The 50,879-nt window shown below is 57.5% G+C and overlaps 3 protein-coding genes across 5 annotated transcripts; all 3 read right to left on the bottom strand.

Annotated features, from left to right (window-relative positions):
* Positions 1–336: 336 nt before the first annotated feature.
* On the bottom strand, positions 337–29,053 carry LOC148813736 (unconventional myosin-Vb). Its single transcript, XM_088907581.1, has 35 exons — positions 29,027–29,053; positions 27,531–27,641; positions 26,954–27,122; positions 25,408–25,552; positions 24,999–25,155; positions 24,570–24,713; positions 23,679–23,760; positions 23,303–23,410; positions 22,739–22,851; positions 21,894–22,162; positions 20,974–21,055; positions 20,756–20,896; positions 20,522–20,653; positions 19,909–19,992; positions 19,475–19,630; positions 19,269–19,366; positions 18,709–18,795; positions 15,910–16,233; positions 15,077–15,233; positions 14,194–14,433; positions 13,276–13,494; positions 13,041–13,134; positions 12,336–12,484; positions 11,355–11,507; positions 10,541–10,641; positions 10,031–10,217; positions 9,391–9,487; positions 8,640–8,765; positions 8,400–8,551; positions 7,930–8,031; positions 6,926–7,058; positions 4,378–4,663; positions 3,406–3,580; positions 2,026–2,106; positions 337–1,112 (listed from the first exon to the last, which is right to left on the bottom strand). The coding sequence occupies exons 1-35, from the start codon at positions 29,051–29,053 to the stop codon at positions 951–953; spliced, it is 5,043 nt and encodes a 1,680-aa protein (XP_088763707.1). The 3' UTR covers positions 337–950.
* Positions 29,054–32,995: 3,942 nt separating this feature from the next.
* On the bottom strand, positions 32,996–36,849 carry LOC148813737 (RNA-binding protein MEX3B). The gene is made up of 2 exons (XM_088907766.1): positions 36,384–36,849; positions 32,996–34,741 (listed from the first exon to the last, which is right to left on the bottom strand). Exons 1-2 carry the CDS (start codon positions 36,847–36,849, stop codon positions 33,405–33,407), a joined length of 1,803 nt encoding a protein of 600 aa, XP_088763892.1. The 3' UTR covers positions 32,996–33,404.
* Positions 36,850–39,093: 2,244 nt separating this feature from the next.
* On the bottom strand, positions 39,094–49,709 carry mbd3b (methyl-CpG binding domain protein 3b). 3 transcript variants are annotated; one of them, XM_088907914.1, is made up of 7 exons: positions 49,657–49,709; positions 47,375–47,534; positions 46,813–46,950; positions 46,593–46,683; positions 46,316–46,493; positions 46,072–46,218; positions 39,094–40,091 (listed from the first exon to the last, which is right to left on the bottom strand). In XM_088907914.1, the coding sequence occupies exons 1-6, from the start codon at positions 49,668–49,670 to the stop codon at positions 46,077–46,079; spliced, it is 723 nt and encodes a 240-aa protein (XP_088764040.1). In that variant the 5' UTR covers positions 49,671–49,709; the 3' UTR covers positions 39,094–40,091; positions 46,072–46,076. The 3 variants fall into 3 exon arrangements, with proteins under 3 accessions (XP_088764040.1, XP_088764039.1, XP_088764038.1); XM_088907913.1 differs by lacking the exon at positions 49,657–49,709 and adding an exon at positions 48,582–49,412; XM_088907912.1 differs by lacking the exon at positions 49,657–49,709 and adding an exon at positions 48,486–48,908.
* Positions 49,710–50,879: the final 1,170 nt, after the last annotated feature.

The following is a 50,879-nucleotide window of genomic DNA, read 5'->3' on the forward strand; positions in this document are numbered from 1 at the left end:
CTCTCGACGCAGTGAGAGATCGATGGCCCCAGGGGAGCCCCGCTAATGGGGTGTGAGACGCGCGGTCACCGCACCGGCCCCCTCGCTGTCGGCGAAAGGAGAGCACCTGCTGTCTGCTGAAAAGACACAGGCTGTGCTTTTCTGCAGGGCTGCTGAGCAGACGATTCTGCAGTGCAAGGCCCCTACCAGCACAAGACGAGCTCCCCCGTCGCGGGTTCGAGTCTGAGTCCTCCGAGTCGTGTCGCTAGCCCAGCAGGGGGCAGGGTGGGATTAGTCAGCAAGGGCTCTTTCGTGAGTGAGTGTGTTGCAGTTGAAGAGGAATGACTTCACTACGGCTAAAATTTTTTTTATTTTATTTTTTTAAATCCCAGGGTGTCTCTCGAAAAGAGTAGGAGTGTTACCCCAGTCTCCTGGCCAAATTTCCCATTGGCCCTTACCAGTCATGGCCTCCTAATAATCCCCAGCTCTGAACTGGCTTCATCACTCTGCTCTCCTCCCCACTGAGAGCTGGTGTGTGGGGAGCGGACTGGCGCATCATCCTGGTGGGGCTGCACACTGGTGGTGGTGGAGGGGATCCCCATTACCTGTAAAGCGCTTTGAGTGGAGTGTCCAGTAAAGCGCTATATAAGTGTAAGCAATTATTATTATTAAAATGAAATAGATTGCTATCCTCACAGCACAGACCTATTGGCCATTTCTAGGTCACTCTGCAGATTTCTAAGGGTCAAATGACGCTGAGGTGTTGGAGAGAGAGCCCCTCTTTGGGGTAATTACCCCTAGAAACCCCATTGCACAGGCGGGACGGAGGATAGAAACCATCATAGGACACACACAGACACATCAGGGCCAATTTTCCCAGAAGCGCTGTTTCCCCATTCACACAGCAGCTCTTGGCAGTAACCCCTCCTGTCCAGCAGGGGCCGCCAGTCCAGCTCCCAGCAGCCGCGCTGCTACACCCTGCGCAGGAAGGCCAGCCCCAGGCAGGTCGGGATGTCCAGCTGCTCGGCCCGCAGTGGCGGGGGTGGCACGTAGGGGAAGGTGACCGGGAACACGCGCCGCACGTCCAGCAGCAGCTGTCGGGGCCCCCGCCCGGCTCGCTCGGTCAGCAGGGCCTGGAACGGACGGAGGGCAGGGAGTCAGGGCAGGGCGGAGCCAGGCTGCAGTCTTGACGACTCGCAACACCTCCCTGCAGCTCCCAGCTGGCCGCCCACTGGAGCCCAGCAGGTGTGAGCCTGGCCAGTACCTGGAGGGGAGACTCCTGGGAAAGCTGAGGCTGCTGCTGGAAGAGGTGTTAGTGTGACCAGCAGGGGGCGCTCACCCTGGGGTCTGTGTGGGTCCTAATGCCCCAGTATAGTGACACCCCAGTATGGGGCGGAGCGGTGGCTCTGTGACTCAGGATCTGCGCCTGTGGCTGGAAGGTTGCTGGTTCAAATCCTGCAGCCGGCAGAGGAATCCTACTCTGTCGGGCCCCTGAGCAAGGCCCTTAACCCCAACTGCTCCAGGGGTGCTGTATAAATGGCTGACCCTGCACTCTGACCCCCAGCTTCTCTCCCTGTCTTTGTCTCACGGAGAGCAAGCTGGGGTCTGCAAAAAGACACATTCCTAATACAAGAAATTGTATATGGCCAATAAAGTAATATACTGTAAAAAAGGCGCCATCCTTCAAATGAGACGTAAAACCAAGGTCCTGACTCTCTGCGGTCATTAAGAAGCCCAGGGTGTCTCTTGAAAAGAGTAGGGGTGTAACCCTGGTGTCCTGAACAAATTTCCCCCTAACCTTTACCCATCATGGCCTCCTAATAATCCCCATCTCTGAACTGGCTTCATCACTCTGCTCTCCTCCCCACTGAGAGCTGGTGTGTGAGGAGCGGACTGGCGCATCATCCAGGTGGGTGTGGAGGGGATCCCCATTACCTGTGAAGAGCTCTGAGTGGAGTGTCCATAGCTATATAAAGGTAAGGAATTATTATTAAACTACGCTTCCCCTCATAGAGCTGGTCTTGAGCTCTGCAGGCTGTATTGTACCTGCACGGTGCGGATGAAGTTGAGCGTCACTCTCTCCTCGAACTCGCTGTGAGGCGTGTAAAGGCTCAAGATCTTCACGATCTGGTACCCAGGGACGAGAGAGAGAGAGAGAGCAAGAGAGAGATAAGCACACGTCCTCTTACTGTCGACATGGATGTAGGTGTTTGGGTGGACAGGAAAAAATGAGACAAAAGAAAATTTCCAGTCATAAGATCATAGGAGAGTTTACAAACAAGGAGGCCGGCTTGAAAGGAGACAAGGCAGCAACCTCAACAACATGTCAGGTAGCTGATCAGACAGCTTGTTCCAGACTCCCACAACCCTTAGTGAACAGGAGAGTAGAGCAGAGGCGCTCATTGCCACTTGCACATGTACATTGGAATTCTTATTCATGCTGCTTTCTCAAGACAATCACAGAACAGCAGACGACACCACACAATGTTGGCAGTACATTACTAACAAAACAATTACATCCAGAACACTTGCCAGCGCAGTTTCTGGCCGGGATGGCTGGGGTGGTGAATGACGGATTGGGCTCTATTGCAACAGAAGTGCCTCCTGTTCCGAGTTTTAACTGCACTTCCCTGTACGTTCCGCCTGTATCTGCTGGATCAGATCAACTGACACCCGCACCAACAGAAACGTGAAGCTCCTCTACCACAATCGTCTGTAAAATTCTACCGCGACACCCAACAAGCACACAGATTTCTGAACTGCCACCGCTGAATTCATACGCAAGAGGCAGGGCACTTGGAAAACAGCCAGCTTCAACCTTCTGAGACGCTTTGAAAAGGCTCTTTGCTATGTGATACTCTAAGCTCAGTCAGAGACACCACACAGCTCCAACACACAACACAACAATCACCTGGAACACAACACGAGCAGCTACACAACACAAGTGACTGGGACATGACTGTCATCATGATATCAAGAATTCATATCTCATTCCTCTCTGTGCAGCTGAAGGGCTTTTATCTGAAACATCCTAAATCAAAACGTTCTCGAACAATCCTAAATAACACTGGACTGACTGAATAATTTAAGCTCTTACCAGCTTGACACTTTGGTAGACAGAGAAAATAAATCAAGCCAGAATAAATAAACAGACATAGGAACAGGGACAAAGACAGATGTAGGCAGTATTTGCTCAATTTTTCTTGAGCAACAGTAAACTCAAAGTCTCAAGAATGTGCTGCTGTCTTGCCTGTTCCCCAGCATCAACATGGTGGTGTGAATGAGACAGCAGCATCTTTACCTCCACAGGTGTGAAGCTGCTAATTGGATCAAATTTAATTTAGAAATCCACTGCAGCCCCTTCACACAGCAGTTGTGTTGCTGCTCTACTGTATAAGGGTACAATGACATATACAATATCCCCACCTGCTGGCTGGAAAGGGCAGTGCAGGTCTCCACAATGGCTCGGGCATCTTCCTCTGACTTCTTGCTGACCTGCAGCAGCTGGGCAGCCTGGATCAGAGGCTCCAGCGAGTCCATAGTGCCCCCTGTCTGCAGGGAGCGACTCCTCAGCCACTCCTCCAGCTGGCTGATATTGTACCTGATAAAGATGTGTGAGGGATAAGGAGAGAGAACGGGTGAGGTTAAGATGAGATTTAGTGATGTCTGTCTGAGGGGGACAGACAGGTGAGGCAGGCAGACAGGGGGACAGACAGGTGAGGCAGGCAGGCGAGGGGGACAGACAGGGGAGGCAGGCAGGCAAGGGGGACAGAGAGGTGAGACAGGCAGATGAGGTAGTCAGGTGAGGGGGGCAGACAGGTGAAGGAGACAGACAGTTGAGGAGGACAGGCAGGTGAGGGGGACAGACAGGTGAAGAGGGCAGACAGGTGAAGGGGACAGACAGGTGAGGCAGACAGTTGAAGGAGACAGACAGGTGAGGGGGACAGACAGGTGAGGCAGACAGTTGAAGGAGACAGACAGGTGAGGGGGACAGACAGGTGAGGCAGACAGGTGAAGGAGACAGACAGGTGAGGGGGACAGACAGATGAGGCAGGCAGACACGTGAGGCAGGCAGGTGAAGGGGACAGAGATGTGAGGCAGGCAGGGGAGGCAGATAGGCGAAGGGGACAGACAGGCGAGACAGGCAGGTGAGGGGGACAGACAGGGGAGGCAGGCAGGTGAGGCAGACAGACAGGTGAGGGGAGGCAGACAGGTGAGGGGGACAGACAGGCGAGACAGGCAGGTGAGGGGGACAGACAGGGGAGGCAGACAGGTGAGGCAGACAGACAGGTGTGGGGAACAGACAGGTGAGACAGACAGGTGAGGGGGACAGAGAGGGGAGGCAGACAGGTGAGGGGAGGCAGACAGGTGAGAGGGATAGACAAGCAGGCCCTTTACCTGATCTGCAGGCCGCGACTCCAGGAGCAGACGTCCCTGCGCAGCAGCAGGCTGTTGAGAGCAGTGGCAGCCAGCAGGTGGCTGAGCTGCTGGAAGGCCTGTCTGCGCAGCTGTGGGCACAGAGCCTGGTGCGCCATCGCAGCGTCCAGAGCACCCAGCTCCTGGAGCACAGCAGCCATGCCCGGCCCCCCCTTGCTCGCACCCGAGGCCCGTTTCCTAGATCCCCCTGCCTTCCCCGCCGAGCTGGACAGCCCAGGAATCGTTTCACTCTCCAGCATCGCAGGGACTGAGAGAGAGAGGCAGTCAGAGAGATAAACACCCACACTGTGCCCGTGTCAGAGAGAGATAAACACCCACACTGTGCCCGTGTCAGAGAGAGATAAACACCCACACTGTGCCCGTGTCAGACAGATAAACACCCACTGTGCCCATGTCAGAGAGAGATAAACACCCACACTGTGCCCGTGTCAGAGAGATAAACACCCACACTGTGCCCGTGTCAGAGAGAGATAAACACCCACTGTGCCCGTGTCAGAGAGAGATAAACACCCACTGTGCCCGTGTCAGACAGATAAACACCCACACTGTGCCCATGTCAGACAGATAAACACCCACACTGTGCCCGTGTCAGAGAGAGATAAACACCCACACTGTGCCCGTGTCAGACAGATAAACACCCACACTGTGCCCGTGTCAGAGAGAGATAAACACCCACACTGTGCCCGTGTCAGAGAGATAAACACCCACACTGTGCCCCTGTCAGAGAGATAAACACCCACACTGTGCCCCTGTCAGAGAGATAAACACACACTGTGCCCGTGTCAGAGAGATAAACACCCACACTGTGCCCGTGTCAGAGAGATAAACACCCACACTGTGCCCATGTCAGAGAGAGATAAACACCCACACTGTGCCCGTGTCAGAGAGAGATAAACACCCACACTGTGCCCGTGTCAGACAGATAAACACCCACACTGTGCCCGTGTCAGAGAGAGATAAACACCCACACTGTGCCCGTGTCAGAGAGATAAACACCCACTGTGCCCGTGTCAGACAGATAAACACCCACACTGTGCCCGTGTCAGACAGATAAATACCCACACTGTGCCCGTGTCAGAGAGATAAACACCCACACTGTGCCCGTGTCAGAGAGAGATAAACACCCACACTGTGCCCGTGTCAGAGACAGATAAACACCCACACTGTGCCCGTGTCAGAGAGATAAATACCCACACTGTGCCTGTGTCAGACAGATAAACACCCACACTGTGCCCGTGTCAGACAGATAAACACCCACACTGTGCCCGTGTCAGAGAGAGATAAACACCCACACTGTGCCCGTGTCAGAGAGAGATAAACACCCACACTGTGCCCGTGTCAGAGACAGATAAACACCCACACTGTGCCCGTGTCAGAGAGATAAATACCCACACTGTGCCTGTGTCAGACAGATAAACACCCACACTGTGCCCGTGTCAGACAGATAAACACCCACACTGTGCCCGTGTCAGAGAGAGATAAACACCCACTGTGCCCGTGTCAGACAGATAAACACCCACACTGTGCCCGTGTCAGAGAGAGATAAACACCCACACTGTGCCCGTGTCAGAGAGATAAACACCCACACTGTGCCCGTGTCAGAGAGAGATAAACACCCACACTGTGCCCATGTCAGACAGATAAATACCCACACTGTGCCCGTGTCAGAGAGAGATAAACACCCACACTGTGCCCGTGTCAGAGAGAGATAAACACCCACACTGTGCCCGTGTCAGAGAGAGATAAACACCCACACTGTGCCCATGTCAGACAGATAAATACCCACACTGTGCCCGTGTCAGAGAGAGATAAACACCCACACTGTGCCCGTGTCAGAGAGATAAACACCCACACTGTGCCCGTGTCAGACAGATAAATACCCACACTGTGCCCGTGTCAGAGAGATAAACACCCACACTGTGCCCGTGTCAGAGACAGATAAACACCCACACTGTGCCCGTGTCAGAGAGATAAATACCCACACTGTGCCCGTGTCAGAGACAGATAAACACCCACACTGTGCCCGTGTCAGAGAGATAAACACCCACACTGTGCCCGTGTCAGAGACAGATAAACACCCACACTGTGCCCGTGTCAGAGACAGATAAATACCCACACTGTGCCCGTGTCAGAGAGAGATAAATACCCACACTGTGCCCGTGTCAGAGAGAGATAAACACCCACACTGTGCCCGTGTCAGACAGATAAACACCCACACTGTGCCCGTGTCAGAGAGAGATAAACACCCACACTGTGCCCGTGTCAGAGAGATACCCACACTGTGCCTGTGTCAGACAGATAAACACCCACACTGTGCCCGTGTCAGAGAGAGATAAATACCCACACTGTGCCCGTGTCAGAGAGAGATAAACACCCACACTGTGCCGGTGTCAGACAGATAAACACCCACACTGTGCCCGTGTCAGAGAGAGAGACAGTCACACAGAAACAGGCAGACAGAGATGGCCGATCAGAAACACTGAGGCAGGATCAGACAGCCAGGCTTCACCGATCAGGGGCTGGAGGCGGCTCTCTGTAATGCCGAGCAGTTGATGGTACGCCTGGATGGACAGGTTGCTCAGGGCCTGGCGTGTCCCACTCAGGTCGAAGGTCAGCTGTGGGGTTTCCTCCACTGAATCAAGCTGGTCCCACAGGGACAGGGTCAAAGGTCAGAAGGCAGTGCATTTCAGTGTGGTAGTGCAGATAGATGCAAACTAGATTTCAGCTGATTACAGTCACAGATTAAATCCAGAAACCTACAGAAGCCTACTATGCACTTTTTGGTAGTGTCTGGTCTAACAGCAATACAATAGAATACTCTTTTGAAAAGATGTTAGTTTTCATTTTCAGAAAAATGTCTCTTTAGCTTGATGGCTCCAGGGAAAAGTGCTGAAAAAAATATATTAAGCATAAAAATAAAATGTTCTCTTCAAGATGTGCTCTGGGGCTGAGGGAGTTGAAACCATTTGCATTCTTGGGGGGATTAATCAGATGTTCTATAATGCATGAATCAGATGGATTATTGAATACACCCAGACACACACACTCATATTCACACACAGGCCCACACTCACTGACACAAACACAGAGGCACACCCACACTCTCCTGCACACACAAAGATTCACACTCCAATACACAGAAATGCATAATCACACACAGAGCTGCTCACTCAGATACATGGGTACACACAGAGAGACACACCCACACTCTCATGCACACACACACAGATGTACACACACACAGAGATGCACACACACAAACACACAGGTATACACTCACACACAGAGATGCACACACAAATTCACACTCACACACAGATATCCTCGCACACAAACACACAGATGTACACTCACACACAGAGATGCACACGCAAATTCACATACACACAGCGATGCACACACAGATTCACAGTCACACACAAAAATGCTCAAACACAAACACAGATGCACACTCACACACAGAGATGCACACACAAATTCACTCACACACAGAGACGCAGACACACAACCCACCTGCTCGCTGGCTTGCGGTGTGCTGTGCTGTGTCAGGAGATCAGTCAACAGGAAGCTGTTCCTGAGCCACAGAGCTGTCATGTCCAGGTTGGCACTGTGTTTCTAGGGAGAGATCAGACGAAACACATAGGATCACAGCATGGAGGAGCAGAACAAGAAAGTGCACAGTGGAGACAGGAAGGAGAAAGCACTGACTGCTTCGCGTGACTGTATGACATTTGAAGGTCTTTACATCAACAGGAAAACGAAGACCAGATTGGAGATTTTAACTGTTTAATAGTACACATCAGCAGGTGCAGGGGATGGGACAAGTAGAGCTTTATAACAATATATCCGTCGCTTTTAAACATGTTCGTTGGGGCCAGTAAAGAAAGAAGAATTTATGTCAGTCTGTGAAAAACTTTAAAGTAGTTAACGATTATGCTGAGGGAAAAAAAAAAGAAAAATGTCAAGTCATGTGCATGCAATACCTTCAGCGCCCCCTTGATGGCGCTAACCACGGCACCGCACAGCGAGCGCACTCGGGCCTCTTCCCCAGCCCAGTCCAGGTGGCGAATGCACAGGAAGAGCAGGCATGCTGGGAGGCCGGGGGGCAGGGACAGCGCGGTGTCTGGCCGCAGGTCTGCAGGAGAGAAGAGGCGCTGTGAGGGACCGGTGTGCCTCAGCGGTACGAGAGCACTGCGGCCAGAATCAGTCTGCCAGTGACCAACCTGTGACCACCGTCCTGAGCAGCTGCGCCTCGTCCTTCTTCTTGCACTCCAGCAGCCCCAGAGACGGCTCCCCCTTGTGCTGGGCAGCTGAGCCCTCCTTTCCAGTGGGTGTGGCAGACCTTGGGTCTGAGAACAGAGGACACAGAGTGAGACAGAGTGAGACACAGAGAGAGAGTGGTGCACAGAGTGAGACAGAGAGAGAGTGAGACACAGAGAGGGGGTATACAGAGTGAGACACAGAGAGAGAGAAGTACACAGAGTGAGACACAGAGAGAGTGGTGCACAGAGTGAGACACAGAGAGAGAGTGGTGCACAGAGTGAGACAGAGAGAGAGAGAGTGAGACACAGAGTGAGACAGAGTGAGACACAGAGAAAGAGTTGTACACAGAGTGAGACACAGAGTGAGACAGAGAGTGAGACAGAGAGAGAGAGAGAGTGGTACACAGAGTGAGACAGAGAGAGAGTGGTGCACAGAGTGAGACAGAGAGAGAGAGTGAGACACAGAGAGGGGGTATACAGAGTGAGACACAGAGAGAGAGAAGTACACAGAGTGAGACAGAGAAAGGGGTATACAGAGTGAGACACAGAGGAAGGAGGGAACACAGAGTGATGCTCGCAGTGACAGAGTGCTCAAGGAGAGAGTGATACAGAGTGATGCTCCCAGAATGAGAGTGATACAGAGTGATGCTCACAGTGACAGACTGCACACAGAGTGAGAGTGATACAGAGAGTGAGAGAGAGGGTGCCAGACCAGTGTTTATTAGTGTCAGTGTGTCTCTCAGGTCCCTCAGCTCCCTCCTCAGCCTGCGACACTCCTGTTCCGCAGCCTCCACCTGCTCCATCAGATCCTGCACACAGGACACAGGACACTCAGGATACACAGGGACAGACAGGACACTCAGGACACTCAGGGACAGACAGGGACAGACAGGGACACACAGGACACAGGACATTCAGGACATTCAGGACACTCAGGACACTCAGGACAGACAGGGACAGACAGGGACAGACAGGGACACTCAGGACACACAGGACACACAGAGACAGACAGGACACAGGACACTCAGGACACACAGGACACTTAGGACACACAGGGATAGACAGGACACACAGGACACACAGCAGCCCCCCTGCACATCCCTAGACGGGATACCAGGGGTAGCACCTCCACTCTTGCAAACATCCCTGGGACTCAGTTTAACATCTTAACTGAGGGACAGAACCTGCTGCTGAACACCATAATGGTGCACTGGAGGGGGCGCGCCACCTACTGGTCCATCAACACAATGCATTAACAGACAACAACAGACACAGGAGTCACATTAATGCACAGCATATAAGTCATCATCACGCATGGACAGTGCAGCATGTAGACCCCATGTTCCCCTCACCATGTTGTCGGAGACGAGGGCCGCGAGTTGCTCCTGCACTGGGGGGGGCAGGGGGGTGTCAATCAGGGGGCTGAGGGCCAAGTCCGACACCCCTCCCTCCTGCCTGGGCCCTTGAGCCTGCTGTCGTAATGCAGAGATCTCTCCCTCCCACTGCGAGCGCTGGGACAGGAGCTGAGACTCCAGGATCCTGAGAGAGAGAGAGAGAGGAGGAGGATCGGGAGATTGGAAGAGAGCTGAGCAGCAGGCAGTGTATTTCTTCTGCTGGTTCTGTCCCGCTTAACAGTGTCGATGGTTTCCTGTATTATTCATCGCATTAATCCACTTCAGAAACTTTTTATTAGTCCCAACAAAAGTCCCCTATAGCTGCACCCTGTATCAGTCTCCTATCACTGCACCCTGTATCAGTCCCCTATAGCTCCACCCTGTATCAGTCCCCTATAGCTGCACCCTGTATCAGTCCCCTATCGCTGCACCCTTTACCAGTCTCCTATAGCTGCCAAAGTGACTCACTTGTTAGCGACTCGGACTGCGTCATAAGCATGACGCAGGTCCTCTCCTCTCATTCGCTCAGCTCCATCCTTGGCCACACCCACCGCCTCCATCAGCGAGTCCTGGTGACGGACAGTCAGAGGGTGAGTGTCAGTGTGTCTCTGACACGCTCTCTCACACTCTCACGTGCTCATTCATACTCACACACATTCACACACACTCCCACTCCCACACACACACTCACTCACTCGATCACACTCACTGGCTCTCATATGATTTCACACACACATTTACACTCTCACAGACCCTCACACACACACACTCACTCACACTCATACACACACATTCACACTCTCACACACACACTCACACTCATACACACACATTCACACTCTCACAGACCCTCACACACTTGCTCACATACACACACACCAGCTCATTCACTCACACATGCTCACACTCATTTGCCCACACACACACACAATTCTCTCACTCGATCACACTCACTGGCTCTCATATGATTTCACACACACTCCCACTCCCACATACTCACACACACACTTACACACACTCGCTCACTCTCACACTCGTACACACACATTCACACTCTCACAGACACTCACACACTTGCTCACATGCACACACACCAGCTCATTCACTCACACTCATTTGCTCACACACATATTCACACAAACTCGCTGACACACTCACACACAAAAACTCTCTTAAACACACTCAAGCACTCACACACTTATTCTCACACTGAAGTGCTCACACACCCGCTCATAGACATTATCACTCACACTCACACTTGCTCACTCTCGCCCACTCCTACCCAGGGTGCTCCGAGGACCCAGGCTCTCCCCTCCGGGGGGGGTGATGTCACACTGATCCTCCTGTCTGCCTCCTCCACGCCGGGAGACACAGGCGGGATGAATCCCAGAACCAGGCTCTGGGATGAGTCCGTCCGCCGGTGACCACGAGACCTCTGCATGGCACAGAACAGAACCAGGTCCACTCCAGTCTGAACAGAACTCCTGCTACACCCCACTTCACCTCCAGGGGGCTCCACTGAAAACTCAGCCTTATCAGAAAACAGACACTGTCCAACAGTTCTGAATCAGCTCTATTTTTCTTATTGCTGTATTGTACTACAAACAGTACAGCACCATGTGCATTTCAATTGAAAACCCAGCATGTGGAGGACATAGACAGACTCTCAGATGATTTCACACACACTCCCACTCCCACACACTCACACACACATTCACACACACTCACACACACACATTCACACTCTCACAGACACTCACACACACTCACACTCTCACTCACATCCTCACACACTTGCGCACATGCACACACACACCAGCTCATTAACTCACACATGCTCACGCACACTCATTTGCTCACACACATATTCACACAAACCTGCTGACACACTCACACACAAAAACTCTCTCACACACACTCAAGCACTCACACACTTATTCTCACACTGCGGGACAAATCCCACAGCCATCTGTACTACTGTAGCAGGAGTCACACAGTTCCTAGCTCTTCTCAGAGGGGTTCCTAAACCAACGTGAGAAGCTAACAAAAGACTGTACAGTCTATAGCCTCCAATGGAAAACAACTCACCATCTAGATTCTTGAATTGCAGAACAGCTGACCAGGCTGCCTCTTGTAATGTAGCAAAACGGGTTCATGGGTCACCTCAAACACACCGACAGACTACAGAGTGAGCAGCACTCTGCTTCCCTCTTGTGGCAGCCTGGGGAACTGCAGTATCATTCTCCACAGCTCAGGGCCCTACCTCAGCCAGCATAACCTCCTCCCTCAGGTTGTCGTATCTTTGCTCCAGACGGCCAAACTCCCTCAGCAGGCCCTGGTACCGCCTCCTCTCCTCCTCCAGCTCGGCGTGCAGAGAGGAGCTCGACTGCGCCACCTGCTGGGCCACCCGCTCTGTCGCCGTGCACACAGACAACACAGAAGCACGGTCAAGCACAATGACCCAGCAGCCCCAGGGGCAGACTGCCGCCTGTCCACACTACCACAGAACTGTGTTTCACAAAGTGCTGCTGGAAGCCGATTAGGTAAGAGAGAAGTTTGGGAAAAAGTGTAAAGTGTCAAAAAACAGGAGAGAAACAGGGAGATGCAGGGAGGTTTGAATGAATACACACAGACCGGACAGGTCAATCGGAGTTCCCTCCCAGTCTGCACCAGTGCCCTGAGGTGCAGGACAGCTTGAGAAAAAGACAGGTGGACAAACAGACAGGTGGACAAGCAAACAGAAGGATAGTTGAGGAAACAAACAAACAGGGAGACAGTCAGACTGGTGGACAGGGGGACAGGGCGACTGGGGAACTGTCGGAGACGTGGACAGGTGAATCGGTGGACAGGTGAATCGCTGGACCAGGGGACAGGTGGACAGTTGAAAAGGTGTACAGGTGGACAGAGGGAGAAGTGGCCTGAAAGACTGCTGGAACAGGTAGGCAGACTGGTGGAGAGTGGGACGTACCCTCCAGACTGCTCTCCTGCGCCAGGACACGGGTGCACAGTGCCTCCCTCTCTGCCTCCAGAGCCGCCTTCTCTTCCCGCAGGGCCTGGACCTCCTGAGAGACAGAGTGAGGAGCAGAGCAACAGGGAGAGTCAGCAGCCAGGGCTGAAGACAACAGCTAGAAAATGTCTAACTGCCGAAGCCTTTGGCGCAGTCGTGTAAAAGCAAACCAGGCTGGAAGTGGTGAGCTGTCCACCTGCGTGAGCCGGGCGATCTCCTGCGTATCCCTCTCCGCCGCCTTCCTCCTCTGCTCCTCCTCCTCCTGCCGTCGCTGCTCCTGCAGCCGGGCGAGGGCTGAGCGCCCCTGCCCCTGCTCCTGCAGCCTCTCGAGCGCCCCCTGCAGCCGGGCGAGCTCTGCGCGGTGAGCCGCCCGCTCTGAACCCAGGGCCTCCCTCAGCAGTGTGCTCTCCCGGGCCTGGGGGTCAATTAACAGCTTTTCTCAAGCAGCAGAATTTGAGGAACCCACCTGAAGCAAACTCCAGGAGTAGTCCTGCACCTGTTCTAGAGAGTCCAGAGAGCATAGAGGCATCTCCTCGAGACGTCAAGGGGCTTTCCAGCTGAGTGTGTGGTTAATAGTCCACATTTCATCCAGTCTGAGATAGACCAGCCTAGCTTCTCTCACCTGGCCTCTGCCCTCTGACCCCAGTCCCTCTCACCTGCCCTGTGCCCTCTGCCCTCTGACCCCAGCTCCTCTCACCTGCCCTCTGCCCCTCTCACCTGCCCTGTACCCTCTGACCCCAGCCCCGGTGTCCTCTGACCCCAGCCCCTCTCACCTGCCCTGTGCCCTCTGACCCCAGTCCCTGTTCCCTCTGACCCCAGCTCCTCTCACCTGCCCTGTGCCCTCTGACCCCAGCCCCGGTGTCCTCTGACCCCAGCCCCTCTCACCTGCCCTGTGTCCTCTGCCCTCTGACCTCAGCCCCTCTCACCTGTCCTCTGCCCCTCTCACCTGCCCTGTTCCCTCTGACCCCAGCCCCTGTGCCCTCTGACCCCAGCCCCTCTCACCTGCCCTGTGCCCTCTGACCCCAGCCCCTGTGCCCTCTGACCCCAGCCCCTGTGCCCTCTGACCCCAGCCCCTCTCACCTGCCCTGTGCCCTCTGACCCCAGCCCCTCTCACCTGCTCGTCCGCTCTGCGCTGCAGCTGGATGAGCTTGACCTCCATGCCCTTGTGCAGCTCGCGGTACCTCTCCACCGACCGCGCGGCAGCCCTGCGGCGCCTCAGCTCCCGGCGGGCGCAGAGCTGGCGGTAGCAGCACTGCAGGCACAGCACCGCCTGCCGCATACGCAGGAAGCCGCGGCGCGCCAGCCAGCCGCGCACTCGTGCCTGCAGCACTGTGGCCGCGCAGTGCGCCACCAGCTGGACAGGAGAGAGAGAGACGCCAGCTCAAACTCCAGCAGCATCAGGACTCTGGCAAGCTTCACAGTTCAGAGATGGGGATTATTAGGAGGCCATGATGCGTAAAGCCCAGGGGGGAAATTTGGCCAGGACACCGGGGTAACACCCCTACTTTTTTCGAGAGACACCCCGGGATTCTTAATGACCACAGAGAGTCAGGACCTCGGTTTTAGAGCTCATCCGAAGGACGGCGCCTTTTTACAGTATAGTGTCCCCGTCACTATACTGGGGCATTAGGACCCACACAGACTGCAGGGTGAGCACCCCCTACTGGCCCCACTAACACCTCTTCCAGCAGCAACCTCAGCTTTCCCAGGAGTCTCCTGTCCAGGTACTGACCAGGATCACACCTCCTGGGCTCCAGTGGGCGGCCAGCTGGGTGCTGCAGGGTGACAGAGCTGCAGGGGGATTATTTTGGCATCTCTGGTTTGGAAGCTCTGGAAGAGCGCCACCCATCTGCTGTTCCACCAGAACTACTTGCAGCGGGAAACTGTAAGACCCCTGTCCCGGTTCTGACCCGGGAGGCCTAGCCCGGCTGGGTTTCCGAGTCTCGTTGAGATCGGGCTACAGGGAGTTACCTCTCCTGCACGCTACCGCCCCCTACCTGTCTGTAGGCTCTGCGCGCGAGGGTCCCACGCACGGCCGCCTGGATGGTGACAGCAGCCGAGCGAAGCTGCAGGTACAGCCGGCGCACCTGGACCATGCGGAACGTCCTCTGGATCAGGAGCACTGCCCGGGACACCCGGAGCAACTGGGCCAGCCTGGAAAATCATCACAGTCATCAGCCAGAGTGCACCAGTCCACTCACCTCACACCAGCTCTCAGGGGGGAGGAGAGCAGAGTGATGAAGCCAGTTCAGAGATGGGGATTATTAGGAGGCCATGATTGGTAAAGGCCAGGGGGAAATTTGGCCAGGACACCGGGGTTACACCCCTACTCTTTTTGAGAGACACCCTGGGATTTTTAATGACCACAGAGAGTCAGGACCTCGGTTTTCTGAAGGACAGCGCCTTTTTACAATCTAGTGTCCCCGTCACTATACTGGGGCATTAGGACCCACATGGACCGCAGGGTGAGCGCCCCCTACTGGTCCCACTAACACCTCTTCCAGCAGCAGCCTTATTCTTTCCCAGGAGACTCCCCTCCAGGTACTGGCCAGGCTCACACCTGCTGGGCTCCAGTGGGCTGCCAGCTGGGAGCTGCAGGGTGACAGAGCTGCTGGATCACACAGTGGATCACACAGGGAAGTTACAGTACAGGGTACCATGAGGCTGGTTCATTATGGTTCATTATATCTAAACATTTCCATCTAGAAATGTGGCGTGGAGCACCGTTCTGGTCATGTGCAGTACTGCAGGCTGGGACAGGAGGATCTGATCATGAGTTGCGACCTACCAACAGATCTTGGGGTGAAGGGGTACTTGTTTCGGGGCTCACCTTCTGGCTAGGGCTCCCCGGATGTATCTCTGCAGGGTGAGGGTGGCCTGACAGATCAGCCTGTACCGGCGCTGGCCCAGCCAGCCCCTGACCCGGCTTTGAATGGTCACGCAGGCTGTGTGTAGGCGCTCAGCGCGTAGCCTCTCCAGCAGGGCCACCTGTCCGGCCCGGAAGAAGATCTTGGTTTTGCCGAACCAATACTGATCCGAGTCCGATATGAGCTCCCCCAGGGCCCGGCGGCACACAGCCTGCTGGTCCTCGTGACCTGCCTTCCTGTCACGAATCAGAACCCTGTACCGGCTGAAGAATTCTGGGTAGGACCACCTGTAACCCCAACAGCAGTAGTTTCTGGTTAACATTACTGTTGACAATATACAGAAAACACTAGATCGGGGGTGACCAGCCCCAGTCCCTAAGAGTCACTCCAAAATCTCCAGAGTCTCAAGACTTGTGTGGTTTGTTCTGTTTGATCAGTTAGTTTGTCTCTTCCCATCTCTAAACTGTCTTATTCAGAGGTCCAATTCATCAAATCATCCAATTGCCCAGTTTGATTACGGTCTCTGCATACGGTCTCTATTATTTACTGTGTTGTACTGTGTGGTGCTGTCTGCTGTACACTGTGGAGTTGTCTGCTGTACACTGTGGTGCTGATAGATAGATAGATAGATAGATAGATAGATAGATAGATAGATAGATAGATAGATAGATAGATAGATAGATAGATAGATAGATAGATAGATAGATAGATAGATAGATAGATAGATAGATAGATAGAGTGCCTTGCGAAAGTATTCGGCCCCCTTGAACTTTTCAACCTTTTGCCACATTTCAGGCTTCAAACATAAAGATATAAATTTTTTATTTTATGTGAAGAATCACCAACAAGTGGGACACAATTGTGAAGTGGAACGAAATCTATTGGATTTTTGAAACTTTTTTAACTAATAAAAAAATGAAAAGTGGGGCGTGCAAAATTATTCGGCCCCCTTGCGTTAATACTTTGTAGAGCCACCTTTTGCTGCGATTACAGCTGCAAGTCGCTTGGGGTATGTCTCTATCAGTTTTGCACATCGAGAGACTGAAATTCTTGCCCATTCTTCCTTGCAAAACAGCTCGAGCTCAGTGAGGTTGGATGGAGAGCGTTTGTGAACAGCAGTTTTCAGCTCTTTCCACAGATTCTCGATTGGATTCAGGTCTGGACTTTGACTTGGCCATTCAAACACCTGGATACGTTTATTTGTGAACCATTCCTTTGTAGATTTTGCTGTATGTTTGGGATCATTGTCTTGTTGGAAGATAAATCTCCGTCCCAGTTTCAGGTCTTTTGCAGACTCCAACAGGTTTTCATCCAGAATGGTCCTGTATTTGGCTGCATCCATCTTCCCCTCAATTTTAACCATCTTCCCTGTCCCTGCTGAAGAAAAGCAGGCCCAAACCATGATGCTGCCACCACCATGTTTGACAGTGGGGATGGTGTGTTGAGGGTGATGAGCTGTGTTGCTTTTACGCCAAACATATCGTTTTGCATTGTGGCCAAAAAGTTCGATTTTGGTTTCATCTGACCAGAGCACCTTCTTCCACATGTTTGGGGTGTCTCCCAGGTGGCTTGTGGCAAACTTTAGACGAGACTTTTTATGGATATCTTTGAGAAATGGCTTTCTTCTTGCCACTCTTCCATAAAGGCCAGATTTGTGCAGTGTAAGACTGATTGTTGTCCTATGGACAGACTCTCCCACCTCAGCTGTAGTTCTCTGCAGTTCATCCAGAGTGATCATGGGCCTCTTGGCTGCATCTCTGATCAGTCTTCTCCTTGTCTGAGCTGAAAGTTTAGAGGGACAGCCAGGTCTTGGTAGATTTGCAGTGGTCTGATACTCCTTCCATTTCAAGATGATCGCTTGCACAGTGCTCCTTGGGATGTTTGAAGCTTGGGAAATCTTTTTGTATCCAAATCCGGCTTTAAACTTCTCCACAACAGTATTACGGACCTGCCTGGTGTGTTCCTTGGTCTTCATGATGCTCTCTGCGCTTTCAACAGAACCTTGAGACTATCACAGAGCAGGTGCATTTATACAGAGACTTGATTACACACAGGTGGATTCTATTTATCACCATCAGTCATTTAGGACAACATTGGATCATTCAGAGATCCTCGCTGAACTTCTGGAGTGAGTTTGCTGCACTGAAAGTAAAGGGGCCGAATAATTTTGCACGCCCCACTTTTCATTTTTTTATTAGTTAAAAAAGTTTCAAAAATCCAATAGATTTCGTTCCACTTCACAATTGTGTCCCACTTGTTGGTGATTCTTCACATAAAATAAAAAATTTATATCTTTATGTTTGAAGCCTGAAATGTGGCAAAAGGTTGAAAAGTTCAAGGGGGCCGAATACTTTCGCAAGGCACTGTAGATAAGACTTTATTGATCCCGAAGGTGTGGTGCTGTCTGTTGTACTCTGTGGTGCTGTGAGAGAAAAGCTCAAATAAGAATCCCAATTCCTCTAGCCAAACTCCTGGGCTGTGGCTCTCTAGTCCAGGGACTGGACTTGCCTTCTCCATACAGTAGTCATTAATGGTTTTAGTACTGATCTCTTGTGGTAAAACAACAGCAGTTACTGTCACACTAGTTTACTGTTGCCAGGTTCAGCAAACAGCATGATGACAGCAGTGCTTTAGTGCTTTTACTGCTTTAGTGCATCACCAGCCAGCCTTGCGCCTTCAGCTCCTTCCACACTGGATCTGCAGCCTGTAGCTCTGTAGAGCCGAAGAAAGTGGCTCTATTATCAAGAACAGAAGCAGCTCACCTGGACGGGTAGCCAGCGGCACTGATCCGGATCGTCTCCAGAACCCCACAGGCCCGGAGCTGCTGTACCGCCCTCTTGGGGTCAAACCTGAAAAAGAAGCCGCAGCGAGAGATGAAAATCCCAACTGCAGCGGCGCTGGGCATCAGGGAGACACACCGCCGGGCTCCGGCGCAGACATTCCTTTCAGAACAATCTCAGATCGACAGCTACTGCCCACCAATCGCCTTTCACCACATCACAGGCAGCTCCGCCCCATTACCGGAGGAGGAGCCCTGATTGCAGGAGAGGCGCGTCACTCACAGCACGGTGAGCTGTGCAGCTGAGAGCAGAGAGATCCCTGCAGACTGACCCCACCCCCAGCACTGCTCAACCAACTGTGCGCCTGGGGAATCCCAGTCACAGTCCGCTAGTGACAGGGCCCAGGCTCGCACCCGTGCAGTGCTGCAGCTTCCTGACTTTTGTCCGTAAACCTTACGAGCTGTTTGCACAAGAGTCTGCAGCTGGAAATGGATCCGCCTGCTGCGCAGCAGAAGACCAGCTCGAACCCGAGTCAGACTCACAGGAAGGGCTGCTTGAGGTCGTTGGGCTTGATGCAGCGCACGTAGTGTGGCGTGGTGGAGTTCAGCGTGTCCATGAGGAGGCGCAGGGACTGCCGGAACTGCGGAGAGACACATGGACAATACAGAGGTCAGCCAGAGAATTCCCACTGAGCCCCTGTGCAATTAAGTGTGTAGTTACCACAGCCAGGCCACTAGGGGGAGCTCACCTGAAACCCCACTGTCTGTTTGTACTCTCGAATTGTAGAAAGCCCACTCCTTCTACCCGCACGCAGGCTCCCATTGGGCAAAACAGACTTCAGTCCAGGGAGGGTGAGGGCTCCCTCTGCTGGTTCCTCCTGGAACAGTTCTGCCACCAGCTCAGACTAGAGTGGGCAGGAGGGGGGAGACACAGGTGGTGATTACAGAGAGACTGTCCCCAATGACTAATGTCAAAGACTCCAGTTCCAAGAGCCATGATCTGTTTTGGACCACAGTAGTCACAGACTCTTCCTTTGATTAAATCTACACAGGCAGGCTTGTTAAAATAACAATATTCACCCAGCTCAGCCTGTGCTTGAAGGGAGACAGCTGGTCAGAAACCATACAGAGGTAGGGAGCGCCAGACTACGAGCTCCACTGGTCACTGCTGGGACACAAGTACCTGACTGGCCTTCAGAATATTGATGGGCTCTTCAAACACGGTGTCCCGGTTCTTATCCAGAAACCCCTCGCACTCATACTGGACCTGCCAGAGACACAGAGATGCAGTGAATGCAGAGACACAGAGACACAAACAGCTCACACTCATACTGGAATTGCCAGAGACACAGAGACACAGAGACGCAGAACACAGAGGTGCAGAGACACTGTGACACAAACAGCTCACACTCATACTGGACCTGCCAGAGACACAGAAACGCAGTGAATGCAGATACACAGAGAGACAGAGACACAAACAACTCACACTCATACTGGACCTGCCAGAGACACAGAGACTCAGAGATGCAGGGACACTGTGACACAAACAGCTCACACTCAAACTGGAACTTCCAGAGACAGAAACACAGAGACACTGAGATGCAGAGGCTCACAGACACTGCCACAGAAAGACACAGACACAGAGACGCCGAGACACAGAGACACGGACACAGAGACGCAGAGACTCGCACGGCGAGAGAGAGAAACAGCAGCACTCCTGTGCTGTAAGCGGGCTGTGATCTGCACTCCACCCCTGAGCGCAGCGTGACTCTGGCGTGTTGTGCCCGTGATCTCACCCTGTCAGCGAAGTGCAGGATGACGAAAGCTGTGTCGGACATTCTTGGTTTCCCGAAATGTGGGTTGGGGTTCTGGTTCTGGTGCTGCTCGTACAGCTTCCGGGCCCAGGTCTCGTCCGACCCCTTCGGCATCTGGCAAGGCAAAGGCAGCTGGGATTAGGCCACCAGAAACAGGCCTCACGTCCGACTGGCGGGCTGTGCCCAGCGCAGCAGCGGCGTCTGTGTCCTACGGACCCGACACTCCTCGTCCAGCAGGTCCAGCACCCCCAGGGGGCCCTCGATCAGCGCGATGCAGGGCTGGTTGTCGCTGAACTCGACCCGGCTCCAGGGAATGCCCTCGCGCACGTACTCCTCCTGCTCCAGCTGGAAGACGCGCTGCGGGCGGGAGGGGGGGGCGTTACGGACAGAGGAAGCAAAGGGAGAGCGGGCAGACTCGTGGCCAGGAGACCCACCTGGGTGAACTGCTGCTGCAGCTTCTCGTTGGCGTAGTTGATGCAGAACTGCTCGAAGCTGTTCCTCTCGAACATCTCGAACCTGCAGGAGGAGGAGGAGCCTGTGACTGCCTGACAGATGAATACTCTTCTGTTGTGCTACTGCATCACTCCGGCCTGCGATGCCTTAGAACTGCGATCTCGCAGGACACACCTGGCTGACTCCTGTTCCAGGAGCTGCTCCCAGGTCCCTTCAAATGCAACCCTGTACTGGACGAAGCAAGAAACTGCTCTTCACAGGTACTGTTCCACTGTCACTGCAACGCCTAACCAGCCAGCAGCTCTATCGCCCTGCAGCTCCCAGCTGGCAGCCCACTGGAGCCCAGCAGGTGTGAGCCTGGTCAGTACCTGGAGGGGAGACTCCTGGGAAAGCTAAGGCTGCTGCTGGAAGAGGTGTTAGTGGGGCCAGTAGGGGGCGCTCACCCTGTGGTCTGTGTGGGTCCTTATGCCCAGGTATAGTGACGGGGACACTATACTGTAAAAATGGAACCGTCCTTCAGATGAGATGTTAAACCTAGGTCCTGGCTCTCTGTGGTCATTAAAAATCCCAGGGTGTCTCTTGAAAAGAGTAGGGGTGTTACCCCAGTGTCCTGGCCAAATTTCCCCCTGGCCTTTATCAATCATGGCCTCCTAATAATTCTCATCTCTGAACTGGCTTCATCACTCTGCTCTCCTCCCCACTGAGGAGCAGACTGGCGCACTCTGGCTGTCTCACCACCCAGGTGGGGCTGCACACTGGTGGTGGTGGAGGGGATCCCCATGACCTGTGAAGAGCTCTGAGTGGAGTATCAAGAAAAGTGCTATAGAAGTGTACAGAATTATTTTTATTGTTGTTATAATTATTATTATTAAGCATACACACACACAACTGGCCAGCTCACCCGTAGATGTCGAGGACCCCGATGAAGGATTTAGGTGTCCTCCTGGGTGCCTGCAGTGCAGCGTTGAGCCGCCGGACGACCCAGGAGAACAACTGGCCGTACACGTGCTTGGCCAGGGCGTCCCGCGCCTCGCACGCCTGTTGCCATGGCATCGGCTTCACCAGCGTCTCCCCGGCGACCACCAGCCGCCGGTGGCACAGCCAGTGTGCCATCTGAGATCGCTCCACGCCCAGCATCTTCACGAAGACAGCCAGCGCAACGTCATCCACCTGCGGGACATAGCAAGCGATCAACTGGCACCTCGTTATTGTGAGAACCGAAGGGGGTGCTCATAACTCTTTGTGGTGCACCTCAAAATTAACTGGGTCACCAGTGCATGCTCAGCACCGAGGCCCTGAGCCCAGAATAGGAGCTCACTCAGAGGTGCAGCCCAACAGTCCTGATACTGCAGGTTTGAGACTGTGCCCCCCTGACTGGGACTCCCAGAGCTGTGGCACACCGCTGGCAGAGCCCTGCAGACAGGGCACAGGGATTACTCTCCAGGGCTTTCGATCTCTCGGCCGTCTGGCAAAACAGCCAATCCCACGCAGGTGTGCGGTGATGTCATCACGAGAGCCTCTGACACGCCTGTCTGGCGCTGCGGAGCTCGCAGCGAGTCACGTGACACCTAGCTTTCCGGGGGGGGGGGGGGGGGGGTCAGAGGGGCGTGTCCACATGACAAAGAGTGTAGTCTCTCTGAATGAATCCCAGCAACATTGCCAAACCCCATTGTCAGATTGAATGGTTAGAAAAGTAAAAAAATGGGTAAATAAGAAGAGGTAATAATAAAGAAATAGGGGCTTTACGTTGATGCTACTTCTCTCGCCGTCTCTGGAGCTGGCTCGGATCTCTATGTTTCCCAAGTGCAGAAGAGCTGCTAGGATCCGGAACAGCTCCATCTGCTGGTCAGCTTGCACTCCTGCAAGCACAGTGCAGACATAAATTCAGCAACAGCTGCTGGTCTGCTTTTAAATAATTTAGCCTCCAAACGGCATCTACTCAGTAGGTCTCTATTCAGCACCACGAGAAACCCAACGTCATGATTGTGGATGTTAATTTTCAGGCAGTCTGATGGTGTTGATCACCCTCACCAGCCATGATCAGCATAATTACGTTAAGGTCCTGATGCCTGTATGTAAAACAATGTTAAAATCATAAGCTTTTTGCATGAGCAGAGTTTACATTTTAAAAAGATGAAGACCACACCTGAAGAAGGCTCCACGGCCGAAACGTTGTGTTCTCTTTCTTCTTTTTTTCAGCATGGAATAAACCTATTACTTGTTCCTTTGCATTTTAAAAAGATGCCCTTTTTTTACCAGGCTCATCCTTCCTGTGGCCGTGCTGGCGCCAGGACTGGCTCACACACTCACCCAGCACAGCGAGAGCCCTGCGTGTCCGCTCGAGGTCCGCGCCGTCGGCTGTCCCGGGAGTCTGCGCCCCCCCGCCCTGCCTCGTGTAGCGGAACTGCTCCGCAGGCGCTGGGGGGAGGAACCACAGAGTCACATGAGTGCCCCCCGGAAGAGAGGGGCTCCGAGACACCCCACTCTCTGTCCCTGCGGTCCCCAGCCTCCCTCCCTCCCCCAGCGGGGTCAGCTCACGTCGAACGCAGGGGCTGTGCTCCCTGCCTGGGGACCCCACAGCCAGGCTGGGGGTCTGGTTGAGGCTCCCCAGTCGTGATTCATGTTCCTGTGCTGTTGGACATTAAACAGCAGTGGTGGGGGGGACAGTAGGGGGCAAGATTCTCACCCAGCCGCAGAGCACAGAGCTCAGGCAGGTCCCAGGAGGTGCACAGCTGGTAGAAGATGTGGTAGTTTCTCTCCTCTGGGGCCTGAGGAGACATTAAGAGACAGTGATCTCACTGCCAGCAGCCATATCACCCTGCAACTCACAACTGGCAGCCCACTGGAGCCCAGCAGGGGTTAGCCTGGTCAGTACCTGGATGGGAGACCTCCTGGGAAAAACTAAGGTTGCTGCTGGAAGTGGTGTTAGTGGGGCCACCAGGGGGCGCTCACCCTGCGGTCTGTGTGGGTCCTAATGCCCCCGTATAGTGACGGGGACACTATACTGTAAACAGGCGCCGTCCTTCGGATGAGATGTAAAACCGAGGTCCTGACTCTCTGTGGTCATTAAAAATCCCGGGGCGTTTCTCGAAAAGAGTAGGGGTGTTACCCCGGCGTCCTGGCCAAATTTCCCATTGGCCCTTACCAATCATGGCCTCCTAATAATCCCCCTCTATGAATTGGCTTCATTACTCTGCTCTCCTCCTCACTAATAGCTGGTGTGTGGGGAGCATTCTGGCGCACTATGGCTGCCATCACATCATCCAGGTGGGGCTGCACATTGGTGGTGGTGGAGGGGATCCCCATTACCTGTAAAGCGCTTTGAGTGGAGTGTCCAGAAAAAGCGCTATATAAGTGTAAGCAATTATTATTATTATTATTATCTCTGGACAGACTGCTCTGCCTGAACTCCATGTCTGGTCAGTATGAGCTCCTGCTGATTACCAAGTGCCAGCAGCTGAACGCGTACTGAGTACACCACCCACTGGCCCTCCTCGGCCATTGCGTAGGTCGGTGGTATCAGTCGTATTCGTAAGCTTGGATTTATTTACAGCATGCATCTCTTTTAATCAGGCACCTGGAAGACGACTCTGGACTTCTCCAGCAGGTAGGTCCTCATGTGGGCCCCGATGATGTCACCCTGGCAGCCGAAGCCGATCTCGATGTACTTGCCAAAGCGGCTGCTGTTGTCATTCCGGGTCGTTTTTGCGTTCCCAAAGGCCTTGGGGAAGGAGGGGTCACACAAGGATCAACCAGGGGTTAACGCCTCCTATACATCTCATAACAATTCAACTCCTCCCACGCCAGCCTTTCAATTTATATAACCACGCCCACACAAGTTACAAAGTTGACCTGATTTACATAACCCTACCCACGCTCCATGTGACCACGCCCCCCTTCCCACACTCTCAAGTGCCCCACGCTTGGTGGAACTCCACAGCCCAACACTTCCCAGCTCAACAGACAACCCCACATTCCAGCTCTACTCCACCCCTGCCCCCCATACCTCCATAATGGGGTTGGTGGCCAGCACCCTCTCCTCCACGCTGGTCTGCCGGGCAGACCCCCCGACCACCGCGAAATATCGCATGGCAAACTTGGCCGAGACGGTTTTGCCAGCGCCGGATTCTCCACTGATTATAATGGACTGGTTCCGCTCCTCTCTGAGGGCGTGGAGAGATCGGGAACAAAAGAGAACAAAATCCATATTGGGATCTCGCTGCTTGCACAGCAAAGTCCCACCCTCTGATTACACCTAACATTCGAACCTTGAGCGGTCTGAGGCTTAGACCCGTCAATGGTGGATATTCCTGCATCACTCACACCTTTGCTGGAATTCCACTACCTGACAGGTACGACACATGGCACACACCGCCATGCCATGACCCTCGACCCTTGACCATCTGACCCCTGACCTGGCCATCTGCCGGTAGGCCTCCTCGGCGACGGAGAAGATGTGGGGGTCCATGTCGGCGGTGTCCTGGCCGCTGTACGCATCGATCACCTCCTCGCCGTAGATGGGCAGCTGCTCGTAGGGGTTGATGGCGACCAGCACGATGCCTGGGACAGACAGACCCAGGTGACCCTGGGAGACAACTGGCTAATTCGCTCAAGTGCCGTCACGGAAACCTCGAGCAACAGCAATTCTCCAGGAGCCGAACGGATTGAAATGCCCCCCGAGTGGATTAGAAATTATCCCTGAAGGAATGTGCAGGGGGGAGGTGGGATTGGCGCCGCACGTCTGCGTCAGGCCCCACTGGGGAGAGCCCTGCAGCCTGTGCAACGCTGAATGCCGTCCTCCTCTCGCTTCCTGTGCTTCACCTTCTACAGGAAGAGGGGTCTTTCCCAAAAGATCAGTTGTCTCCCAGTTTAAGTTTTTTTCTCCTAGAATAACAAGGATTCACAGAGCTAGCAGTCATGTAATAATCAAAGTAGAAATAATAGGTAGGTAGACCTAGATTAGAGTACATTCAGTACAGTGTGACCGTCGCGGTTTTGCGCGGGCTCGTGCCCTCTGCCGCTCCACCCCGCCGGTTCGTCCCGCAACACCTGGGGCGCGAATCCGGGTCTCCAGCGTAACGCCACAGGGAACCAGCCCAGTGAGCTAAAGGAGACCTCCCCCAGCCCAGGCGGCTGAGGTCCCTGCTGCGCGCAGGGAGGGCGATGACGTCACCGTGTCCAAACTAGCTCCGCTACACGGCGGACGACACCACACTGTGCAGACATCACATTACAAAACGGTACATAATTAATAGTAACAACCAGAACAATAAACATGTTGCAGATACCAATCAATATGTGAAGAAGTGAAAAAAACACGGTGGTCCAAAGTGTCCAAGTCAGAAGTGCAGGTGAGAGGTGCACTGAGGCACTGCAGAGAGCTGCTGAGGATGTGCACTGCAGTCAGGGCAGAAGCTGTTCTTGAGTCTAGTGGTCTGGGCTTTAATGGTGCTGTACCGCTTGCCAGAGCGCGGGGGTAGAGCAGTTTGTGGCTGGGGTCCTGGATGAGGGATTGCGCTTTTTGGTGACAGCGGGTGGTAATAGTACAAAACAGCAACGCTTCCAGCACAAGCTGCACAGGAGACTGTGAGCAAGTGCAAGGAGCAGGGAATGGAGGCAGGTTTATACAGCTTCAAGCTCTCAGCTGACAGCAGACAGTGGTTTTCCGGGGAAGCTACTGGCTGGGAGACACCAGGCTTAAGCCCAGCAGCATGGAAACCTGCTGGAAAACCTGAAAGAGAAGAGACGACAAGAGCCGGGCAGAGTGGCCAACGGACTCCAGATCCTCTGACACCCTCACTGCCCACATGGCCAGGCAGGGGAGTTGAACTGCCTTGGTAATCAAGCAATCAGATCAATTCATTACTGTAATTGCGAGGCCCCAGTGAAACATGGACTCTCTGTGGCTCACAGGGAGCTAAAGAGCGAAGCAGCTGGGCCCGAGGAACAGCGCCCCCTTACCGCAGTAGGTGTAAATGCAGCTGTAGTCCAGGAAGCGCAGGCGCAGGTTGTGCAGGACGGCGGGTTCGTGCAGGTGGCTCAGCGCCGTCAGGTCACTCTCCCCGTCCTGGATCTCGGGGTTCCCCAGGGGGGGCAGGGCCCCCGGGCCGGTCACGGGGTACCGTACCTCCTGCAGGGGCAGGGAGAGACAGAGAGGCAGAGAAAGGAGGAGAGGGAGATGTCTTTTAACACCCTGAGCAGACGAGCAGAGACAGGCCTCGGGTTTCAGCTGCGCCACCTGCGCAGGTGTGTGCAGAGCGACTGCCTGGCGCAATGCTGGGACCGACGCCCACGCCTGCGGTCAGCAGACAGACAGAGGGCAGCCACAGCGAGGGGCCGGGCTGGCACAGTAACACCAAGCAGAGTGGAACGGCGGCGGGTTCGATGAGATCAGAGGCAGGCGAACCGTCTGCCTCCTGCAGCACCTCTCCCGTCCTGGGCTGGGTGGAGGCAGCACACCAGGCCACGCCACGCCGCGCCACGTGCCAGCCCCCAGGCAGAACGCGGCGATGACATCACCGGCGGGAGTGGGACCCACCCTGCCGTCACTCAGCTGCAGGAACAGCTCGATCTCCCCGGGCCGGTACCCCTGCAGCAGCTGGGCCGACGCCCACACGGCCTCGGCGTCCGGCACCCACACGCGCGCCCCCTGGTGGAGAGAGAGGGGAACTGTCACTGGCGCGGACAGCACAGTGGATCACACACCCACTACACCGCATTGCAGTCCACTTCAGGTTTTCTCTCCAGCCTCTCTTCAGCATCTGCTTCTCGACAAGCGTGCCTGCAGCCGGCAAATCCCAGAGTGGATCGGACTGCTGTGCAATGGGAATCTGCTCCCAGTCTCTGTTACACTTCCCAGCAGCATCAGGCGCGAATGTTACACAGGGTCAGCGACCAGGGTGGCCCCTGTGTCTCATCAGCATAAAAACCTGGTCTCTCGTTAAAAATTAACGCCTGTCATCCCTGTCTCTGACAGCTCGGATTACTCATTATCTGTGCCTGGGATGCAAGGAGCACCCACACAGCAGCTGACTGAGCTCTTTCCAGTAATAAAACGGCCTTTACAAGTCTTTAAAGCCTCGAGCCCTGTCACACGGGTCATGGGCAGGACTCACAGAGTAATGTCGCTGTGCAATGAGCTTGCGGAGTTCTGCTTGTACTTAAAACATACTTCAGCAGCTCGGTTATCATAGCAACACATGCAGTAACTAAAGCACCTTTGCATGTGAGTCAGCTGCTGAGCACAGCACACTACACAAAAACAACAAAATTGTGTGCTCACTGCTTTCACACAAACCCCCCGTACATACGCTGGCATGGACGTGTAAAAGTGGGGCTCAGCTGGCCCGATATGGATATCTAATAAGTTTGTAGAGAATTGAGCCCTGCAGCAAAGACACAGGCTGAAAGCTTCACAGAGCCCTGAGGCTCAGACCGACGGACCCTTCAGTGAACTGAACCCTGTGTCTCCCTGAACCTGCAGGCCTCAGAGGGACACGCACACACACACAGGGGACAGTGTAGAGGGACACGCACACACACACACAGGGGACAGTGTAGAGGGACACGCGCGCACACACACACACAGGGGACAGTGTAGAGGGACACGCGCGCACACACACACACAGGGGACAGTGTAGAGGGACACACACAAACACACACAAGGGACAGTGTAGAGGGACACACACAACCACACACACAAATGGGACAGCGCAGAGGGACACACACACACAAGCACACACACACAAATGGGACAGTGTAGAGGGACACACACAAGCACACACACAAATGGGACAGCGCAGAGGGACACACACACACACAAACACACACAAGGGACAGTGTAGAGGGACACACACAAGCACACAAAGGGGACAGCGCAGAGGGACACACACAAGAGGACATAACGTTTGAGGACCAGGAAGAGGGACTGATCAGTGCAGCTGGGGTCCTGCCCCCAGGGGGTCCTGTGTCCTGCGAACACAAGCAGGAGAGCAGCATCTCGCCAGCGTCCCCCAGGGCCTGACAGGCTCTTACCTTGGTGTACAGCTCTGAGGCAGGCATGGCTCTGGAGCTTCACCAGGGAAGGCATAGGAGTTCCCCCAAAAGCAAGATGATCTGTCTCTGGCTTCAGCAGGAGTCTCTCTGCAGGAAGAAGATTATAAAGAAGACCTTTGCACCACGAAGAGAGAGAGAGAGAGAGACTCACACACACAGGTTAACAGTTAACCCTCAGCAGGGAGACAGCAGAGAAAGAGTGAAGGAGTCTGGGGGGCCATCGTCTAGTGCCGGCCTACACCCTACTCCTGCAACCCTTCCAGCACAGCCAAGACCAGCAGACCCACCAGCCTGCGAGCTGGAGGAGATACAGTCCCACCTGAGCTGGGCCTCCAGCAGGTACACAGGTTTGACTGCACAATCCAGAGGACAGTGTGAAGAGTAAGACATAAATGACTGCACAAGTAAAATACATACCAAGTTCAAATGTTCACTGATGGTGCCAAAATTCTGCACTGGTTCACCCTCATTTCCAGAAAATATTTGCAAAAGTTCTAATTTTCAAAACAAGACCAGTCTTAATTAGCTTGTGGAGGAGGCAGAGACTGTACTGATGAGACTGCAGGAATGCACTGCCTACTGCACTGTGACAGATATTCTGGGATTAGAGAAACGTTCTTCCCTTAATTCATATATCTTATCCCAGAGTTCCCACACCTGCCAGAATGACAACAGGTCCCAATCCTACTGCGAGAGGGAGGAGGGAACTCAGCTGAACTGGCAGCCCAGTATGTGATCTCCTGTCACAGCCTGAGGAACAGTGAGACAGTCTCCCAGTAATGCTCCACCTGTCTACAGTATATGTAAATTGTATGATATGTCTTTGTTGTAAATGTCTGTAGATTTTTTGTTTTGTGTTAATTTTATTATTTTATATCTGCTTTGGCAACACTGATTGTACCCATCAGTCATGCTAATAATGCACCTTGAATTGAATTGACTGTGGAGGGTGAAGAAGCAGGGAGAGAGGAGGCAGCACAGATCTGCGCTGGAGACAGACACCTCCACTAGGGGGAGACAAAGAGCCGACTCCAGGACAGGGGGCAGATCTCCAGCTGTCTTCTTTCCCAACGCCTTCCTTGCCCCTTAATCTTTCTTTCAATGCAGGTAAAAGCAAATAAACACACCGGAGCCCATTTTAATGTAAAAAAACAAACAAAAACAAGTCTTTATTAAAGAAGCGTACAAAATAAAACTCTTGATACAATTCTCTCATTACCGTCGAGTCAGTTCAAATATATATAAGTACTTTGCCTTAACGTTAAAAGTCCATCCATTTAAAATAAAATTGTTCTTCAATATCTCATTCAATAAATTTTATGCGTTTGTTGTTCCTGGTAAAAATTGCCTACATTTTACAGAAAAGAAACAAGTTTTTCCCTACGTCATCATAAAGGGTCACATTACCATCGGGGACTGTCGTGTCTGAAGGGGTCAGTAATTAACAGCAAGCTTATGAGCTCACAAAGCAAAAATATATGAGCCACTGTCTGACAACTTAAAGACATGCAGATGCAAACAGAGCACAGCAGATATAAATTCCTCTTCTTCTTCGTCATGATGATGATGATGATGATGATGATGTCGCGTTTCCAGGGGCACAGAAGGTTGCTGAACTGAGAAGTCAGCTATTTACACAGGCAGGTCTGCAGAGAGGCACCAGCTCACTACTGGACTGGACCTGCTGCCCTTTTCTCAACAGCCGAAGCTGCGGCCTGGGCTGACAGAACGAAAGGGGGAGGGGAAGAGAGGAGCAGGAGCTCTGTCTCCGCAGCTTCGGAAGCGTCTCGGAGAAGGAGGAAAGGGACAAATACACACGGGATCTGCTCAGGCTGCCTCTGTCCGCACACAGCGCCTGCGAGCAGCAGTCTCATTCGAGGACTTCATCTGCCACCAGCAGCTGAGCAGGCCCACGGGCGCCCACCGGCCCACAAGCTCCACTCAAGAACTGCTCCGCGGGCTCTGAAGAGCACAGGAGGGAACCGGAGGGGTCGCGCGGGGGGTCAGTCGGGACCCCAGGCGCACACGAGCGGCGTCGCCAGCTGGAGATAAAGACATCTCCAGCTAGGGCTCCTGCACTTGCGTCACCGGCCTGAAAGAGGGCGCCGCTGGGTAACGCGTCTTGTAAAGGTCACGTTTCCACACCGGGCAGCATGCTACAACCCCCGCCCCACGTATCCCAGCACCGCTGCTGCGACGGGCATTGCTACAGGAAGTGCTTGGGACTCTGCCTCGAACAGCAGCTGCTCTTCGGCAGGATGCTGGTCTCTCCGAAAGCTGCGCGGCGAACTCCAGTCACGCACTGGCTCTGCCCCTCTGCCACACCGGAGCGCCATACGGCTCCTTGGGCACCGGACCGAGCCGGCAGGAGGACTGGGGCAGTCGAGGACAGGGGTCACCCGACCTGCGGGGGTCACTCACAGGGGAACAGGCCGCCTGCCCTGGGGTCGCTCACGCCCACCCAGGAGCCCACCCAGGAGCAGGCGTGTGCAGAACTGTGCCAGGCTGTTCTGGGGACCCGGTACCCCACCTTCCTTTCTGGGGGACCCTCCCCCCCCAAAAAAATTCCATAACACTCTGGCATAGAGACCCACAAACCCGAGGGGCGAGACGGAAACCTCCCTTCCACCCGACAACCCTGGTGTGCACCCCAAAAGCACAGAGGAGGGCGTGTCGGAGCGAGGGGCAGATTGGGGGTCCTGCAGAGCAGGGACAGTAGAACGAGAGGAAGACGGGTCTTCCGGCTCCAACTGGAGGGCCCATTGGGAGAGCCCGGAGGGGGGGGGGGGGGCTGGCGGGGTCCGCACGCTCTGACCCGTGCTGGACAGCTCGCTGTCCACTCCAGGGGCGCACTGCGGCCTCTGCCCCGAGCCCCCGCAGTGAGGGGAGGCTGTGGACAGGGACTTCGGAAAACTGGGGTAAAGGCAGGCAATTCTCTTACGCCAGACATCGGGACAAGAAAATAAAACTCTATAAATAAATCTATAAGAACCCCCCCCACACACACACAAAGAATCATTCCTGCACCATGACTCCCTATCGCACCAGGTCTTGCCCTGCCACAATTAAATGAGCACTCTCCTGCACTGTGGGAGCCTGTCCCCATGAGTGTATGCCTCAGGCCCTGCACACAGCTCGAAGGCGTTGCGATGGCACGCGCTGCTCTGCTCTTGTGCTGGGTTTCTCACTTGCGAACGCAGCTCAGGCGCTGGGGACGTTCCTTTCCCTCGGGCGGTCAGACCGCAGCCCTGTCCGTCACGCCCTCACCAGTGAGCGCCCACCCGCATCGGACCTGCCGACCGCGGGCACGAGGCACAAGGCTCTCCGCCTTCAGTGCTTCATCATACAGCTGGTAACCGGGCTCCTCAACTCCCATACTCGTCTCAGCAGAACGGCCGTCAAGGCGGTCTCGTTCAACACCTGGCGCACGAACACGGCCGATACGCACCCGCGGGTGGCAAACATCAGGGCGCCACGGCCGTAATGGGGACACAGTGGTGCCTGAGGGGGACGTGGCCAGACCCTGGTCGCCAGACGGCTGGTGAAAATCAGACCGGGCCTGGTTCCGGAATCAGAGCTGTACTGCGTTTCAACTGGGATGCCCAATTTGCCACAGGCAGGGGCAGAGAGCAACCAGGCCACAAGAACTGGACCCCAGCCAAGCACACCAGTACCGCCCCCACAGGTAACAGGGCAGTGACTGGCCGGTGCCACCTACGAGGACAGGGGCAAGTCCAACCCCCACCCTGACTGCTCAAGGCTTCGAACCCCCAGCCAGCCCGCAGACCTCGCACACCTTATTGCTGCGTGACGGGGCTGTCCTCGTCGCCGTGCTGAGAGCCCTGCACCAGAGAAACACGTACGACTCCCAGGTGAACAAGATAAAACTCTTGATTCAAAAAAAAAAAAGACATTCACCCCCAACCCCTCCCCCCCACCCGCCCCAAAACCTCAATTTTACAAAACTCGGCTTAAAAAAAAGTGCATCAGACTGTTGCAGCTTGAATTGAATTAAAAAATACCTTAAAAAAAATCTCAATGCAATTCCCCGTTTGAAACACCGGCAGAGATCTGCTGCAAGAATAAAATCTCTATGTACAGGACTATTTACACCGCACCCGAACCGGCGTCTGAGCGAGAAGGCGTCGTGCCAGCGCCTCTCCCCTGACCTCGCAGCTGCTGGGACTGAAACCGGTTCTATCGGATCAACAGCACAACCCCACCCCCCCTCGCAACGACCACATGATTCACAGCCTCGCTGTAATTATTATTACTGTTGTTATTATTACTGAAATAGCTGCAGTCAGTATTATTGTCATGGGTATAGTGAGCTCCTGTGCCGAGGGCGGCTGTCCCGTCAGGAGAAGATCCGGATGCACTGCGTGGCGGGGGTGTGGCACACCGGGCACTCGGGCTCCGGCGACTCGCAGATCTGCCCGGCGCAGTCCATGCAGAACAGGTTGTGGCCGCAGGGCACCAGCGCGGCCGTCACCTGGCTCTCGAAGCACAGGCAGCAGTCCCGGGCGGCGCCGGCGCCGGAGCCCGGGCCCGCCGGGCCTTTCGAGGGGCCCAGCGCGCCGCCGGGCCCGGCGCCGCCGCCCCCCTCCGAGTCAGTGGGCGAGCCCCCCGGCAGGGAGGAGGCCGAGCAGGAGGAGTAGCCGGTGCTGCTGCCCCCACTGCTGCTGCCCCCCGAGAAGGACGCGGCGCCAGCCTGCAGCCAGGAGAGGGCGCTCAGGGGGTCGCTCTGGGCGCGGCGGGCCAGCGGGTGCTCCGGGGGCGCCGGCTCCAGCGGCTGGGTGGGCGAGAGGCGGGGCGTCAGGGTGCTGCTGTTGCGCCGCTGCTGCTGCTGCCCGCTGGCGCCGTTCGCGAAGGGCGCCCAGATGTTGGCGGCGCCGAACTCGAACCCGAGCTCCTCCGCGGGCACGCCGGGCACGGGCTCGCCGGCGAAGGTGAAGCCGGAGCTGCCCGTGCTGAAGGGGCTGGTGGGGCTGCCGCTGCCCGAGAGGCCCCGCCCCCCGCCGCCCGGCCCGTCCGCCGAGCCGTTGAGGAACGCCGCGGGCGCCGCCGCCCCCGCCTTGCGGGAGGCGTGCCGCAGCGCGGGGGGGGGGGCCCCGGCGCCGGCCCGCGACCACAGCCCCGCCGCGGCGCCCAGCCCCAGCCCCAGCGCGCCCAGCCCGTCCAGGCTGACGTCGGTGCCGTTGCTGTGGAAGTCGTCGTCGCCCTGCAGGTCCAGGAAGGCGCCGGTGCGCAGCGTGATGTGCGTCTCGATCTCCTCGCGGGCGCGGTCCACGTTCTCCGGCATGCCCGTCACCTCGAACACCGGGTCCTTGTCGCGGCTGGGCGTCACGATGTAGGTGTGCGTCTGCTGCTGGATGCGCTTGATCGTGGCCCCCTTGGGCCCCACCACCAGCCCCACCATGCGGTACGGCACGCGCACCTGGATGGTGGTCTGGCCCGGCAGGCTGGGGGGGCCGGGGAGCCCCCCGCCGCCGCCGCCGCCGCCGCCGGGGCCGGCCCCCGCCTTGGAGCGCGAGGCGCGGATCAGGGAGAAGTGCTCGGCGGCGGACAGGATCTCCCGCTTGGCCATCTCCACGTCCTCGCGGCGGCCGGTCACGATGAAGACGGGCTCCTCGCCGCGCATCGGCGTCTTGATGTAGGTGTTGGTCTTCGCCCGCAGGGCCTTGATCTTGCAGCCTGGGGGGGAGAGGGGTGTAACATCTGCTTTAAGCCCAGTAACAAGGTAACAAAGTCCTTTGCCAGCAGCTCTGTCGCCCTGCAGCTCCCAGCCCCACTGGAGCCCAGTGGGTGAGATCCTGGCCAGTACCTGGATGGGAGACTCCTGGGAAAGCTAAGGCTGCTGCTGGAAGAGGTGTTAGTGGGACCAGCAGGGGGCGCTCTCACCCTGCAGCCTGTGTGGGTCCTAATGCCCCAGTATAGTGACGGGGACACTGTACTGTAAAAAGGCGCTTTTCTTTGGATGCGACATAAAACAGGTCCTGACTCTTAAGAATCCCAGGGCGTCTCTCAAAAGTAGGGGTGTTACCCCGGTGTCCTGGCCAAATTTCCCCCTGGCCTTTACCCATCATGGCCTCCTAATAATCCCCATCTCTGAACTGGCTTCATCACTCTGCTCTCCTCCCCACTGAGAGCTGGTGTGTGGGGGGCGGACTGGTGCAGCATCCAGTTGGGGCTGCACACTGGTGGTGATGGAGGGGATCCCCAGGATCTGTAAAGAGCTCTGAGTGGAGTGTCCAGAAAAGCGCTATATAAGTGCGAGGAATTATTATTATAAAAGCCAGACAAAACCAGCCGCAGCGTTGGTACTCGTCTGTGCTAAAAAAAAAAGCCAGTCTGACCTCAGGAAAGAGATCTGTGTGCAGGGCTTCATAACTGCCCAGCACATTCTGTTCTTGAAGTAAAAATTAAAGAGCAGCAACAAAGAAAAACCACAGGACTTTGTTTTCTGAAACTTAACACAGGGCCTCCTCAAGCACAGGGATACAGGGTGCAGCTCGTCTGCTTTTTAGACGACCCTGACTATGGGGCTCCTGCCTGTGGGCACGGATGACGTTAAGCCCCTCTTGAAGAGCAGAACCGGGGCTCTGTGCCCCGAGCCGCCCAGCGCCGAGAACGGAACCGCTCGGGGCCCAGGCCTCCTGTCTCTTTAAAAGTGGGCGGGGCGAGCCGGCTGGCCAATGGGGCGCCGCGCCTGTGATGTCATCGAGGAAGGCAGAAAGCATGGCTTTTTCAAACAAAGGACAATGGCTGATGGCTGAGCCGCCGCAGCTCTGCTCAGAGGGACCTTCAAGCGCGCCGAGAGCAGCGACCGGGTCACCGCACGGGGCCTGAAGAACAGGTGACCGGGGCGGTGTGAGCGACCCGTCCGGGCTGCCCTGCTCAGTGTCGGCTCTGACTGCGGCACGCCGGGCCGCTTCATGACGGCTATCGCCTCTTTCTACAGCGTTTTGACAAATGCTGTTCAGAAATGTTTGCAGCAGGGACCTGCACCCAAGAGCGGCCCCACGCGTGTCCGCGTCCTTTGTTCGGGACCACCGCAGACATGTCCAGACTCCTTGAGCACTACTGTCTGGCACGTTCCCCCCCCTCCCCTCCTCCTCCCCCCCACAGCGCCCCCCGCCCCGACCCTGGACTCGCACCCGGGCCGCGCTGGTGGAAAAGAAGCCCGTTCAACTCTACCGTGCGTGTGAGCGCGCAGCACCCCAAAACACACAGCCGCCGCCCCCCACGTCCCGTCCACCGCGAGCCCAGCAGAGCCAGGACCCCTCGCGGTCCGGGCGCGGATGTCGCACAAAGGCAGCCGGGAAGCTCAGCCTACCTTGTCGCCCCACGATCTCCGCCACATGCTCGGAGCTGGGCACGGGCACGCACTCCGTCATGTTGACGCTGCGCTTGCGGCTCCCGATCACGGCGGCGCCCGGGTCGCCCAGCATGGAGCCCCCGTCCAGGTGGAAGCCGGCGGGGCAGTAGATCTCGGCCGGGGGCGAGCAGGAGGGCGGGGAGCCCGGAGGCTCCAGGACCTGCAGGCCGGCGAACCCCACCCCCCCCGGGACGGGCTCCGCCGCCGGCGCGGGGTCCAGGGCATCGGCCCGCGCCGCCCCGCCGCAGTCCAGCCGCTCCCCCGCCAGGAGCGACAGCTGGCCCAGGGCGAAGCGGAGGCTCTCCTGCGGCTCCCCGTCCTGGGACCCCGGCTCGGGCTCGGCGCCCAGGAGGATGCCGGCGTGCGGGCTGCCGACGCCCGTCTCAGTGTCCATGATGTCTGGGTGGAACAGGGAGCTGGGCATGTTCCCCGAGCGCCACCATAGGGCCGCCCAGCCCGCCCTCGGCCGACCGCTGGCTGCCGGCGCGGTCCCGGGCCGCGCGCGGGGGTGTCCGGGGCAGAAGGCGAGTCCTCGCGCCCGCTGGGCTCCCGCTCCGGTCTCGCTCGTCCTCTGGCCGCCGCGCGCTCACCCCCTCGCCCTCGCGCGCCCCATTGTTTCTCTCTTCCACGTGGCCGGCCGGCCGGGTCGCGGGGCTGCGCTCCCGAGGAAAGCCCGCTGGTCAGAGACACCCCGAGCTCCGGCGCCCCTTTGTCCTCTCGGGGCTCGGCCAGGTCCCTCGCGGAGGGGTGGGGTGAGGGGGGCGGCGGGTTCGGGAGCGCGGCGGCTGCCGGCGCGTCTGTCCCAGCGACAAGAACAGCGAAGTCTGCTTTCTCCTGCCTTCCCACTGCTCTCTTTAAAAAAAAATGTTCAGAAGCTTTTCTTTCACTCACTTCTCTCGCCCTCCCTCGGTCTCCGAGCTGAGGAAAGAGGGGTGCGGGTAATTTTTTGTGGGCGCTACAGGAAAGCGTGTGAGCTGGAAGGGACAGCTGGGTATGGGCTCGCTGAGTGTTGTTTCCCCGGACGGCTCTTCTTTCCGGCCTGTGTCTCTCTCTCTCTCTCTTTTTCACCTTCCTAACTGTCTCTCCACCTTTCCTTCTCTCACTCCGCGTCTCCCTCTCTCCGGGCTCCCGTCCGCCTCCTTTGTCTCGCCTGGCGCACCGCACGCCGCTCAGCCCGTCTCCCCGCACACGGCGGTGACGTCACCTTTGACACAACAATGGGTTCAAAGGCCACGCAACAGCGGCACGCTTGACAAGCGGCACGCACGACGTCGTCGCGGCGGCGGCGGGGGGAGGGGGGGCGTGGCTGTGCGGACGCCAGACGTGCCGGGCGTGGCCTGTTGCTGGCTCGTTTTTTCGAAGCGGTGTCCGCGCGCTGCCCAGTGTGCCCACTCAAATCACGCGCCCAGCATGCTGGTATATTTAGACGTGTATTCGCCGTCTGAAGGTCGAGTAACACACTGTTCCGTCACAGCTTGAGCCAGAAAACACACGGTAATCACACGACACAAAGGACCGCATCAAATCCGAGCCTCGCTCTGTGATCTTGACGGGACACTCGGCACGGGACAGGCGAGCTGTCCTGCTTCTAGATCAGCTGCTGCACCCACTTCCACACCTGAGACACCCGGGTCTGGCAGGACAGGGCGGCCAGACTGCGACCGCCCCCTGCTTACCTCGATATCCACTGCCCTCTGATTGCAGTGCCTGTCGGCTGCCGGGAAATCTCGCGCACTTGTCCTCAGGCTCGGTTAGCAGATTGTGGCCCAGAGGGCACAGCGCCACCCCTGGGTCCACCACCAGCCATAGTACCCAGCCCTGCGGTCCTGCCGGCATCGAACCGGATCAGGCTGCAGCGCGATTCTGTGCGACCCCCTCCGAGCGCCGGCGTCTGAATCCATCGCAGCCCCTGCTGGCACTGCCGGCACCCGGGCTCCACGCTGACGCGAGGAGTCTCGCCGGTCTACACATCCCGGATCAACAAGGCGGCCGCTCTTACAGACCGCAGGCTTTGCCACTACAGCACGTGTCTGAGCTCCTTAGTGCAAAAGGCGAAGCTGCACGATTTTACCACTGGACGTCTCCACCGCGGCTCTTCACCGGTCTGCTATCCTTCCAGGTGAGGATTTAAGATCAGATCACTTTATTGGCCCTATACAATTTCTTGCATTAGGAATGTGTCTTTCCGCAGACCCCAGCTTGCTCTCCATGAGACACAGACAGGAAGAGAAGCTGGGGGTCAGAGCGCAGGGTCAGCCATGTATACGGCGCCCCTGGAGCAGCTGGGGTTAAGGGCCTTGCTCAGGGGCCCAACGGAGTAGGATTCCTCTGCCGGCTGCGGGATTTGAACTGGCAACCTCCCAGCCACAGGGACAGATCCTGAGCCACAGCACCACCCTCACCTGTCCTCCCTCCACCCAGGAGAGCAGCAGTCCGGGTCGTCCCCCTCTCTTCCTCTCCTCTCCCCCCCAGTGAGGACAGGCACACGGGGGTCCCACCTCGCCAGACCACGACCCTGGGTAAACTAAAACCCCGCCGGGCTCGCAGCGGACAGGACGGCTCTCACCGGGACAGACCCCTCTGGGCCACAGCAGCCGCACCGAAATACCTCAATCTCTTCGTCCACCCGCAGGCAGAGACCGGCCGGAACGAGCCACAGACACAAGCAGGCCAGACAGCAGTCGTTTATTTATAAAAGTTTGTATTTGGATTTTACAAAATGCTGGTATGGGACAGGAAACGCGCGGCGCTCAGGCTCGTCCTCGTCCCCGCGCCAGTCTCGGGGCGATCCCGCGCGCCGGAGAGGAACCCCGCTCGAGGCCGGGCTGCGGCGGCTCCGGAGTCCAGAGTGACCGGGCGTGCGAGAGCGTGTGCGTGGCGTCACACTTGTGTGTGTGTGTGTGCGCGTGCATGTATGCGTGCGTGCAGATGTGTGCGTGTCTGAGTGTGCGCACGCGTGCACGAAAGCGTGCACCCAACTACGTGGACGCGTGTGTGTCTGCGCGCGAGTGTGTGCGCGCGTGTACGAGTGTGTGCGTGTGTGTTTGTACGTGTGCAGCTGGTCAGGTGACACTGAACCCCAGAAGGCTGAGAGCAGCCGAACACTTCAGCCCCGGGACACAGGCTGAGGGGGTCGCCTTCCTGGGACCCCATCCCACCTAAAACCGCGAATATCGATGCCACCATGAAGCGCAATATCAAACACTAACAGCAGCGCCTTCGGTCGAGAGATCGCACCGATCTCACACTCCCCTGCACCGGACTGGGGGGGGGGGGTGCCCCAATTACTGTGAGGGCCCCGAAGCCCCAGCAGCCCTGATTCAGACCCCAGCGGAAGTGTTGAGGGACACCCTGGGCAGCGGCTGGGACAGGGCTGCCGGGGGCCACACGTTCTTCCCCTCTTCAGCCTCGCTCCGGCCAGCGCACGAACAGTTAAAAACAGGTCCCCACACACCTGCTGCCCCCTCGGCCCCCTCGGCCCCCTCGGCCCCGCGAGAGCCTCCTGCCCAGTGCGCCGGTCCGGGGCTGCGGGGGCAGGCCCGGGGGAGCTGTGGGGGGGGGTGGGGGTTCACGGAGTCCGGGGTGAGAGGGGTAACAGGCCATCTGGGGCGGCGTGCTGTGCAGGCGTTGGGGAACCCGCGACTCCGAACTCCAGCACCCCTCGTCCTGGAGACAGACAACAGGGCAGGCAGGTCAGTACAGCAATCAGGACTCCCCTTGTCTCTGTCCCACACCGCCTCCCTCTCTAAGCTCTACCCACTGTCCCACGGCGCCTCCCTCTCTCAGCTCTACCCACTGTCCCACACCTCTCCCTCCCTCTCTCGGCTCTACCCACTGTCCCACAGCGCCTCCCTCCCTCTCTCGGCTCTACCCACTGTCCCACAGCACCTCCCTCTCTCTCTCGGCTCTACCCACTGTCCCACAGCGCCTCCCTCTCTCTCTCGGCTCTACCCACTGTCCCACACCTCTCCCTCCCTCTCTCGGCTCTACCCACTGTCCCACACCGCCTCCCTCTCTCTCTCGGCTCTACTCACTGTCCCACACTGCCTCTCTCCCTCTCTCTCTCGGCTCTACCCACTGTCCCACAGCGCCTCCCTCTCTCTCTCTCGGCTCTACCCACTGTCCCACACCGCCTCCCTCTCCCTCTCTCTCTCAGCTCTACCCACTGTCCCACACCGCCTCCCTCTCCCTCTCTCTCTCAGCTCTACCCACTGTCCCACACCGCCTCCCTCTCCCTCTCTCAGCTCTACCCACTGTCCCACAGCGCCTCCCTCTCTCTCTCAGCTCTACCCACTGTCCCACAGCGCCTCCCTCTCTCTCTCTCAGCTCTACCCACTGTCCCACACCGCCTCCCTCTCTCTCTCTCAGCTCTACCCACTGTCCCACAGCGACTCCCTCTCACTCTCGGCTCTACCCACTGTCCCACACCGCCTCCCTTCCTCTCTCTCTCGGCTCTACCCACTGTCCCACACCGCCTCCCCCTCTTTCTCAGCTCTACCCACTGTCCCACACCGCCTCTCAATTCAATTCAATTCAAGGTGCTTTATTAGCATGACCGATGGGTACAATCAGTGTTGCCAAAGCAAATGAAAGTAATGATATTTACATGAAACAAAAAAAAAATAGAAGTAAAATAAAATCTACAGACATATTACAGACATTTACAACAAAGACATATTATACAATATTGACATATTCTGTAGGCGGCTGGAGCATTATTGGGAGACAGACTCACTGTTCCTCAGGCTGTGACAGGAGATCACATACTGGGCTGCCAGTTCAACTGAGTTCCCTCCTCCCTCTCCCAGTAGGATTGGGACCCGTTGTGATTCTGGCAGGTGTGGGAACTCTGGGATTAGATTTCTGAATTTAGGGAAGAATGTTTCTCTAATCCCAGAGTATCTGTCACAGTGCAGTAGGAAGTGCACCTCTGTCTCTATTTCTCCCCGCTGGCAGTGGGAGCACAGCCTGTCCTCTCTGGACAGCCAGGTCTGCCTGTGTCGCCCAGTTTCTATGGCCAGGTTGTGGTCTCCCTCTCTCTCTCTCAGCTCTACCCACTGTCCCACACCGCCTCCCTCCCTCTCTCTCTCTCAGCTCTACCCACTGTCCCACACCACCTCCCTCCCTCTCTCTCAGCTCTACCCACTGTCCCACAGCGCCTCCCTCTCTCTCTCTCAGCTCTACCCACTGTCCCACACCGCCTCCCCCTCTCTCTCTCTCAGCTCTACCCACTGTCCCACACCGCCTCCCTCCCTCTCTCTCTCTCAGCTCTACCCACTGTCCCACACCACCTCCCTCCCTCTCTCTCAGCTCTACCCACTGTCCCACAGCGCCTCCCTCTCTCTCTCAGCTCTACCCACTGTCCCACACTGCCTCTCCCTCTCTCTCTCAGCTCTAACCACTGTCCCACACTGCCTCTCCCTCTCTCTCTCAGCTCTACCCACTGTCCCACACTGCCTCTCCCTCTCTCTCTCAGCTCTACCCACTGTCCCACACTGCCTCCCTCTCTCTCTCTCAGCTCTACCCACTGTCCCACACTGCCTCCCTCCCTCTCTCTCAGCTCTACCCACTGTCCCACACTGCCTCTCCCTCTCTCTCTCTCAGCTCTACCCACTGTCCCACACCGCCTCCCTCTCTCTCTCTCAGCTCTACCCACTGTCCCACAGCGCCTCCCTCTCTCTCTCAGCTCTACCCACTGTCCCACACTGCCTCTCCCTCTCTCTCTCAGCTCTACCCACTGTCCCACACTGCCTCTCCCTCTCTCTCTCAGCTCTACCCACTGTCCCACACTGCCTCCCTCTCTCTCTCAGCTCTACCCACTGTCCCACACTGCCTCCCTCCCTCTCTCTCAGCTCTACCCACTGTCCCACACTGCCTCTCCCTCTCTCTCTCTCAGCTCTACCCACTGTCCCACACCGCCTCCCTCTCTCTCTCTCAGCTCTACCCACTGTCCCACAGCGCCTCCCTCTCTCTCTCTCAGCTCTACCCACTGTCCCACAGCACCTCCCTCTCTCTCTCTCAGCTCTACCCACTGTCCCACAGCGCCTCCCTCTCTCTCTCGGCTCTACCCACTGTCCCACACCGCCTCCCTTCCTCTCTCTCGGCTCTACCCACTGTCCCACACCGCCTCCCTCCCTCTCTCTCTCTCAGCTCTACCCACTGTCCCACACCACCTCCCTCCCTCTCTCTCAGCTCTACCCACTGTCCCACAGCGCCTCCCTCTCTCTCTCAGCTCTACCCACTGTCCCACACTGCCTCTCCCTCTCTCTCTCAGCTCTACCCACTGTCCCACACCGCCTCCCTCTCTCTCTCAGCTCTACCCACTGTCCCACACCGCCTCCCCCTCTCTCTCTCTCAGCTCTACCCACTGTCCCACACCGCCTCCCTCCCTCTCTCTCTCTCAGCTCTACCCACTGTCCCACACCGCCTCCCTCCCTCTCTCTCTCTCAGCTCTACCCACTGTCCCACACCACCTCCCTCCCTCTCTCTCAGCTCTACCCACTGTCCCACAGCGCCTCCCTCTCTCTCTCAGCTCTACCCACTGTCCCACACTGCCTCTCCCTCTCTCAGCTCTACCCACTGTCCCACACCGCCTCCCTCTCCCTCTCTCTCTCAGCTCTACCCACTGTCCCACACCGCCTCCCTCTCCCTCTCTCTCTCAGCTCTACCCACTGTCCCACACTGCCTCCCTCTCCCTCTCTCTCTCAGCTCTACCCACTGTCCCACACTGCCTCCCTCTCTCTCTCTCAGCTCTACCCACTGTCCCACACTGCCTCCCTCCCTCTCTCTCAGCTCTACCCACTGTCCCACACCGCCTCCCTCCCTCTCTCTCTCGGCTCTACCCACTGTCCCACACCGCCTCTCCCTCTCTCTCTCTCGGCTCTACCCACTGTCCCACACCGCCTCCCTCTCTCTCTCTCGGCTCTACCCACTGTCCCACACCGCCTCCCTCTCTCTCTCTCGGCTCTACCCACTGTCCCACACCGCCTCCCTCTCCCTCTCTCGGCTCTACCCACTGTCCCACACCGCCTCCCTCTCCCTCTCTCTCTCAGCTCTACCCACTGTCCCACACCGCCTCCCTCTCTCTCTCTCAGCTCTACCCACTGTCCCACAGCGCCTCCCTCTCTCTCTCTCAGCTCTACCCACTGTCCCACAGCACCTCCCTCTCTCTCTCTCAGCTCTACCCACTGTCCCACACCGCCTCCCTTCCTCTCTCTCGGCTCTACCCACTGTCCCACACCGCCTCCCTCCCTCTCTCTCTCTCAGCTCTACCCACTGTCCCACAGCGCCTCCCTCTCTCTCTCAGCTCTACCCACTGTCCCACACTGCCTCTCCCTCTCTCTCTCAGCTCTACCCACTGTCCCACACCGCCTCCCTCTCTCTCCCTCTCTCTCTCAGCTCTACCCACTGTCCCACAGCGCCTCCCTCTCTCTCTCTCAGCTCTACCCACTGTCCCACAGCACCTCCCTCTCTCTCTCTCAGCTCTACCCACTGTCCCACACCGCCTCCCTTCCTCTCTCTCGGCTCTACCCACTGTCCCACACCGCCTCCCTCCCTCTCTCTCTCTCAGCTCTACCCACTGTCCCACAGCGCCTCCCTCTCTCTCTCAGCTCTACCCACTGTCCCACACTGCCTCTCCCTCTCTCTCTCAGCTCTACCCACTGTCCCACACCGCCTCCCTCTCTCTCTCAGCTCTACCCACTGTCCCACACCGCCTCCCCCTCTCTCTCAGCTCTACCCACTGTCCCACACCGCCTCCCCCTCTCTCTCTCTCAACTCTACCCACTGTCCCACACCGCCTCCCTCCCTCTCTCTCTCAGCTCTACCCACTGTCCCACACTGCCTCTCCCTCTCTCAGCTCTACCCACTGTCCCACACCGCCTCCCTCTCCCTCTCTCAGCTCTACCCACTGTCCCACACCGCCTCCCTCTCCCTCTCTCTCTCAGCTCTACCCACTGTCCCACACCGCCTCCCTCTCCCTCTCTCAGCTCTACCCACTGTCCCACACCGCCTCCCTCTCCCTCTCTCTCTCAGCTCTACCCACTGTCCCACACCGCCTCCCTCTCCCTCTCTCTCTCAGCTCTACCCACTGTCCCACACTGCCTCTCCCTCTCTCTCTCAGCTCTACCCACTGTCCCACACTGCCTCCCTCTCTCTCTCTCAGCTCTACCCACTGTCCCACACCGCCTCCCTCCCTCTCTCTCAGCTCTACCCACTGTCCCACACCGCCTCCCTCCCTCTCTCTCTCGGCTCTACCCACTGTCCCACACCGCCTCTCCCTCTCTCTCTCTCGGCTCTACCCACTGTCCCACACCGCCTCCCTCTCTCTCTCTCGGCTCTACCCACTGTCCCACACCGCCTCCCTCTCCCTCTCTCGGCTCTACCCACTGTCCCACACCGCCTCCCTCTCCCTCTCTCTCTCAGCTCTACCCACTGTCCCACACCGCCTCCCTCTCCCTCTCTCAGCTCTACCCACTGTCCCACACCGCCTCCCTCTCCCTCTCTCAGCTCTACCCACTGTCCCACACCGCCTCCCTCTCCCTCTCTCTCTCAGCTCTACCCACTGTCCCACACTGCCTCTCCCTCTCTCTCTCAGCTCTACCCACTGTCCCACACTGCCTCCCTCTCTCTCTCTCAGCTCTACCCACTGTCCCACACTGCCTCCCTCCCTCTCTCTCGGCTCTACCCACTGTCCCACAGCGCCTCCCTCCCTCTCTCAGCTCTACCCACTGTCCCACACCGCCTCTCCCTCTCTCTCTCTCGGCTCTACCCACTGTCCCACACCGCCTCCCTCTCTCTCTCTCGGCTCTACCCACTGTCCCACAGCGCCTCCCTCTCTCTCTCTCGGCTCTACCCACTGTCCCACAGCGCCTCCCTCTCTCTCTCTCAGCTCTACCCACTGTCCCACAGCGCCTCCCTCCCTCTCTCTCTCAGCTCTACCCACTGTCCCACACCGCCTCCCTCTCTCTCTCTCAGCTCTACCCACTGTCCCACACTGCCTCCCTCCCTCTCTCTCGGCTCTACCCACTGTCCCACAGCGCCTCCCTCCCTCTCTCAGCTCTACCCACTGTCCCACACCGCCTCTCCCTCTCTCTCTCTCGGCTCTACCCACTGTCCCACACCGCCTCCCTCTCTCTCTCTCGGCTCTACCCACTGTCCCACACCGCCTCCCTCTCTCTCTCTCGGCTCTACCCACTGTCCCACAGCGCCTCCCTCCCTCTCTCTCTCAGCTCTACCCACTGTCCCACACCGCCTCCCTCTCTCTCCCTCTCTCTCTCAGCTCTACCCACTGTCCCACACTGCCTCTCCCTCTCTCTCGGCTCTACCCACTGTCCCACAGCGCCTCCCTCTCTCTCTCTCAGCTCTACCCACTGTCCCACACCGCCTCCCTCTCTCTCTCTCGGCTCTACCCACTGTCCCACAGCGCCTCCCTCCCTCTCTCTCTCAGCTCTACCCACTGTCCCACACCGCCTCCCTCTCTCTCCCTCTCTCTCTCAGCTCTACCCACTGTCCCACACCGCCTCCCTCTCCCTCTCTCAGCTCTACCCTCTGTCCCACACCGCCTCTCTCCCTCTCTCTCTCGGCTCTACCCACTGTCCCACACTGCCCACGAGCCCCCTGGTGGCTCCAGCCCTCAGTGCCTCACCTTCGCTATACCTCCTCCATGTCCTCGTTCGCCTCCTCCTTGAGCAGCTCTCCGTCGCCGGAGGCCTCCTCCACGTGGGCCAGCATGTCGGCCATCAGGGCCTCCTCCAGCTTCTTGCGCACGCTGTACACCAGCTCCTCCTGCTTCCTGCGCGACGGACAGACAGACAGACAGACAGGGTGAGTGAGTGAGTGAGCACCGGCCCCCCGGCCCCCCGGCCCCCCGGCCCGCGCGCGGCCCGTACCGGATGTCCTCGTCCGTGACCATGAAGGCCTTGCACAGGGGCTGTGCCGTGTTCAGCCACACGCCCGGGTTCTTCTCCACCGCCACGGACAGCTGGCCGGTGATGGGCGCCGCGCTGGTGTGCAGCGCGCTGGCGATGGCCGACAGCAGCGTCTTATCTGTGCAGCCCGGCCCCACGCCTGGCGGAGGAGAGAGAGAGAGAGAGAGAGAGAGAGAGAGAGGTCACGCCCTGCGCAGCGCCCCCTGCGCCCCCCCGCCCCGCGTGTGCGCCCCCTCACCCTGCAGGCCCTTGGGCAGCTCCATGGTCTTGACCAGCTCCTCCGCAATGTCGAAGGCACTCAGGCCGCTCAGCTTCTTCTCCCAGAACAGCTGCAGACACAGGGGTCAGGGGTCAGGGGTCAGGGGTCAGGGGTGACGGAGCCAGCAGAGCTGCCTGCGCCTGGCCTGCTGCTGCTGTGGCCCTGGGGGCTCAGAGAGGGGACAGCAGGAGGAGCTCACCTGTCGGGGCTGGTCGATGGCTTTCTGGGGGTCGGTCTTCACCTTGTTGCTGGGGTGATTGGTCACTTTGGTGACCGGCTGCTTGAAGATGGAGGCCGTCTGCCTGACCGGTAGGGAGGTGTTCAGATCGGGCTTGCCCTGCTCGGCACACACAGGGGACACGCTCACGTCAGCACTGACACATCCTGCCCGCATTCGGGGGGCGGGTGGAGCCAACTCAGACACCCCGAGAACCCTCCCTTTACCCAGAGCCCCCTCTCTGTCTCCTCCTGATTCCCCTGAGCCCCCCCACTCTCCTCCTGACCCCCCACCTCTCTCTCTCCACCTGACTCCCCCCCGAGCCCCCCCCCTCTCTCCACCTGACTCCCCCCCCGAGACCCCCCCTCCACCTGATTCCCCCCCCGAGACCCCCCACTCTCCTCCTAACCCCCCTGACTCTCTCCACCTGACTCCCCCTCGACCTGACTCCCCCCCGAGACCCCCCACTCTCCTCCTGACCCCCCTCTCTCTCTCCTCCTGACCCCCCTGGCCCCCCTCTCTCTCTCCTCCCGCCCCCCCTCACCTTGGCCTGGCTGCTGGTGTCGTAGCGCAGCCGCTGGCGGTTCTTGGTCAGTTTGCTCATCAGCATCTTCCCTGTGCGGAAGTCGAACGAGCTGAGGTCCATGGAGTTGCCGAGGTAACGGGCCAGCTGGGGCTTGCTGCGGAACTTCTTTCCTGTGGGGCTGCGGGGCAGGGGGACACGTTACAGCGCAGCACCGCAGCTGGCAGCTCTCACACACTCTCACACACTCTCAGGCACAGTCCGGTACGGTCACACGGAGCGGGGCGCAGGGGTACAGCCACACTGAGCGGGGCGCAGGGGTACAGCCACACAAGGGGGACACTGACAGAGCGAGGTACAGGAGGGACACAGACACACAGAGTGGGGTACAGGAGGAACACTGACACACAGAGTGGGGTACAGGAGGAACACTGACACACAGAGTGGGGTACAGCCACACAGGGGGGACACTGACACAGAGCGGGGTACAGGAGGAACACTGACACACAGAGTGGGGCGCAGGGGCGCAGGGGTACAGTCACGAGGGGGGGGGGCGCTGCCTCTTCTCCCCTCCCACAGGGCGCAGGGACCCCTGGGCTAACAGCTGGACACAGGAAGGACGCAGCACAAGGAGGTTCGACCGGGGGACCCCTGATCCCCGACCCTGCAGGGCGGGTCACAACGCCCCACCAGTCTGACAGCTGGGGTCCCCCGCCGGGGGTCCCTCCGCCGCGCGCGGTCACAGCGCCGAACCTGCCTCCCGCACCGCGCGCCTCTGTCGCGACAGGAACTCTTGCCACACGTGACAGCGCCGCGAGAACTCGAGCGAGCTTCTCTCGCGCAGGTTCCCCGGAGCCAGGCCGGCGCACACGCGCTCCCTCCCGGCGCGAGCCGCCTGCACCCACCCGCGCGGCGAAGCTCCCGGACGGCAAACACGACCGCCCCCTCTTCCTCCTCCTCCTCCTCCTCGGCGCTGCAAACTCGCTTCCCGCACCGCACCGCGGGCCCCCCCCGACTCGCCTCTTCCTCTCCCGTGCACGCGAAGAGGGAACCCCAATCCCCCGCGAGCCCCCCATACTTATCCCTGCAAACCCGTCCGCGTGTTCTCCCCCGGCCGCCCCTCGCTCAGTACCTAAAGTAATAGACATCGCTTTTCCCCGCCGACAACCCCGACCTCCGGGTCACCTCCTCCCTCCGCCAGCCCCGGGGGAGAGCCGCGCACTCCCACCTTTTCCGCTCCATGGCTTCTCCGGGGCCGGTCCGCCGAGCTGCGGGCGGGGGGGGGGGGCTGCTGGACTCCTCTTCTCTGCTCTGAAAGTTTCCACGCGGGCTGGCGAGGGGGGCCCGCTGCTCTCGCGCTCTCCCTAGAACTCGGACTCGCACGGGGGACCGACACGCGCCCCACACGGCTCGCTCGCAGTCGCGCGCTCGGGCATAGAGTCGGAGCCGCTTCGCCTCTTTTGTTTTGCGACCGTTCCTCCCTCGCCCTCGCGCTGCAGATCCCTCCGCCGCCGCCGCCGCCGGGCCGCAGCACTCCCCGCCGGCTGCCGAAGGGGCGGGCCGAGTCGGATCCATCCGCCGGGGCTTGTGACAGAAAGGGGAGACTGCCATGGTGACCAGAAAAAGCAGTTCCGTCTCGCCGAGCGAGTTGAAAGACCACACAATTGTGCTCCGACACAAAAAGAAAGCGCAGAAGACACTGTCTGCATGAGACTGTAAACCTCATCTACACAGAGCGCACTGTAAAATGGACATGTTCGACATTGAAAGCCGGCCAAAACATTTCTTTGTCCGACTTAATCCGTAATTCCTAGCGAAATACATCTGCGGTTTCTCAGCAGGCGACACATATCGCGGGGGGGGTTAAAACATTATACAGATCCCACTTTCAAATTCAAATGTTAATGGATTGGATACAGGGGTTAAAAGACAAACACCTGTTTTGAAATAAAGCGGAAAAAAATCAACAACTTTCTCGTTAACGTGAAGTATCAGGAGCCGCCGAGCGCCGGGCGGTCCCGGCGGGTCTGACAGCGGCTCCGGTCCCGGCGCGAGCGCCTCACGAGCCCCAGCGAGCACGTTCGTCCGACCGGAGCGCGCGCCCCACGGAGCCGCACGAGCGGTCCCGGGAGCGACACGGGCTGCGCGCGCGCGCGGCGGAGGGGGTGAAGCGGAAAATCCTGCTTCCAGCCGGCATCCAGGGGGTGACGGTGTCTGCCGGGCGGGGGCTCGTATCGCTGTCGGCATCCGGAACACACACGGCTCGGCCCGGTCCTGCTCGGCGCCGCGGTAAGGATACTCACTCTCTGCCGTCCATCTCGCCTGCTGTCTCCGGCCCTGCGCGCCGCCGTGTGTGCGCCTCCGCAGCGCGTGTGTAAATAAATCTCTCTCTCCTCTCCCCCCCGCGCCGAGACACCGAGCGCGGCATCGTCACCGGAGCGCCTCTCGAACCCGCCCGCCCGCGGGGGGAGTCTTTCCCTGACGGGCTTTATCGCACAGAAGGGCTCCAGAAGGCCAAGGCAGCAGCTCCACCTGCTCGTTGGGCCCGCTTGTTCCAGACTCCCACCACCCTCGGTGTACAGAGAAGCGCTCTGTTCCATTTTACAGCCACATGCCCGGAGTTTCCGCTGGTGTCCCTCTGTGGGAGCTGAGCAGAGGAGTCCGCTGGCGGGACAGGAGACGAGGGCAGCAGTGTCCTCGGCTCTCCCCACCCCCAGCGATGAAGCTCCAGATTCCCGCCTGCATCCTGAGAGCTGCTGGCCAGGATTTGCTTGTTGCCTGGACTCTCCCTCACAAACTCTCCCACATCTGGAAGTCAGAGTCCTGGGAAACAGGGCTGTGCCCCTGAAAACTGGGGAGACACCTGACCCCCCAGCGCACCTGGAGAGACAACTGCACCTCCCTGCAGTGCACCTGGGGAGACACCCACAGCTCCCTCCAGAGCACCTGGGGAGACACCTGCTCCTGTCCCTAGCGCTCTTGGGGAGACGCTTCTGAAGCCGCTAGCAGATGAGAGGCGGACACTGCCTGGTGAAGGAGTTGTTGACTGAACTGGCCTGGGTGGCCTCCTGTTCCAGTACTCGGCCTCCGCAGGGTGCTGAGCTCCTGTACGTCTCACCCTGCAGGGTCCAGCCGTGCAGAGCCGGAGCCCGGGGCCCGGGGCCCGGAGAGGGTCGGGACAAACACGCAGGTTAACCGCTGTCCTCAGGTCTCGGGGGGTTCAAGAGACCTCACATCGTGCTGGGCTGTGACCCCAAAAGGCCCTTCATGTAGAGCAGGAATCTCCAGCCCTGTGGCTGGGGAGCCCATCCAGCAGGTCTCCCGGGAAACCCAGAACCGTCCGAGACTTGGACCAATTTCACGGATCACTGAGCCAAGCAGGATTGTCTGGGACAAAAAGACGAGTCTCCGCCTGCCGTCTTCCTCACCCTTACTGTGACCGAGCGGAGCGGCGACACCTGCCTGCACTCCTAAGCCCCCCCACAGGGCACAGGCAGGACAGGCTGACCTCTGACCCCCATCATAT

This window comes from Atractosteus spatula, chromosome 28 (assembly GCF_055471065.1).
Source record: "Atractosteus spatula isolate fAtrSpa1 chromosome 28, fAtrSpa1.hap1, whole genome shotgun sequence".
Taxonomy (NCBI): Eukaryota; Metazoa; Chordata; class Actinopteri; order Semionotiformes; family Lepisosteidae; genus Atractosteus; species Atractosteus spatula.

What these genes read in the sequence shown, in the direction of transcription:
- LOC148813736 (XM_088907581.1), bottom strand. Translation starts at nt 29,053, where the DNA reads ATGCCTGCCTCAGAGCTGTACACCAAG. An exon ending in CCTCAGAGCTGTACACCAAG is followed by an intron (nt 27,642 to 29,026) that starts GTAAGAGCCTGT and finishes TCTCTCCACCAG; the next exon opens with GGGGCGCGCGTGTGGGTGCC. An exon ending in CCGCCTCCAGCCCCTGATCG is followed by an intron (nt 4,664 to 6,925) that starts GTGAAGCCTGGC and finishes TCTCTCTCTCAG; the next exon opens with TCCCTGCGATGCTGGAGAGT.
- LOC148813737 (XM_088907766.1), bottom strand. Translation starts at nt 36,849, where the DNA reads ATGCCCAGCTCCCTGTTCCACCCAGACATCATGGACACTGAGACGGGC. An exon ending in GGAGATCGTGGGGCGACAAG is followed by an intron (nt 34,742 to 36,383) that starts GTAGGCTGAGCT and finishes TCTCCCCCCCAG; the next exon opens with GCTGCAAGATCAAGGCCCTG.
- mbd3b (XM_088907913.1), bottom strand. Translation starts at nt 48,964, where the DNA reads ATGGCAGTCTCCCCTTTCTGTCACAAGCCCCGGCGGATGGATCCGACT. An exon ending in GCTGCCCAAGGGCCTGCAGG is followed by an intron (nt 46,494 to 46,592) that starts GTGAGGGGGCGC and finishes CTCCTCCGCCAG; the next exon opens with GCGTGGGGCCGGGCTGCACA. An exon ending in GTCACGGACGAGGACATCCG is followed by an intron (nt 46,219 to 46,315) that starts GTACGGGCCGCG and finishes TCCGTCGCGCAG; the next exon opens with GAAGCAGGAGGAGCTGGTGT.